The sequence below is a fragment of the Arachis hypogaea genome, chromosome 16 (assembly GCF_003086295.3).
Source record: "Arachis hypogaea cultivar Tifrunner chromosome 16, arahy.Tifrunner.gnm2.J5K5, whole genome shotgun sequence".
In the NCBI taxonomy this organism is placed as follows: Eukaryota; Viridiplantae; Streptophyta; class Magnoliopsida; order Fabales; family Fabaceae; genus Arachis; species Arachis hypogaea.
In genome coordinates, this window is record NC_092051.1 from 82,797,721 (window position 1) to 82,869,809 (window position 72,089).

A 72,089-nucleotide genomic window follows, 5' to 3' on the forward strand; every position below is an offset into this window, starting at 1 on the left:
TCTACCCCTAAAATTGTAAATATGTGAGCCTGCTATAAATGGATGTATTCCCCCACTTTATAGCCTCTAATTTGTGTTTTCTAGGCCGCAAACTGGGTAAAAAACAGTCTAGAATTCGCTGGTTTCGAATTTTGCCACGCTGGATTTCCGTCACTACGACGCGGCCGCATGGATCACGCGGTCGCGTCGCCTAGCGTCAGGGTAACTATAACATATTATATATCAAATCGAAGCTCCAGACGTTAGGTTTCTAACGCAACTAGAACCGCATCATTTGAACCTCTATAGCTAAATTTATAGCCGTTTGAGTGCAGAGAGGTCAGGCTGGACAGCTTAGCAATTTCTCCAACTTCTTGCATTCCTTCCACTTTTGCATGTTTTCTTCCCATCCTCTAAGCCATTCCTGCCTTATAATATCTGAAAACACTTAACACACATATCAAGACATCTAATAGTAATAAGAGAGGATTAATAATAAGCAAATATAAGATCAAAGAAGCATGTTTTCAATCAAAGCACATAATTAGGAAGGCAAATGTAAAACCATGCAAATAGTATGAATAAGTGGGTAAAGAGTTGATAAAATCCACTCAATTGAGCACAAGATAAACCATGAAATAGTGGTTTATCGAGCCCAGAGATTAAGTTTGGTGTGGCCACCACCAAAGATCACCTAGCAAGCCCAAGTTTACCTAATTTGAAAGCACTTAATGTTTTGGGAAAGAACATGAATGTGGTTTAATGTGTTCAGCGGAGGTTGGAATCAAAAGAAAATAAAAAGATTGGAGTTATTTTATCCTTATGAACACATTAAATACACAATGATGGAACCAATTTATTAAGATGCTAAAGGATTAAGTTTCGTGCCCCAAGGGACACCCGTCAGTTGCAATCCGAATTAACCATGATAAGAAGGAATGTGAAGGATTCTTTTATCATTACTAATGGGTTTCAGTTTCAATTTCAGGAGAAAAGATGGGACCCACATGGTGAATAACTCACAAAACAAGGAAGTCAAAGTGTACTTACACTTTGGAACTCAACACATCCAGAAGGCATAGTGAGATAAGAGTTGGCGCCTCTTCCCACGCTAGGCGCCACTCCCCAAGTGGGAAAATATTTAACCCTTTTTATTTCCCACCATTCGAATCACACCCTTCACCCCTTATAAAAGCCTCACACTCCCAATTCTTCTCCCACTCCAAACCCCTGATCACACACGAAGAGAATCCATACACCCTTCTTCTCCCTTTCTCTTTTTGTCTTCTACTACCTCTCTTCCCCTACTTCTTTTCCCTTTCTCTTGATTGGAACAATCAAGTCCTAATTTTGGTGTTGGAGCAAAACCTTATTTTGCTTGCCTCTCTTGCAACCTCCCCCAAATTTTTTTAAACACACTCTCTCAACCTAATGGCACCACCAAAAAGCTCAGCCTCAAAGAAAAGAAAAACCAAGGAACCAACCTCTGGATCCTTAAGCTCTTTCAACGAATACAAGTTTCTCTCCGCATTCAACCATAATCAATTCTATGGTTGGGTGAGTGAGAGGAAGATCATTCCAGAAGTTGGGTTCCAATTAGGGAGGAAAGAGCATCCTAAAATCAACATTGATATCAACAGTAGAGGATGGTCACTCCTATGCAACCCAACAAGGAAGGTAGTAGAGAGCATGGTGAGGGAGTTTTATGCTAACGCTGTGCCTCACTATTTTATGGTTTATCTTATGCTCAATTGAGTGGTTTTTATCAACTCTTGACCCACTTATTTATACTATTTGCATGGTTTTACAATTCCTTCCCAGAATTTGTGCTATGATTGAAAACATGCTTCTTTGATCTTATATTTTCTAATATTAATCCTCTCTTATTACCATTCGATGCTTTGATATGTGTGTTAAGTTATTTCAGAGATTACAGGACATGAATGACTTGGAGGATGGAAAGGAAGCATGCAAAAGTGGAAGGAATACAAGAAACTGAAGGAACTGCTAAAGCTGTCCAGTCTGACCTTCTGGCACTCAAACGACCATAACTTGAGCTATAGAGGTCCAAATGATGCGGTTCCAGTTGCGTTGGAAAGCTAACGTCTAGGGCTTCGATTTGATATATAATCTGCTATAGCTGCCCCGAAGCTAGGCGACGCGAACGTGTGGATCACGCAGACGCATGACCTGGCAGAAACGCAATCCACGCAAATGCGTGGACGACGCTCCCGCGACCTGTACATACCAAAATACGCTGGGGGCAATTTCTGGGCTGTTTTTGACCCAGTTTTCAGCCCAGAAAACATAGATTAGAGGCTATAAAGTGGGGGAATGCATCCATTCATTAACATGTCTTCCATTATTCACTTTTTATAATTTAGATGTAGTTTTTAGAGAGAGAGGTTCTCTCCTCTCTCTTAGGATTTAGGATTAGGATTTCTCTTAAAGGATTAAGAACTATTTCTTCTCAATTCCAGGTTCAATGTTCCTTTTATTTATTTTTTCCAATTTGGTTCATGAATTCTCATGTTTAACCTGATTTCTTTTATTTAATACAATTTGAGGTATTTCAGATTTATCACTTCTTCTATTGTTTGTTATTAACTGATGTTCTAAGTTAGATCCTAACTTGATTTTGGAGTTGATTAATATTTAGAGACCCTTGAGTTGAATTACTCAAGAGTTAAATTATAATTGGGTTCGTTGTTGGCTGGCTCTCTAGTCACTAACGCTAATCCTTCCCAAGGGAGAGGATTAGAACTTGTGAATAGAAGTAGACTTCCAACTTACTTGACTTTCTTTTACTTTACTTGGTAAAGGATAACTAAGTAGAGGCAACTATCAATTATCAATTGATCTTGAGAAAAATCCAACAAGGATAGAACTTCCGATTAATCTCTCCTTATCAAGGCTTTTTATTGTTATTATTTTATTTCCTCTGCCATTGCTATTCTAGCTTTTTATCTTAATCAAAAACCCCAAAACACACTTTTTCATAACCAATAATAAGAACACCTCTCTGCAATTCCTTGAGAAGACGACCCGAGGTTTGGATACTTCGGTTATAAATTTTAAAGGGGTTTGTTACTTGTGACAACCAAAATGTTTGTAAGAAAGGACTTTTGTTGGTTTAGAAGCTATACCTGCAACGAGGATTTATCTGCGAATTTCTAGACCACGCAAAAGTTCTCTCTTCAAAATGGCGCCGTTGCCGGGGAATTGCAAACGTGTGCCTTATTATTGGTTATTGTAAATATTTGCTTTTTGCTTGTTTATTTATTTTTATTTTTGTTCTTATTTTTTCTTTTTCATAAATTAAGAGGTTATTGGTTTTTTTATTTAGTTATTAAAAAAAATTTCAAAAATTTGTTCTTCGTGTTCATCTTGACCTTCAAGTTGTTCTTAGTTGTTTTCTTCGTTTTGATGTAAAAATTTTAAGTTTCGTATCATTTTATTATTTTTCTCTTTCCTCGTTAAATTCAAAAATATATTTTCTCTTTATTTTAATTGGATTTTCGAATTTTCCTTTTAAAAGAAATTTCATATTTTTTTATTTTAAAATTTTTATCTTATCTTATCTTAGTTTTAATTTTCAAAATTCAAATCTTTTTCAAAAATCATATCCTTTTCAAAATCTTATCTTATCTTATTTCAAAATCAAATTTCAAATTTCAATATTTAAATTCTAAAATTCAAATTTCAAAATTTAAATTTAAAATTTTAAAAATCAAACCTATTCAAAATTTAAATCTTTTTCAAAACTTTATCTTATATTGTTGACTTTTACAAAATTAAAATTTCAATAACCTTTTAATTTAAATTTGTTTTTATTTTCATTTTTAATTTTTATTTGCTATTATGAGTTCTCACCCCATCGCTTTGAGTTTGGTTCCAATGCTGTTGCAAGGAATAGAAATTATAACAGGAACATGCATCAAGGTCAAAACAATCAGAGATGGAAGGAGCCACGAGGATCTGATCAACCCTTTGAGCAACAACACCCTCCAAACTACCATGGACGACGACCATTCCACAGTGCATGTCAAAACGACAGTTATGGTGGACCCTTTCGTAACAACCAACTCCCACCAAACTGCTGTGGTCAAGAGCCATTCCGAGGTGCATACCAAAAGGATAGATATGGTGGACCCCCTTGTAGTTACCAACAAGGCCCACCATATGCTTATGAACCGCCTCTCCAACATACCTTTGAACCACCACACTCACAAGCCCCCTACCACCATTCATCTCCATATGACCCTAACCCTTATCCACCCAAATTCCAACCCAATTACTCCCAAGAACCACCACCTACCTATGCACCATGTCCATATCCATCGCCCCAAGAATTAAGGGAGCAACTCAAGGAAACGTTTGAAAAATTTAATGCCACACTTCACCAATTGAATCAAGCAATAAATAGATTACCTTCTCTACGTTCGGACACTCAAGGAACCCCCATGGCTTCATGTGGACAATCTAATGAAGAATGTAGCATGAAGAAGATACTAGAAACTCCAGTGGACAGTACGGAGCATGACTTTGTACTGGAACAAGTGAAGGAAGCTATAATTATTGAAGAGGAAGAAGTGGTTGAAGACTTAGGAGATGCTGAACCCCCATGGGAAAGTCAAGTTATAAAGCCTCCTTCAAGGATGTTTAAAATTAATGTTGAGGAGAGTGTACAACCTCCAAGGCATATCATGATTGAAGACTTTAAAGAGGTTGATCAAGAGATGGATTCAATCATTGATGAATTCTTATCTGCAATTGAATCCTCTCCCATTGGACTTGACATGAAAATTAAAGAAGAAGAAGCACAACCTCCCATGCCCTTGGTGAATAATGAAGAAGAGATCAAATTGGAAGAAAGCTACCAAGAGAAAGAGGTTGAAATTGAAGAAACTTGTAAGGAGGTAGAAGTTGACAAGGAAGAACTCAAGGGACTGGAGCTGGAAATCACCTTGCCAATGCTGTTGGAGACCTCTCCCCTAAAGCCATCACCATCCATTTCTTCATTCAAGTGGGTAAATCTTTCATCTCTAAGCTTAATTAGCTCACTTGAATATGCTTTACTTGAAACAGATGATCAGCTTAGAGCTCTTTGTGGCATTAAGCGTAAAAGGAAGATGATTAGTAGTTGGAGTTGTCAAGCAAGGTTCAACATGGTTATGTGCTCAAAGTTTAATTGCAAGGGTTAGTGTAAAGCTCAACTGAATGGGTCTAGGAAGTTGTTTGGCCGCTTTAGTGAGAATTCAGACTGCTTGTGGTGCGCAGAAATTGTGACGGTTCCATTCCTTAGTAACAACGCTGAAAACTTTATACGCACGTTCATAATCTTAATTCTTTGTCACAACTTCGCACAACTGACCAGCAAGTGCACTGGGTCGTCCAAGTAACAAACCTTACATGAGTAAGGGTCGATCCCACGGAGATTGTCGGCTTGAAGCAAGCTATGGTCACTTTGTAAATCTCAGTCAGGCAGATTCAAATGGATATAGAGTTTTAATAATTAAAAGATAAATAAAACATAGATTAGGATAGAGATACTTATGTAATTCATTGGTGAGAATTTCAGATAAGCATATAGAGATGCTTTCGTTCCTCTGAACCTCTGCTTTCCTGCTGTCTTCATCCAATCATTCCTACTCCTTTCCATGGCAAGCTGTATGTTAGGCATCACCGTTGTCAATGGCCACCTGTCCTCTTAGTGAAACTGGTCCAATGCGCTGTCACTGCATGGCTAATCATCTGTTGGTTCTCGATCATATTGGAATAGGATCCATTGATCCTTTTGCGTCTGTCACTACGCCCAGCACTCGCGAGTTTGAAGCTCGTCACAGTCATTCAATCCCTGAATCCTACTCGGAATACCACAGACAAGGTTTAGACTTTCCGGATTCTCAAGAATGGCCGTCCATGGACTCTAACTTATACCACGAAGACACTAATAACTCAGACTCGGTCCCCTGTATTAGATATCCAAGAGATATCCATTCAATTCTAAGGTAGAACGGAAGTGGTTGTCAGGCACGCGTTCATAAGTTGAGAATGATGATGACTGTCACAATCATCACATCCATCATATTGAAGTGCGAATGAATATCTTAGAAGCGGAATAAGTTGAATTGAATAGAAAAACAGTAGTACTTTGCATTAATCTTTGAGGAACAGCAGAGCTCCACACCTTAATCTATGGTGTGTAGAAACTCTACCGTTGAAAATACACAAGTGATAAATGTTCAGGCATGGCCGAATGGCCAGCCCTCACAAAAGTCTAAGATAGCATAAAAACTAATCAAAGATGATCCAAAGATATAAACATAATAGTAAAAAGTCCTATTTATACTAAACTAGTTACTAGGGTTTGCAGAATTGAGTAAATGATGCAGAAATCCACTTCTGGGGCCCACTTGGTGTGTGCTTGGGCTGAGCATTGAGCTTTACACGTGTAGAGGCTTCTCTTGGAGTTGAACGCCAGTTTGTAGCCTGTTTCTGGCGTTGAACTCCACTTTGCAACCTGTTTCTGGCGTTTGACTCCAGAATGCAGCATGGAACTGGCGTTGAACGCCAGTTTACGTCGTCTATATTTATTAAAAGTATGGACTATTATATATTGCTGGAAAGCTCTGGATGTCTACTTTCCAACTCAATTAAGAGCGCGCCATTTGAAGTTCTGTAGCTCCAGAAAATCCATTCCGAGTGCAGAGAGGTCAGAATCCAACAGCATCAGCAGTCCTTTTTCAGCCTGAATCAGATTTTTGCTCAAGTCCCTCAATTTCAGCCAGAAATTACCTGAAATCACAGAAAAACACACAAACTCATAGTAAATTCCAGAAATGTGATTTTTAATTAAAAATTAAAAAAAATATAATGAAAATTAATTAAATCATACTAAAATATACTAAAAACAATACCAAAAAGTGTATAAATTATCCGCTCATCACAACACCAAACATAAATTGTTGCTTGTCCCCAAGCAACTGAAAATCAAATAGGATAAAAAGAAGAGAATATACTATAGATTCCGAAATATCAATGAAACTTAGCTCCAATCAGATGAGCGGGATTTGTAGCTTTTTGCCTTTTGAATAGTTTTGGCATCTCACTTTATCCATTGAGGTTCAGAATGATTGGCTTCTATAGGAACTTAGAATTCAGATAGTGTTATTGATTCTCCTAGTTCAGTATGTTAATTCTTGAACACAGCTACTTTATGAGTCTTGGCCGTGGCCCTAAGTACTTTGTTTTCCAGTATTACCACCGGATACATAAATGCCACAGACACATAACTGGGTGAACCTTTTTCAGATTGTGACTCAGCTTTGCTAAAGTCCCCAATTAGAGGTGTCTAGGGTTCTTAAGCACATTCTTCTTTTGCTTTGGACCTCGACTTTAACCGCTGAGTCTCAAGTTTTCACTTGACACCTTCACGCCACAAGCACATGCTTAGGGACAGATTGGTTTAGCCGCTTAGGCCAGGATTTTATTCCTTTAGGCCCTCCTATCCACTGATGCTCAAAACCTTGGATCCTTTTTATTACCCTTACCTTTTGGTTTTAAGGGCTACTGGCTTTTTGCTCTTGCCTTTTGGTTTTAAGAGCTTTTGGCTTTTTCTGCTTGCTTTTTCTTTATCTTTCTCTTTTTTTCGCCATTTTTTTCGTAAGCTTTCTGTATTCACTGATTTTTCTTGCTTCAAGAATCATTTTTATGATTTTTTAGATTATCTAATAACATTTCTCCTGTTCATCATTCTTTCAAGAGCCAACATATTTAACATTCATAAACAACAATTTCAAAAGACATATGCACTGTTCAAGCATTCATTCAGAAAACAAAAAGTATTGTCACCACATCAAAATAATTAAACTAGTTTCATGGATGAATTCGAAACCATGTACTTCTTGTTCTTTTGTAATTAAAACATTTTTCATTTAAGAGAGGTGATGGATTCATAGGACATTCATAACTTTAAGGCATAGACACTTAAATACTAATGATCATGTAATAAAGACACAAACATAAATAAAACATAAGGCTCAAAAACCGAAAAACAGGAAAATAAATAGACAAGGAGATTAAGGAATGAGTCCACCTTAGTGAGGGTGGCATCTTCCTCTCCTTGAAGAACCAATGGTGCTCTTGAGCTCCTCTATGTCTCTTCCTTGTCTTTCTTACTCCTCCCTTATAGCATGGGAATCATGGCCTCCCACGCGACCGCGTGCCCCACGCGGCCGCGTGCCCTGAGTTTTCGATGTAAAAGGGTGCACAGTAACATTCTGTGCGAGAGTGATGCTGGATTGGTGCAGGATGGCCACCAAGAAAGGAAAGGAGAAAGCAACTTCCAAACCACCAACAAGAAGAGGAACTAAAAGAGCATTAGTGGCAGAGCCTTCTTCAACTGCAGTCAAGCCCTCAACAAAACGAGTTAAGAGGATAATAAAGGTTGATGAAAAGGAGAAAGTCTTTCCAGCAGAGGACACTGCGCGATTTTCCAATCGCTACTGTGAGCAGATGTTCCCTATCCTGGCAGAAAGGAACTATAACAATGAATACCTTCTTATCCTCCCATCCAATATTGCCACCTTTGTTGAGCTGCAAATTGAGCGAAGACAATGGGGTTTCCTACGGAGACAGCCAAGGCAGGTCAATCTTTCTTGGGTAGTTGAGTTCTACTCCAACTTCTACATGCCGACCCTGCAGTCTGTTTATGTCAGGCAGAAGCAAGTCCCCATCACAGAAGAGGCCATTCAACAAGCTCTGAGTCTTCCCCCTATTTCAGCAGGAATGGACGCTTTTCAAGAAGCCGCCCTTCAGCGCCAGAGATACCAATTTGACTGGGACTCTGTTCTCGGAATCATCACAGCACCTGGCAGCCGTTGGATCTACGGATACCACCGTACCCGCCCTAAGGGAATCTTCGCTTCAGCACTTACCTTGGAGGCTCGCGTATGGGCACAGATCATGTCCCATTACATCTTTCTGAGCACTCATGAGTCCTCCTTCACTGCGGACATGGCTGTTCTACTATGGTGCATCCTTACAGACCAACCTCTGAATCTCTCAAGACATATCCGGAATGCTATGGAACACATAAAAATTGTGGGCAACTTACCTTTCCCCGCCTTGGTCTCAGATCTTGTCTCAGCAGCCGGAGTCTCCTACAGAGCTGGGGACACCAAAGCCGTGCTTCCACGAGATGATCAGTATGTCCCTAATGGGAAATACCTCAGACTCTCAGCAGCCACTACAAGCCTTCCTACTGCTCCAGTTGAAGATAATCCTTCTTCAACACCACAAGCATCTACAACTGAGAATTTGCTCCAGCAGATAATCGAACGGTTGGATCGGCAAGAACAGAAAGCAAAGATGAGAGAGCACCATAACGAGTGCCGATTCAAACACCTCAAGGGGCTACTCAAGGGACACTTCAGAGACTCAGATTCCCCGGATTCCACTTCCTTTACTAGCACAGGGAGCCATGATGGTCCCGATGATGGAGATACTGCTACCAGCCCACCCCTGTTCCTGACAAATGGCACCGAGGACGGTGCAAAGCCTTAAGTGTGGGGAGGTTGGTCAGTACCTGACTTCCGGAGGTAATTTTTCTTCGCTAGCACCAATAATTAGGATATTTTAGTTAGATTTTCTTTCCTTTATAGAATAGAATAAATTGCGTAGGTTAGGATAGTTGCATGCATGTTCTACTTGATTAAAAAGAGAATAAGTTTCGTTTAAAAATCTATCTTTGGAACAAAATTTCACTAATTTTTTCAAAAAATTTTTATGATAAATTTGCTTGAGTTGTATTTGGAACATGATATTTGAATTAAAGAACACGCAACCTGTGAAAGATTTGAGCCTTTATCTATGGTTACATTATTTAGCCATAATTATTTCATTCTTGTGTGTTTACTTCTCTACGATTGTAATCTATATTTTGTTTTATCTTATATGTCCAATATTTATTATATTCACATGCTTGCACATGACTGAGGCCATTATTTTGTTATTAACTCACTTATCCCAAATAAGCCTACCTTTTACATCACCTTTGTTAGCCCCTTGAACTTTTAATCCCCTCTTGTTCTATAACCACATTACTAGCCTTAAGCAGAAAAACAAATTAAAAATCTCAAGTGAATCTTTGGTTAGCTTAAGATAGAAACTGTGTATCAACTAAAGTGTGGGAACATTGGGTAATGAGGGAATGTATTTAATTTATTTGAATATTGGGAATTTGGGAACCTACTCATGAAAAGAAAAACCAAATTAGAAAATAATGAAGAATCTATGTGTATTGATACGTTATGTTTGCTTTTATGAATTAAATATATATATAAGGGGACAAAAATTACCCCAATGTTAATGTTAATCAATGCACATGTGATAAATTAAAAAGAAAAATTTGGTACATGAGTATGGGAATCATACAAAAGTGGGAATTATGGGTAGCTAGGTGTGATTTTAAACTTGTATAAAGTATGTATATGTTAGGTGAGATCTTAGACAAATCAAAGATTCACTTTGTTAGCTCACTTAGCCTTATATATATATACATCCTTACTTTTACCTCAGCCCCATTACAACCTTGAAAAGACCTCATGATGTTTGCATTGGTATATTAACTGTTGTTGATTGGTTAAGAGAAGAACAAAAGTTAGAAAGCATGATTAGAGAAGGATAGAGTGATCACCCTATACACTAGAGATTAGAGCGTACATACATTATCAGTTAGGGTTCAATACTTGAATTTTCATGTTCCCTGCTTTCATGAGCTATCTTCTTGCACTATTATCCATTTTATTGTATAATGATAGAATTAGTGGAATTTGATTTGTAATTGTTTTGAAGAGCTTATTTACTTTTGATCAAGTGGGCAAGAACCATATAGTTGCATTTATTTATATATATATATAGGTTTGCATTGCATTTCATGAGTTTCTACATGTTCATACTTATTTCCTTATCTCCTTCAATTAAGCATGAGGAAATGCTAATGTTTAAGTGTGGGGAGGTTGATAAACCACTATTTTATGGTTTATATTACGTTTAATTATGTGGTTTTATCATGATCCTTACCCACTTATTCATTAAATTAGCATGCATATTAGATTTCTTTCTGGAATTTATTACATGTTTGAAAACTGCTTCCTAGAGACTTTAATTATTTAATTTTAATTCTCTTTTATTCCATTCGATGCCGTGATCTGTGTGTTAAGTGTTTCAGATTTTATAGGGCATGAATGAGTTGGAGATTGGGAAGGAAGCTAGCAAAAATGGAAAAAACACAAGAATTTGAGGAGATAACCAGCGAGAAGTGACACGGTCGCATGGCTCACGCGACCGCGTGAAGGAGAGCAAATCGCAGCGACGCGACTGCATGGCTCACGCGGCCGCACAGATTGGATAGCCCAAGCGACGCGGTAGCGTGGACGACGCGAACGCGTGGCGAGGAAAAAGCGCAAGTGATGCGTCCGCATGGATGACGCGATCGCGTGATATGTGCGATCTGCATAATCTGCAGAATTCACTGGGGGCGATTTTGGACCCTATTTCGACCCAGTTCTCGACTCGGAACAGCAGACTAGAGTCAGAGAATATGCAGAAACAAACAACACATTCATTCGGAGATAGTTTTAGATCTAGTTTTACTCTCTTAGGTTTTTCTCTCTAGGTTTTAGAATTTTTAATTTTCAATTGATCTTAGCATTGGAACAATGAGGAGAGTTATTTCATCATCAAGACTTCGTCATTCTAGTTCGTTTTCTTAACTTGGTTTCATTCTTTCATGTTCTTTGTTTTGTTCAGTTTTGTTATTTGAATAATTTTATGATTAATTAATGCAAGGATTATTTCTTTTTAATTCAATTTCAATTCCAATAATCATGTCTTCTTTTAATTCCCTTTCATGTGCTATGGATTTATTATTTACAATGCGTGAGTAGTTTCTTTACTTGATGGGGAGTTGATTAAAAGGAACTCTTGAGTTGGAAGGATTGAAGGAAAAATTTATAATTGAGTTAAATGTTGGATTGCTATCCTGTCACCAACGCCAATCCCTTTGAACTAAGTGGGTTGCAACTTGTGAACAGATCTGGCATTCCAACTTGTTTGACTTTCCCTTACCTAGTAAAGGATAACCAAACAGAACAACTATTAATTATAAATTAATCTTACAATCACTCCATCAATAGTAGAAATTCCAACCAATCAACTCCCAGTCAAGGCTTTTACTCATATTAATTAAATTTCCTCAATTTAAATCCTAATTTACTTAACTCAACTTCTTTGAACAATAAGATAGCACACTTTTCTGCAACTCGTTGGGAGACGACCTGAGACTTAAAACTCCCAGTAATTTTTAATTCAGACTCTCTGTGACATACTTCTAAATTGATAGGCAAATTTTCGGTGAGTTAAGAACTATACTTGCAACGTAACCATTTTAATAATTTTTAATTCACCAGCTTCTGCGTCTCATCAGGCCTCTCAACACCAAACTTAGAGTTTGGTTGTGGCCTCCCAACACCAAACTTAGAGTTTGAATGTGGGGATTTTGTTTGACTCTGCATTGAGAGAAACTTTTCATGCTTCTTCTCCATGGTTACAGAGGGAGATCCTTGAGCTTTAAACACAAGGGAGTCCTTATTCACTTGAAGGACCAATTCTCCTCTGTCAACATCAATCACAACTTTTGCTGTGGCTAGGAAGGGTCTGCCAAGGATGATGGATTCATCTATACACTTCCCAGTCTCTAAGATTATGAAGTCAGCAGGGATGTAATGGCCTTCAACCTTTACCAAGACATCCTCTACAAGTCTATAAGCCTGTTTCTTTGAATTGTCTGCCATCTCTAGTGAGATTCTAGCAGCTTATACCTCAATGATCCCTAGCTTCTCCATTACAGAGAGAGGCATGAGGTTTATACTTGACCCTAGGTCACACAGAGCCTTCTCAAAGGTCATGGTGCCTATGGTCATCCAGTTCTTTGATGAGCAATGGAGGTTCATCCTCCCAAGTCTCATTACCAAATAACTTGGCATTTAGCTTCATGATTGCTCCAAAGTACTTAGCAACTTGCTCTTCAGTAACATCTTCATCCTCTTCAGAGGAAGAATACTCATCAGAGCTCATGAATGGCAGAAGTAAATTCAATGGAATCTCTATGGTCTCTGTGTGAGCCTCAGATTCCCATGGTTCTTCATCAGGAAACTCCATGGAGGCCAGTGGACGTCCATTGAGGTCTTCCTCAGTAGAGATCACTGCCTCTTCCTCCTCTCCAGGTTCGGCCGTGTGGGTTGTGGTTATGGCCTTGCACTCTCTTTTTGGATTCTCTTCTGTATTGCTTGGGAGAGTACTAGGAGGGAGTTCAGTAATTTTCTTACTCAGCTGACCCACTTGTGCCTCCAAATTTTTAATGGAGGACCTTGTTTCAGTCATGAAACTTTGAGTAGTTTTAATTAAATCAGAGACTACAGTTGCTAATTCAGAGTGGCTCTGCTTAGAATTCTCTGTCTATTGCTGAGAAGATGATGGAAAAGGTTTGCTATTGCTAAACCTGTTTCTTCCACCATTATTGTTATTGAAGCCTTGTTGAGGCCTCTGTTGGTCCTTCCGTTAGAGATTTGGATGATTTCTCCATGAAGGATTATAGGTGTTTCCATAGGGTTCTCCCATGTAATTCACCTCTTCCATTGCTGGGTTCTTAGGATCATAAGCTTCTTCTTCAGATGAAGCTTCCTTAGTACTGCCTGGTGCAGCTTGCATTCCATACAGACTTTAAGAAATCATATTGACTTGCTGAGTCAATATTTTATTCTGAGCTAGTATGGCATTCAGAGTATCAATCTCAAGAACTCCTTTCTTCTGATTTGTCCCATTATTCACAGGGTTCCTTTTAGAAGTGTACATGAATTGGTTATTTACAACCATCTCAATGAGTTCCTGAGCTTCTGCAGGCGTCTTCTTCAGATGAAGAGATCCTCCAGCAGAGCTGTCCAATAACATCTTGGATAGTTCAGACAGACCATCATAGAAGATACCTATGATGCTCCATTCTGAAAGCATGTCAGAAGGGCACCTTCTGATTAATTGCTTGTATCTTTCCCAAGCTTCATAGAGGGATTCACCTTCCTTCTGTCTGAAGGTTTGGACTTGCACTCTAAGCTTACTAGATTTTTGAAGCCAAGAAGGCATTGACTAGCTTTTCCCAAGAGTTCAGGCTTTCTTTAGGTTGTGAGTCTAACCATGTCCTAGCTATGTGTCTTACAGCAAAAGGGAAGAGCATAAGTCTGTAGACTTCAGGGTCAACCCCATTGGTCTTGACAGTGTCACAGATTTGCAAGAATTCAGCTAAGAACTGATGAGGATCTTCCAATGGAAGTCTATGAAACTTGTAATTCTGTTGCATTAGAGAAATTAATTGAGGATTAAGCTCAAAGTTGTTTGCTCCAATGGCAGGGATTGAGATGCTTCTCCTATAGAAGTCGGGAGTAGGTGCAGTAAAGTCACCAAGCACCTTTCTTGCATTGTTGGCATTGTTGTTTTCAGCTGCCATTGTTTCTTCTTCCTTGAAAAGCTCTGTTAGGCCCTCTAGAGAGAGTTATGCTTTAACTTCTCTTAGCTTTCTCTTCAAGGTCCTTTCAGGTTCAGGATCAGCTTGAACAAGTATGCCTTTATCTTTGCTCCTGCTCATATGAAAGAAAAGAGAACAAGAAAGTAGGGAATCCTCTATGTCACAGTATAGAGATTCCTTGAGGTGTCAGAGGAAAGAAGAATAGAAGGAGGAGGTAGATAGAAGAGAATTCGAACTTATCAAGAGGGATAGAGTTCGAATTGCACCTTGAGGAGGAGTGTTAGTCCCTTAAATAGAAGGATGTGAGAAGAGGGGAAGAAATTTTCAAAATTAAGGTAAGAAATTTTGGAAATTTGGTAATTGATTTTTGAAAACTAAGATTGGGAAAGAAATTAAGTGATTTTGAAAAAGATTTTGAAATTAGAAATTAAAAAGATATGATTGAAAATTAATTTTGAAAAAATGTGGTTGAAAGGATATGATTGAGAATATATGATTGAAAATAAATTTAGAAAAAGAAAGTTTTTAAAATTAAAGTTGATTACTTGACTTTATGGTTTATCTTATGCTCAATTGAGTGGTTTTTATCAACTCTTGACCCACTTATTCATACTTTTTGCATGGTTTTACAATTAAAACATGCTCCTTTGATCTTATATTTACTAATATTAATCCTTTCTTATTACCATTTGATGCCTTGATATGTGTGTTAAGTGATTTCAGAGATTACAGGACAGGAATGGCTTGGAGGATGGAAAGGAAGCATGCAAAAGTGGAAGGAATACAAGAAACTGAAGGAACTGCTAAAGCTGTCCAGCCTGACCTCCTGGCACTCAAACGACCATAACTTGAGCTACAAAGGTCCAAATGATGCGGTTTCAGTTGCGTTGGAAAGCTAACAACCCGGGCTTCGATTTGATATATAATCTGCCATAGCTGCCACGAAGCCAGGCAACACGAACGCGTGGATCACGCGGACGCGTGACCTGGCAGAAACGCAATCCACGCAAACGCGTGGACGACGCTTCCGCATCACTTTCCCGTGACCTGTACATACCAGAATACACTAGGGCAATTTCTGGGCTGTGTTTGACCCAGTTTTTAGCCCAGAAAACACAGATTAGAGGCTATAAAGTGGAGGAATGCATCCATTCATTAACATGTCTTCCATTATTCATTTTTCATAATTTAGATGTAGTTTTTAGAGAGAGAGGTTCTCTCCTCTCTCTTAGGATTTAGGATTAGGATTCCTCTTAAAGGATTTAGAACTATTTCTTCTCAATTTCCAGGTACAATGTTCCTTTTATTTATTTTTTCCAATTTGGTTCATGAATTTTCATGTTTAACTTGATTTCTTTTATTTAATGCAATTTGACGTATTTCAGATTTATCACTTCTTCTATTCCTTGTTATTAATTGATGTTCTAAGTTAGATCCTAACTTGATTTTGGAGTTGATTAATATTTGGAGACCCTTGAGTTGAATTACTCAAGAGTTAAATTATAATTGGGTTCATTGTTGGCTAGCTCTCTAGTCACTAATGCTAATCCTTCCCAAGGGAGAGGATTAGAACTTGTGAATAGAAGTAGACTTGCAACTTACTTGACTTTCTTTTACTTTACTTGGTAAAGGATAACTAAGTAGAGGCAACCATCAATTATCAATTGATCTTGAGAAAAATCCAACAAGGATAGAACTTCTGATTAATCTCTCCTTATCAAGGCTTTTTATTATTATTATTTTATTTCCTCTGCTGTTGCTATTCTTGCTTTTTATCTTAATCAAAAACCCCAAAACACACTTTTTCATAACCAATAATAAGAACACCTTCCTGCAATTCCTTGAGAAGACGACTCGAGGTTTGGATACTTCGGTTATAAATTTTAAAGGGGTTTGTTACTTGTGACAACCAAAACGTTTGTAAGAAAGGACTTTTGTTGGTTTAGAAGCTATACCTGCAACGAGGATTTATCTGCGAATTTCTAGACCACGCAAAAGTTCTCTCTTCAAAGTCCATGGACTATAGTCCCTCCAGCATAGAGAGGATGCTAATGGTGAAGAGGAGAAGCTCCACCCGGAGCTTTGAAGAAAGAATGAAGCAACAAGACCCTGGATTTGATGAAATCCTAAACGAGATTTGCATGCTGAATGTGCAATGGATCAAGGACAAGGATGGGATACCCAACCAATTGAGAAGAAGGGATCTGAGTCCCCAAGCTAGAGGGTGGCTGGAATTTGTAAGGAGGTCCCTAATCCCCACATCCAACACTTCAGAGGTGACCAAGGAGAGAGCTGTGCTCATATACAGCATCATGAAAGGTGAGAATATCAATGTGAGAGAGATGATTGCCAACAACATTAACAAAGTGATAAAAAGCACTAGTGACAACACAAGGTTGGCATTCTCCAGTATCATACAGAGGTTATGTGATGAAGCTGGAGTTGAAAAGATTATTGATGAGGTGATGGTGAAGCAAGATAAATTCATAACTGCCAAGAAGATGGCCAAAGTGGTGGCTATTAACCCACTTCAGAGGGCCAGAGAACAGAGAGCTCATGCTCATGGGCCACATGTGCAACAACAACAAGAAGAGGAAGAGGCAGAAGAGTAACCACACTTTCTAGCACTTCAACCACCACCACCACACCACCAATAATGCAAAGAATGGAGGAGCTAAGTGCAAGACAAGAGGAAATTCTAGCTAAACATAAGGAGGATGAAAAAAATTATATGAGGAGGCTAGGATTTTGGAAGTCCAAGGATGCTAAAGCACAAGAAAGTTCCTCCAAGCAAGATGAAAGTAACTCCTCCCCTTCTAAGAAGAAGGACAAAGGAAAGGGGCCAATGAACTAAAGATAAAGCTGCTCAAGGTTATTGACTCCCATGTTTGACACTCTCTAATTTATGAAATCATGTTTAAGTTTTTGTTGATTTACTTTCTGTCAAAATAAATAGTCATGCTAGGATAGTTTATGTTTTCTGCTCAGTTTAATTTCATGTTTGAAGTCTTTATGAGTCCTTTAGATTACAAGAAAGAAAATGTAATGTATTTAAAGTCTTCTTCAACATAAACAAAGTAGAGTTTGTTTCTATAAGAGTTACTGTGAGTTGTGCAAAAATAGGAAGTAAGAGAAACAAGGCCAAGATAGATCATCTAACAAACTAAGGAATAAGATAAGGAATAACAAACTTAGAAGGTATAACAAGAAAAGGTTAAAGGGTGTTCCTTGAATATCCATAGAACCAAGAAGTAGTAAGCAACAAAGACCCAAGGCTCTGAGCATCAACTACTTGGATGGGAAAGAAACATTAAAAAGCTCAATAAAAGGGAGTTAAGGATCCTAGTAGATGCTTGTGGTGAAGATGTGTCAAGAAGAGGCCTGGGCAAGTAGATTCTTAGGGGTGTTTCAATACCCAGTACCCTAAAACCAACTGGTTTGGGAGTGCTAATTGAAAGCTTAATTAAAGGGTTGTTTTGAGACAAAACACTTAGAGTCGTGGTCAAGAAAGCACAACCAAAAAGAAAGTGAAACAACTCTTACTACTTCAAGGTGATAATCAATAGAAAGGACCCTTGAAGCTTATTCTTGACAGAACCCTCAAAGATCTAAAAGTTCTCTATGACATTCAAACATTCATACATGTGTTGAACACTTAATCCTATCCTTAGTTATGTTTCATTCATTCAAAGGCCAAGGTCTCAATTTATAAAAGGGCTACTCACATTGATTTGCTTGGGACAAGCAATGCTTAAGTTTGGTGTTGTGATGACTTGCATCATTTACCCTTCTTTCTTGCATAAAGAGGAGCATAAAAGAGCATAAATCTCAATTGGTCATTGTAATTCATGCATTAATTGATGAATATTATGGTACATTGCTTTGAGATGAGTTGTGCTGAATTTCAGGAGAAAAAAGCATAAAAAATGGGAAGAAAGCAACAAAAAAGCTGGGCGTGTGAAACTGGCGTGTCACTTGGAATAAACGCCACAAAAATGCATTGGCGTGGCATGCCAGTATTAAATTCCAGAGGAGAATTCTCAAGCATTCACAAGGGCGTGGCACGCCAGACCCTGGGCGTCCCACCTAGTACAAAGTTCCAGAGAGCAACAATGAAAGACACAAAAGGGGCGTGGCACGCCAGGTTGGGCGTGACACGCCTAACCCAGCAGCTACTATGGGCGTGCCACTTGAGCCAAGGGGCGTGGCACGCAAACTCATCACTCCAGGAGGAACCTTCACTATGGCATGCCACTTGGTATCGAAGGCGTGGCACGCCAATGATGCACATAAACTAGTTATGCTACGATTTAGGAAATTGCACGATCGGCAAAATTCCTTCCGGCAAGTGCACCGGTTATCGTCGTCAAGTAAAAACTCACAATAGAGTGAGGTCGAATCCCACAAGGATTGGTTGAGTGAGCAATTCGGATTAGAAGTGTGTTCTAGTTGAGCGGAATCAAGAATTGAGATGATAATTGCGGAATGTAAAATTGGCGGGAAAAGTAAATGACAAGAAAATTAAATGGCTGAATCTTAAATTGCATGAATTAAAGAGCAGAATGTAAATTGCTGAAATTAAAAGGGAATGGGGATGATTGCAAGAATTGAATTGCAGAATGTAAAGAGAAAGTGAAAATCAGAAATGGGGAATTCATTGGGTTTAGGAGATATTGAAATCTCCGAATCAAAACATGTAAATCTCTTCCTCAACCAATGCATTCATTAAATTTTGCTTGGCAATCTTATATGATTGGATCCCAATTCCTTGGCTCACCAATGCTCTCTAAAAACAAACAAATTCCCAATCCCTTGGTTTAAATGTTCATAAGAAGAGATGATGCTTGATCACTGATTATACCACACAATTTCATGAACCACAATTTGGTAGGATTACATGTCACAATATCCATCCAAACCCCAATCCAATCCACTGTGAGAAAGCTTCTCTAGCATGAATCCTCCATTCCTTTCCCAAGGCTCCGAAGGATTCCAAATATGAGTAGTCTCTTTCCCAAGACAACTACTCAATGGAATTAGATCGAGAAGCTTTCTAACAAATTTCAAGAGAAAAGATTGAAGAAGAAGATAAACTATTATTGATTCATTGAATTACAATAGAGCTCCCTAACCCAATGAAAGGGGGTTTAGTGAATCATAGCTCTGAATTCAATTACAAAGAAAAGGAAACTAGCTAAAAGTGAAAGTAAAAGTTCTTTCTAACTTAACTTCTATCCTATTTATACACTTTCTATATTGAGCTTCAGTTGTGCTTCTTGGGCTTTGAGGCCTCTCTTTGCTTTCCTTTTGCCTTGGGTTTATGATCCATAATCTTGATGAGGTTGTTGATCCAAATCCTGTAACATTTATTGAGCCAACTTAGTGATAATCAAATAATGACACATGACTCAATAATTTGAGATTTCAAACTCATCAATCCTTCAGGCCCAATCCCATAAACCATGATATTCAATTGGGTTTCATACCAAAGTAAGTTTAAGTTAATACTTGTGCTCAAAGACTAACTTAAATCACAATATTTTTGGCCCAGAAACCCTTTTCAAGAGTGGCGTTTAAGTTGTAGTTTAAGCTTAAACCGCAACTTAAACGCCAGACACTTCCAGTGAGGCCATTTGTAGAAGCACGTTTAAGTTTCAGTTAAGGTTAAACTGAAGCTTAAACGTGGAAATGGAAGAATGGTAGCCCTGGAGAGTAATGTAGTCGAACACGTTTAACCTCCAGTTTAAGGTTAAACTGGAGGTTAAACGTGGAAAAGGAATGAGGCATCCTGGAGGTCGAACACGTTTAACCTCCAGTTTGAGGTCAAACTGGAGGTTAAACGTGGAAAGGGGTGTAGGCATACTGGAGGTCGAACACGTTTAACCTCCAGTTTGAGGTCAAACTGGAGGTTAAACGTGGAAGCTTGGAATGGTGGCCCTGGAGGTGTCGAACACGTTTAACCTCCAGTTTGGGGTCAAACTGGAGGTTAAACGTGGAGGTGGAGAGAGCAACCCTGGAGTGGAGAAACTATCGAACACGTTTAACCTCCAGTTTGAGGTCAAACTGGAGGTTAAACGTGGAAGCTTGGAGAGAGCAACCCTGGAGTGGAGAAACTATCGAACACGTTTAAGCTCCAGTTTGAGTCAAACTGGAGCTTAAACGTGGAATGGCCCCTGGTACTCTTCTTGGTTCTGGCGTTTAACCTCCAGTTTGAGGTCAAACTGGAGGTTAAACGTGGAACTCCTCCTTGGGTGGCATACTCATTCTGGCGTTTAACCTCCAGTTTGAGGTCAAACTGGAGGTTAAACGTGGAATGCTCCTTAAGTGAGGCTTTTCATTCTGGCGTTTAACCTCCAGTTTGAGGTCAAACTAGAGGTTAAACTTCAATCCCAGCATTTCTTATCCTTCATGATTTTTGGCGTTTAAGCTCCAGTTTAGGCTTAAACTGGAACTTAAACTCCACATGTTATATACAAGCTTCCTTTATTGATTTTGTTGCTTCCTTGCTTAGCCTCTTCTTCCCTGAAATCATCCAAACAATTGCATCAAAGTCTTGCAAAATTTCATGAGAAATCTTTCATTCATAGCATTTAAGTAATATAACTAAAACTCATGGAATTTGCATCAAAATCATATTGTTTGGATGGTTCATTACTTTGTTCTTCATTTAACCATTTTTGGTTACTTTAAGCTCAAGAAAATGCATAAAACAACTAAAACTAACAGAAAAATGCTAGTGAAACTAGCCTATGATGCCTTGGCATCACAACACCAAACTTAATACTTGCTTGTCCCTAAGCAAGTCCTGAGTTAATTGAGAAGAAAGTATGAAACAGAAAGCAATTACATTGGCTATATTAGCAAGCATTTGAAGTTCATCAGAAGGGTTTTATGCAGAAAGTTGCAGCATCACTTTTTCATACTTATCAGGTAGGATTATCACTTTTTCATTGCATCCATCAAAAATTGCTATGGCCTCTTGTTATTCTTATGTCTTTGGCACTTTTCTCTTCTTTGTTTTTCTTTTCTTTTTCTTAGAGCTTCTTTTGCTCCTTGTTTGCTTAGTGTCATGTGTTGCACAAGCCTTTGGCATTTTCTTTTTCTTAACAGTGCACTACACATATCCACTTTAGGCATTTTAGTTCACATTTCTTCTTGAGACATTGGTGCCCAGCACCTCTTTGTGTGACTAAATGTTTTGTATTGAGGTTGCTCTTGATAATGGACTTTTGGTTGATAATCCCGGGTTAGTTAACCCAAGTTACCAAGTGTTGAAACACTCCTCAGAACCTATTCATCCAAGCATATCCTTAATACATAAACACCACAGGCATTTGTCTCAGAAGTTCAAACCATTGGTGCCTAGCTTATTTTCTCAATTTTTTTGCTTTTTGGTTGCCTTTTTCCGTGGCTTTTTCTTTTCCTTTTTCTTTCTTTTTCATGGCCAAAGACATTTATTCATCAAGATCCATAGACAATTTTTACTTCTACATAAAAAATGATAATTCTACACTCAAATTTTAGTGATGTGATTCAACAATCAAGCATGCATACCACCACTTAATTCTACTTGATTTGTCACTAATTTAGCCGGTTACTTTTGTTCAAACTTTTCTTTTATTTTTGGAACAGAACAAGCATGGTACGCACTTGTTTAAGAAGGTGAAGTTATATCCAAACATCTAGGCATTCACTTTATTCAAAGCACTTAACAAACACACATACTAAAAAAAAAACGACTCATAAAAAAAAAAGACTCCACCTAACACTTAAATGACTTATGATGAAAACATTCATAAAGACAAGTCACCAATTATCATTTGATTATTAAGGAACGAGACCACCTCTTATTTATTGCTTGGTTCTTCTTAATTCTTGGGATCCTGCTTCTTCTTGCTTCCTGCCTCTTTTTGACCACTTGTGCTTCCTTTGTCTTTTCTTATGAGCTTTTTCCAGAATCCAGCCTTTTTCATCGTTTCTTCCACTCCCTTTTCAAGGATCATTGCCTTGTTTATTTCTCCTTCTTTCCTCCCTTTGAAATACTCATCATAAGCTGGGAATGCTGGGTCCATCTTGTGTAGATGTTCCCCTATGTAGTTAAGCTTGATTTGCGAACTGATGTTGTAGTCAGCTTGGACTGAGTATCTTGCATTCTGTAAAGTAGTGGCTTCCTTGATTGCCAAGACATTGGCATCTTGGTGTTGGCATATGTGGCTGAAGGATTCCTGTAAGTGTAGATTTTGTTCCCTTTGCAGATCAAAGAATCTTGATTCAAAGTTCCTTTGCATATCCATCATTTTTAGATGAAAGTCCTCTTGTCTTTCCTGAGACCTCGTGTATTGCTGAGACATTCCTTCCATGATTTCCTGCATTCTGCTCATATCCATGGGGTCTCTGGGAATACGTTGTCTTCTTTCAGGAGTTGCTTGCTCTTCTTGCTCTTCTTCTCTGTCTTCTCCTTCTTGTCTTTCTTGTTCTGCTTCTTGCTCGGCTTCCACTTGTTGCCCTTCTTTATTTCTTCTTCTTGTATGTCTTGGAGGAGTTGGGCCAAGAGTCATTCTGTGTGCAGTTATGGCCAGCCCAGGATATAGCCAATTAGGTCTTTCATCCTCAAGTGGTACTTTGGCATCGATGCATAGTCTAATGATGGTGCTAGGGAAATGAAGCCAGGATTCAGGGTCACTTTTCTCACTAAACTCTTGTATCTGTTCAGCAATGAGTTTATGAACTTTGATCTCTCCTCCAACCATAATGCAATGTAGCAAGATGGCTCTTTTAGGGACTATTTCTGAAGAGTTTGCAGTGGGTAGGATGGATCTCCTAACTATTGCATACCACCCTTTAGCTTCAGGTGTTAGGTCTCCTCTTCTCAAGACTCTTGGAGCCCCTCTTGTTTTTCTCACCCATTCAGCTCTGATGGCACAAAGGTCTTCAGCAATAGTTGTATAGTCAGGTTCTCCTCTCATCCTTTCGTCATAACTTGCTTGGCTGAAATGTATGTTTTTCAGGCCAAGAGTTTTCATGATTGCTTTGGGACTGAAGTCAACCTCCACCCCTCTCACATAGCTTTTGTATGTGGGGTTCTTGGTTTGATCCTCCCTTACTGCATTTGCATAAAACTCCTTCACCAAGTTGATGTTGATTCTAGTGATTGGCTTAGTTAGGAGCTCCCACTTCCTCTTTTTGATCTTTTCCCAAACACCTGGGAACTCATCCTTTTCAAGTTCAAAGGGTACCTCAGCTAGCACCGTTTTAGGTCTCATCCATTCGGCTTGAATCTCATGGAACACTGATCTGTATCTCCATGCATCGAATCCCCTGTTTTCCTCCATTGGCTGCTTGTCTTTTCTTCTTTTGTGGCTAGATGAAGCTGCCATTTTGGTAAGTGACAACTAAAGTTGACAAGGTGAAGCAAGAAGTGTTGTTGGAGGTGTGGTGAGATTGTTTTCGGCAAGAGATGGTTATGCTATGATGAAGGAAAAAGTGTATGAAGGAGGATTGATGGTGTGGGACTCGTTCCTTAAGTGGTTCTTTATAGTGCCCATGAGTGCAAAATGAACGGCTAGGGTGGTTTGTGAAGGGTGGCTTGATGGTAAATATATGAATTGTAGATAAGGACGATTGGCTTTTCATTTTCTTGGAAGTATTCTAGATGCATTAGGTTGTACATGTAGCTTTCTTTTCTTGCAGAACTTCCTTTTCCCATGTGTTAGTTTCAAAGATTTATGAATTTTCCTTTTGACCAAGCACGTCCCTCCCTTTGTCTTTTTCCTCCATTTTTGTCTTTTCTTTTGTACCTGCACAAACAAACAAATTTGCTATCATTTTTCGGTCCATGTGAATTATGAATAGTATTTGCACATGTAAATCAATGCTTGTCTTTATGAGCTTATAGCCGTGACTTCTACATGTTTGCACACTTATTATTTGGACACCAAACTTAGTTTTTGGTTAAGTCTCCTGATGACATGAAATCCATATTGGTTGTCCTTAATGAGTGTGCATATTTCTAATAAATCATAGTCACCTTGGCTCTTTGATTCTAAACAAAGTGACTACCCTAAGTAATTGAAACTAAAGCATTAAAACATGTGAATGGTATACTTGTCATGAATTTTGAAATCCAGAGGAACTTCTTGCTTTTCATAAACTGTGTTCAAAAAGAACACCAAACTTAATGTTTGGTTGTGCACCTTGAATGAAAGATGGAATTCAATTTGAGTAAGTTTGGGAGTGCCATGAGGTACACCAAACTTAGAAACCAATTGTAATTACATGCACGGTTTAGTGCACTTAATCAATAGTTGTCCTGAGGATTCAAGTTCATGCATAAGAAACCATGCTTTATTGGATGTAAAGCAAAGCACTAAAGATTAAGGATACTAAAAACAATGGGTTGCCTCCCATGAAGCGCTTCTTTAACGTCACTAGCTTGACGGTTGTCCCTTGTTAGGGTGGATTGTAGTGCTTGACGTCCTCTCCTCTCACTATGAAAACGTCCCCTCTTGATTCATTCATGACCTCTAAATGTTCCATAGAAAGAACTCTTTTGATTGTGAACACTTGAGGGAGCTGGGAAGGAATGGTCTTGAGGCCAGGTGGGATTGACAGATAATGACTTGAGATCACTTTATCTCCCGGAGAAAAACCTTCAGTGGGAATTTTCTTGTTTCTCCATCCTCTTGGCAATCTCCCTATCACTCTTCCCTTTCTCTTGAGGATTTCTTCATTGACCCTTATGTCAGGAGGATCCTTCTGATCCGTTTCCACTGATTCTTGTGGCTCTAACTCTTGCAACTCTTGTTTGCCTTCCAATGACTGTTTTAGAGTCTCAGCTGCTGGATTACTTTCTTCCAAACACGGATGGCTACTATCATCTTTGGGCTTTTCAGATTCTGATTCAGGCTCAGATGCAGATTTGAAGACTTTGAAAATGAGCTGTTCATCATGTATTCTCAGAATTAGTTCTCCTTGTTCTACATCTATGAGCGCTCTAGTAGTGGCTAGAAATGGTCTGCCCAGAATGATAGGGTGTAAATAGCTTTCCTCCATGTCCACAATGACAAAGTCTGTGGGGAAATAATAATCTCCTACTTTCACCAGCACATTTTCAACTACCCCTTCAGCTTGCTTCTGAGTTTTGTCAGCCAGTTGTATGATTACATCAGTGGATCTCACCTCGTTCAGTTGTAGCCTCTTCATAAGAGTTAGAGGCATCACATTTATGCTAGCTCCTAGATCACAGAATCCTCTGTCTATTTTTGTTTCCCCTATGATGCAAGGGATATGAAAGCTTCCTGGGTCCGTTTTCTTAGAGAGTGTGTCCTTCTTGATGAGAGCACTGCATTCTTTGTTCATTGTTACCGTTTGTCCTCCCTTCAAAACTCTTTTCTTGCTTAACAATTCCTTTAAATACTTGATGTGTGTGGGCATTTGATGAAGAATCTCAAGAAAGGGAATATTGACATGCAGAGAATTAAATGTCTCTAGAAACCTTGAATAGGTTTTCCTTTTTTCACCTCCTCCTAACCTCTCAGGAAATGGTGCTTTTGGTTGGTATATTTCCATCATGCCTTTTTGCAGTTCCTTGGCTTGCTCAGTTCCACCTTCCTGCCTAACTTCTTCCACACCTTCTTTCAAGATTTCTGGTTCGTGCTCTGAGGGCCTGATTCCTTCTTCTGAGACTTCCTTCAATAAGGTGATGGCCTTGCATTCTTCCCATCTTACTCTCTTTTGTTCCCCTTTAGGATTCTTTTCTGTGTCACTAGGGAACACTGCAGTTGATTTGGGGGCCTGTCGAGATAGCTCTCCTACTAGAGATTCCATCCATTTGAGTTTTTCACCATGGTTTCTTAAGGTAGTCCTCACATCATCCCTGAAGCTTTTCAATTCAATTATGTCTTGACTCATGGTTGCCATCATTCCTTCCATCCGGTTTAATTGATCTTGAAATTGTTGGTTCGGATTGGGTTGGGTAGGTTGATTACTTTGGCCATGGTATGATGATTGGGGGTAAGTGTTTTGTGTGGCTTGGTATGATCTTTGGTTGGAGTTTTGGTATGTGGAATTGTTTTGTTGGTTGTGGTTGTAAGGTTTGTGGTTTTGTGGTTGGGTTTGTTGGTTTCCCCACCCAAAGTTTGGGTGGTTTCTCCAGCCTGGGTTGTAAGTGTTGGAGTGTGGATCATATGATTGCCTTTGTTGGTTTCCCACATAGTTAACCTCATCCCAATCACCTCCTTCAATGCCTTCTTCCTCTTGATCTTGTGTGTGTATTGCAGCCACTTGCTTTGTTTCTAATTGCCTGGTAAGCTCTGCTAGTTGCTTGGCAAACACCTTGTTTTGGGCTAGAATTGTATCAACATGGTTCAGCTCCATGACTCCCTTAGTGTTGTGCCTTTCTGATGCATAGTAGTACTCATTCTCAGCCACTGTCTCGATCACTTCAATGGCTTCTTCCACGGTCTTTTTCTTGTTCAATGAACCTCCTGATGAATGGTCTACAGCCTTCCTTGATTCATAAGAGAGCCCATCATAGAAGATGTGCAATTGCACCCAATCATGGAACATGTTTGGTGGGCATTTCCTTGTCAAGTCCTTGAATCTCTCCCATGCCTCGTAGAGAGTTTCACCATCTTGTTGTCTAAAAGTCTGAACCTCAGATCGAAGCCTATTGACCTTTTGTGGAGGGTAGAAACGTGCCAGAAACTTGCTTTCCACCTCATCCCATGTTGTTAAACTCCCCCTTGGGAATGATTCCAGCCACTTAGCTGCTTTGTCCCTAAGTGAAAATGGGAACAAAAGCAGTTTATAAGCATCTTCCTGGACTCCATTGGACTTCACAGTGTCACAAATTCTCAGGAATTTTGTGAGATGTTGGTTTGGGTCTTCATTAGCACTTCCTCCAAAAGAACAATGATTTTCCACCAGTGATATTAGCTGTGGCTTGAGCTCAAAATTGTTGGCCTGAATGGGTGGTTTCTGGATGCTACTACCACAATTCCCAGAGGTTGGGTTTATGTATGAACTAAGAACCCTCCTCTCAGGAATGGCATTGTTTCCATCAGCTCTCTCATGGTTGTGAACTTCTCTATCCATGTTGAGATCTAGAGCTTCCTCAAAATTGTCCTCAGATTCTCCTTCAGATTCCTCTTCTCCCACTACTCTCTTCCCTCTTGCTTCCCTTCTAAGTCTATGAAGGGTCCTTTCCGGTTCGGTATATGGAGGAGTTGATGTGTCTCCTCTCCTACCTGTCATACAAGAACACAGCTCAAACACAAACAAGTAAAATACTCTTGGTTAATGGAAGGGTATGGTTAGATCAATTGAGGAATTAAATCAAACAGTTAGTGAGTCAGTGAGTTAGTTGCATGAATTTAAAGGCATAAAGAAAGAAAGCATGTAACCAAGTGCAGAAATTAAAATTCAACAAGTAGCTAAAACAGAATTAACAAAGCAAGAGAAAATTGCTCAATCTAGTTAGCTTCCAATTTGAGAATTGTCAATCGAAAACCAATCCCCAGCAACGGCGCCATAAACTTGATGCACATAAACTAGTTATGCTACGATTTAGGAAATTGCACGATCGGCAAAATTCCTTCCGGCAAGTGCACCGGTTATCGTCGTCAAGTAAAAACTCACAATAGAGTGAGGTCGAATCCCACAAGGATTGGTTGAGTGAGCAATTCGGATTAGAAGTGTGTTCTAGTTGAGCGGAATCAAGAATTGAGATGATAATTGCGGAATGTAAAATTGGCGGGAAAAGTAAATGACAAGAAAATTAAATGGCTGAATCTTAAATTGCATGAATTAAAGAGCAGAATGTAAATTGCTGAAATTAAAAGGGAATGGGGATGATTGCAAGAATTGAATTGCAGAATGTAAAGAGAAAGTGGAAATCAGAAATGGGGAATTCATTGGGTTTAGGAGATATTGAAATCTCCGAATCAAAACATGTAAATCTCTTCCTCAACCAATGCATTCATTAAATTTTGCTTGGCAATCTTATATGATTGGATCCCAATTCCTTGGCTCACCAATGCTCTCTAAAAACAAACAAATTCCCAATCCCTTGGTTTAAATGTTCATAAGAAGAGATGATGCTTGATCACTGATTATACCACACAATTTCATGAACCACAATTTGGTAGGATTACATGTCACAATATCCATCCAAACCCCAATCCAATCCACTGTGAGAAAGCTTCTCTAGCATGAATCCTCCATTCCTTTCCCAAGGCTCCGAAGGATTCCAAATATGAGTAGTCTCTTTCCCAAGACAACTACTCAATGGAATTAGATCGAGAAGCTTTCTAACAAATTTCAAGAGAAAAGATTGAAGAAGAAGATAAACTATTATTGATTCATTGAATTACAATAGAGCTCCCTAACCCAATGAAAGGGGGTTTAGTGAATCATAGCTCTGAATTCAATTACAAAGAAAAGGAAACTAGCTAAAAGTGAAAGTAAAAGTTCTTTCTAACTTAACTTCTATCCTATTTATACACTTTCTATATTGAGCTTCAGTTGTGCTTCTTGGGCTTTGAGGCCTCTCTTTGCTTTCCTTTTGCCTTGGGTTTATGATCCATAATCTTGATGAGGTTGTTGATCCAAATCCTGTAACATTTATTGAGCCAACTTAGTGATAATCAAATAATGACACATGACTCAATAATTTGAGATTTCAAACTCATCAATCCTTCAGGCCCAATCCCATAAACCATGATATTCAATTGGGTTTCATACCAAAGTAAGTTTAAGTTAATACTTGTGCTCAAAGACTAACTTAAATCACAATATTTTTGGCCCAGAAACCCTTTTCAAGAGTGGCGTTTAAGTTGTAGTTTAAGCTTAAACCGCAACTTAAACGCCAGACACTTCCAGTGAGGCCATTTGTAGAAGCACGTTTAAGTTTCAGTTAAGGTTAAACTGAAGCTTAAACGTGGAAATGGAAGAATGGTAGCCCTGGAGAGTAATGTAGTCGAACACGTTTAACCTCCAGTTTAAGGTTAAACTGGAGGTTAAACGTGGAAAAGGAATGAGGCATCCTGGAGGTCGAACACGTTTAACCTCCAGTTTGAGGTCAAACTGGAGGTTAAACGTGGAAAGGGGTGTAGGCATACTGGAGGTCGAACACGTTTAACCTCCAGTTTGAGGTCAAACTGGAGGTTAAACGTGGAAGCTTGGAATGGTGGCCCTGGAGGTGTCGAACACGTTTAACCTCCAGTTTGGGGTCAAACTGGAGGTTAAACGTGGAGGTGGAGAGAGCAACCCTGGAGTGGAGAAACTATCGAACACGTTTAACCTCCAGTTTGAGGTCAAACTGGAGGTTAAACGTGGAAGCTTGGAGAGAGCAACCCTGGAGTGGAGAAACTATCGAACACGTTTAAGCTCCAGTTTGAGTCAAACTGGAGCTTAAACGTGGAATGGCCCCTGGTACTCTTCCTGGTTCTGGCGTTTAACCTCCAGTTTGAGGTCAAACTGGAGGTTAAACGTGGAACTCCTCCTTGGGTGGCATACTCATTCTGGCGTTTAACCTCCAGTTTGAGGTCAAACTGGAGGTTAAACGTGGAATGCTCCTTAAGTGAGGCTTTTCATTCTGGCGTTTAACCTCCAGTTTGAGGTCAAACTGGAGGTTAAACTTCAATCCCAGCATTTCTTATCCTTCATGATTTTTGGCGTTTAAGCTCCAGTTTAGGCTTAAACTGGAACTTAAACTCCACATGTTATATACAAGCTTCCTTTATTGATTTTGTTGCTTCCTTGCTTAGCCTCTTCTTCCCTGAAATCATCCAAACAATTGCATCAAAGTCTTGCAAAATTTCATGAGAAATCTTTCATTCATAGCATTTAAGTAATATAACTAAAACTCATGGAATTTGCATCAAAATCATATTGTTTGGATGGTTCATTACTTTGTTCTTCATTTAACCATTTTTGGTTACTTTAAGCTCAAGAAAATGCATAAAACAACTAAAACTAACAAAAAAATGCTAGTGAAACTAGCCTATGATGCCTTGGCATCAGCCAACTCCAAAAAGTCACTTGGGCGTGCCACTTGAGGATCCAGGCATGGCACGCCAAGCTTGAAGAGTCCACAAATGTATGGGCGTGCCACTTGAACAGCATGGTGTGGCACGCTGGTACAAAAATCCAGAAAAGGGACTGAAGGCAATTGAAGACTGGGCGTGCCACTTGATGTCGAAGGCGTGGCACGCCAGGCTCTCAATCTCACTTAGGCATGCCACTTGAGTGACCAGGCGTGGCACGCCAATGCACAAAGAGGCCAAAGCAAGGGCTAGGCGTGCCACTTGATGTCGAAGGCATGGCTAAGGTATAATAATTGATGAATTGGAATGATTGATAAATGGCTATATTTCTATTGATAGTATGATGTTGGAGATTGATGTCGAAATTGATGATGATGATGGTTAGTAAGGGTATTATTAGGTATTTGATAGTGAGAATTGATGATCTTTATGTGTTGCTAGGCTATGGATTAAAGGAAAGGTATATAAATATGGTTTAGGTACCTTGGGATAATTTTGAATGTGGGATATGTGATTTTGGATTGAGGGTTGGTTAAAATTAAGGTTATGAGGTTTTGGGTACAAATGGATTTTTGCTGAACTTTGTCTGATCAAAACTTTTGCTTCGATTTTTAAAACTTGTTGAATTTGGTTTAGAATTAAAGATTATTGAAAACCCTTCGATTTGATATAAAATTTGTAAAATTTAGAATTTTGTAGAGGAAGTTATGATCATTCAAAGATTGGTGTCGAAATCTGAAATTCTGCAGAGTTGCCTAATTTTGTGATTTCTGGTATGTGCGCATGCACACACCAAGGAAGTTTTACAACATGTGCGTACGCACAGACCTGTGTGAATGCACAAATTGGGAAGGGTGGTCTGTTGGGGGCACTAGCACAGGTTGTGCGACTGAACAGACTTGTGAATTTTTATACCTGTGCATACGCACACTCCTGTGCATACGCACACTTTAAAAATCTTCCTGGGTGTGCGCACGCACACCCTTGTGCGCACGCACACGCCCTGTTTCTCAAATTTAAACTTTGTTTTCAACTATTTCACCTTCCCAACAAACTTGTAAGTTTCTGTGACACCATTTTAAGACTTTTGGGCCTATTTTTGGGTATCAGAATAAGGGAAGGTCCTAGGAGTTTTAATTTGGTTTTTACTTTGAAAAGTTAGCAAACAGAGGTTTAGGTTTCTGGTGTAGTAAGGATGAACTGGTTGAGAGAGAAGGAAGAATGGTGAATATGGTGATTGCTGATAACGAAATTGAGAAACTGATGAACTAGGGAGTTTGGAAAGGAACTTATGACTTGATGATGGTTGTGATGAGTATGAGTGGAAGTGTGTTTAGAGGAGTGGCCTCTAAGATTGAATATGTAATTACGATATGCATTGTTCTCCGTCGTAAAGGCTATGGCAATCTCCCGCTTACACTCAGATGTGAGAGGAGAAGCTGGGCTTCTCACTCATATTTCTCGCAACCAGAGAAAGGTGGTATGGCATGCTCCCTCGGAATATTTCCCTCTGAAATGAGAAGTTGGTAGGTCACTTATCCTTTGAAATTATTCCTCCTGAAAATGCGATTTCTCTTTGATTGCAAGGTGCTAGTGCACTAACCCACAGAATCATGCGGCAACCAGAGGAGGGTGGTAGGGCACACTCCCTTGGAATGTTTCCCTCTGAAAAGAGAAGGTGGTAGGGCACTCATCCCTCGGAATTATTCCTCCTTATGCGCAATAGAGAGACTAATCCGGGAGTTGTCGGCCAGATTTTCTGTCAGGTTTGGCATTAACCGACATGTGATATCACAGCCAATAGGGCAGACATTCGTCATGTGCATCTTCTCTATGCTTACTTGCTTTGTTTGCTTGAGTTTGCCTAATTGTATAACATGCCTACATGCTTCTTGAACTACTTGTTGTATATGAATATTATCTGTGTTTTACTTGTTTGCATTAATTGTGATTGTCTGGTGCTGAGGACGTTAGGTAGGTGGTGGCGATGGGATCGCACGGAGGTTAGGGTGGCGAAGGCTGTGGGATACAGCGGTGTGACTTGTTCTAGTTAGAAATCTCCTAAGTTAGATAACCCTGCTTATGGTTTATGGTTAAGTTCTTTATTTATTTATTTTTGTTCTAAGCTTGAATAGTATGCAATGTGAAGTTCTAGGATTGCCTACGGCGTCCCAGAGCCTTACATCTTACATTATTTGGCACTGTTACCATACTGAGAACCTTCGGTTCTCATTCCATACTTTGTTGTTGTTTTTCAGATGCAGGTCATAATCTACTTCGGTGAGATTGCAGATCTGGTGACAGAGCAGAGTATGGTTCGTTTATTGTTTATTTTTATTTTACTTTCATCATAGTATTCTCTCACCTTTTGTATATTTATCTTTATGGCCTTAGAGGCTTATTTGAGAGTTAGGTTGTATAAGCTGTTTTAATTCTAAAACTCTGTACCTTTCGATTTGTAACTAGTCGGCTCAAACTCCACAAGCTGCGGCTAATTCTCTATGAATATTATATTTTTATATTTATATATGTTTTATTCTCTTATACCTATACCTTGTATCTTATGCATTAGCTTCGTGTGAACGTTTCACGCTTTTGTAATTCTGTCTTTGAGCTTAATCCTTCATCAGGCTTCTAGAATATAATATTCCCTCCTATATATAAATATGTATAAGCCTTAGAATTGTCGTAACCTCTGGTTAACCTTTGTTTTTTGACTAGGGGTAAAGCTTAGGGTAATTAGGATGTTACATCATCCAATTAAGTATCTGTCTCGGAAGAGAAGTTGCTCATACTTGGATTTCCTCTGAACCTTGGAAGAGGAATGAGGAAATCATGCTAGAAATGCTTTCTCATGTTGGACCGGATTGGGGGTTGGATGGATATAGTGACATATAATTCTACTAATACTTTGATTTGGAAAAACATGTGGTATAATCAGTGATCGTACTTCATCTCTTCCCATAAGCAATTAGATAAAAGAATTGGACAATTGTTCAAGCTTAAAGAGATTGAATTGCCAAGGAATTGGGATTCAATCACCTAAGATTGCCAAGAGATCAATGAGTTGCATGGATTGAGGAAGAGATGAGAATAAACTTGATCCAGAGAATACAATATCTCCTGAGCCCAATGAACTTTCCATTTCTGATCTCTCCATTCTCTATATTCTACTGTTTTACATTTATGATCCTCGTCCCCATTCCCATTTAAGTTTCTACAATTTACTTTCTACCATTTATATTCTGCCATTTACTTTCTGTTATTTACATTTCTTGCTATTTACATTTCCCGCCATTTTAATTTCTACAATTGCCAATTTAAATCTGCTTAGTTCAACTAGAACACTCCTCTGATTAAAGTTGCTCAACCAATCAATCCATGTCGGATTCGACCTCACTCTACTGTGAGTTTTTACTTGACGATAATTTAGTATACTTGCCGATGGAAATTTGTAGAGATACAGATTTTCGTGCATCAAGTTTATGGCGCTGTTGCCGAGGATTGATTTTGCATTGACAATGATTAAATTGGAGGAAAATTAGATTGAACACTTTTCTTTTCATTGTAGATTAGTTTTATTTCAATTTTTATTGCTATTCTATGTAATTAAGTTGTTTTTCCTTATTTATTTACTTTCTAGCACACTAATCCACTAACTGTTTGATCAATTGCACTAACCACTCTAACCATAATTTTCAACAATAGTGAATCCTTCACTTGCATTCACTTGTTTGTTTGCTGAGTGTTTGATAGGTAAAAGAGGAGGAGCCTCTACCTTTTTTGATAGTGAACCTGAGAGGACCTTCCTTAGATTAAGGAGGGAAGCAAGAGGTAAAGGCATAGTCAGTGAAGAAGAGTTGGAAGAAGATCTAGACGCTCCAATGGAGGAGGGAGCACATAATCATGTTGGAGCGAGTGATGGTAATCATGTTGGGCAGGAAAAAAGAGTGCTAGGCTCTTATATCAATCCCAATCCTGGGAATTGTGGAAGCAGCATCTTGAAACCTACCATACATGCCAACAATTTTGATCTCAAACCACAACTAATAACTCTTGTTCAAAACAAGTGTTCATTTGGAGGAAATGCTCAAGAAGATCCAAACTAACATCTAACCAAATTCTTGAGAATTTATGACATAGTGAAGGCTAATGGTGTTCACCCTGACACCTACAAACTGCTTTTGTTTCCTTTTTCTCCCAGGGATAAAGCATTAAAGTGGCTAGAGTCATTTCCAAAAGAGAGTTTGACAACTTGGAAAGAGGTGGTGAATAAGTTCTTGGCAAGATTTTACCCTTCCCAAAGAATTAATAAGTTGAGGGCTGAGGTACAAATGTTTAGACAATAAGATGGGGAAACGCTCTATGAAGCATGGGAGAGATACAAGGAGTTGACAAGAAGGTGCCCTCCGGACATGTTCAATGAATGGGTACAGCTGCACATTTTCTACAAAGGATTGTCACAAGAATCAAAGAAGGCCATAGATCACTCTTTAGGAGGCTCTCTCAATAAGAAGAAGACAATTGAAGAGGCCATAGACATCATAGAAACCATGGCCAACAATGAATACTTCTACGCCTCTGATAGTAACCCAAGAAAAGGAGTGATGGAGCTGAGTCACATGGATGCATTGCTAGCTCAAAACAATTTGATTACCAAGCAATTAGCAGACCTCACCAAGCAAATAGAGAGGAACCAAGTTACAGCAGTCAATACTCAATCACCAGCTCAAGAAGGCTTGAATGCAAAGGAAGGAGGTGATTGGGAGCAAGCCAATTATGTTGAAAACTCATCAAGACAATCCTATGATCCACACTCCAAAATCTATAATTCTGGTTGGAAGAACCACCCAAACTTTGGGTGGAGAAACCAGCAAAACCAGAGCAAAGATCATAGACCTCATAACTCCAACCATTACAACAATTACACTTACCAACACTCCAACCAAAGACCATCTCAAACCCCACACAACAACTCCTTCCAACCTCCATATCAAGCATAAAACAGTCATCTTTAACTTTCTAATTCCAACCTACCATCACCATCTGAGGATAGATTATCCCAGATTGAGGCCTTGCTTGGAGAACTTTACAAGGAGCCTAAGGACATGAGAGTTTTCAGGGAGGAGGTAATATCTAATATGCAAAACTAAGGGGCTACCATCTAGAAGCTTGAGGCACAAGTGGGATACCTATCTAAGCAAATTCCAACCCATAGTTCTCCTAGTGATACCATGGCAAACCCAAGGGAGGAATGTAAAGCTATTACACTAAGAAGTAGGAAGGAATTGAAGGAAGCCTCAAGGGAAACACAAGGAAAGAAAATGGATGAACACTTAAGTGATAAAGAAGAAGCACAATGATGCCAAGTATTTCATCTGGGATGAACCATACCTATTCAAAAAATATTCAGATAGAATACTTAGAAGATGCATCTCAGAGGAAGAAGGATGGAAAGTCTTATGGAATTGTCATGGTTCTTGTTATGGAAGGCATTTTGGAGGACAAAGAACTGCAGCCAAAGTATTGCATTGTGGATTCTTTTGGCTCACTATCTTCAAAGATGCAAAAGAACTGGTGAAGAATTGTAATGAATGCCAGAGAGCTGAAAACTTGCCCAAAACAAATGAGATGCCACAACACTTCATCCTAGAACTTGAATTGTTTGATGTATGGAGGATTGATTTCATGGGACCATTTCTACCCTCATACTCAAACAAATATATTTTGGTGGCTGTGGACTATGTATCCAAGTGGGTGGGGGCCATTGCAATCCCAACAAATGATAACAAAATAATGATGAAATTTCTCAGAAGGAACATCTTCAGCCGGTTTGGAGTTCCCAAAGCCTTATCAGTGATGGAGGAAGCCATTTTTGTAACAAACCATTAGAGACTCTCCTCTTGAGATATGGAGTCAAGCATAAGGTGGTCACACCTTATCACCCCCAAACAAGCGGGCAAACAGAGATATCCAATAGAGAGCTCAAAAGGATTCTCGAAAAAACTGTGGGAGCTTCAAGAAAAGATTGGTCAAAGAAGTTGGATGACGATCTTTGGGCATATAGGACAGCCTTCAAGATACTAATTGGGATGTCTCCATATCAACTGGTGTATGGAAAGGCGTGTCATCTACCAGTGTAGCTTGAACACAAGACATTCTGGGCTCTCAAACTACTAAACCTTGATAATAATGCCGCTGGTGAAAGGAAGATCCTACAACTACAAGAATTGGAAGAGTTCAGATCCCAAGCCTATGAAAATACCAAAATTCATAAGAAAAGGGCAAAGAAAAAGCATGACCTCGATTTGGCACCAAGGAGCTTTGAAGAAGGAAAGAAAGTGCTCCTTTACAACTCCAAGCTAAAGCTCTTTCCTGGAAAGCTAAAGTCAAGGTGGTCAAGACCATTTCTTATCACCAAGGTCTCACCTTATGGACACATAGAGATCATGAAAGAAAGCTCACAGCGAACCTTTACTATGAATGGACAAAGGCTCAAACACTATATGGGCAATATGGGGGAAAGCTCCAAGATGAAGTACAAGCTCAACTAATGAAATAACCATCAAGCTATTGACGTTAAAAGAGCGCTTGTTGGAAAGCAACCCAACCAGAGGTAAACCTTCTTTATGATTCTTTTCTTTGTTTAATAAAGGATCAAGTAACCTTCTATGCATTGCAAGGAATCAAGTTTGGTGTTTCACACCAAAAGTGATGATCTCATGAGTCAATAATTCAAAGATGAATGTGTGATACTAAATTTGGTGTTCCACCATGAAGTTCACATGAACACACTGCAATCCTTCAATTATCATAAGATATAACCAATTCCATGCAATCACAGAAGCAATTTGACTCTCGAATCTAGTCTAATATATGTTTTCAAAAAGATTAAGGTCACATGATGACACTGTATACAATCCATTGCACAAGGAAGTAAGCAAAGAACTAAGTTTGGTGTTCACATACCAAAGTAAGTTCAGAGGCTTACAAGTACACACGAATGCTAATCATTCAAGTTCTTGAGAAGCAAGCAACTTCTACTACTCTTGCAGGAAAAGCAGTAAAATCCTTAGAAGGAATATGCATCATCACCCAGGATGGAAAAAGAAAGACACAACAGCTAAAGGAGGTGGTGACAAGGAAGAAACAAGAAGCTATCAAGAGGTTGTACTGCTCCCTAACTGTTCTTAAGATGGCAATTGAAAGTGTGCTTATTTTGGTGTAATCAGTGTTCCTTCAATCTTTCAGTCATCTGCATTTGGTTTAGTTTCTTTAGTTTATCTTTTTGCATGCTAGCCTAGTGCCTAGACCACTGCATCCTTGCTTGAATTGTATGCTGTGTCCTTGAGCTTAATAAAAGAATAAAAGAAAAAAATGTTGTGAAAGACAATAGTGAAATCCAATGTTGTAGAATAAAGTCTTAGTGTTTGTGGTAGTGTTTGCTAGCTAAGTTGTTTCATCAATAAGGTACAAAGCTAATATTTCTCTTGAATTATGAGCTTGAAGTGCATTCTATGAGACTTAAATGAATAATAAGATCCTAAAAAGAGTAGAAAAGAATGAAAAATAAAGAAGAGAGTAGAAAATAAAGCTAGGCACCAATAGTTTGAACCTTGAGGCATGTGTCTGTGGTGTTGTTGTGCAAGGATTTGCTTGGATGAGTAAGTTTTTGGGAGTGCTTCATCACTTGATAACTTCGGTTAACTAACCCGGAATTATCAACTGAAAGTCCACTATCAAGAGCAACCTTGTCACAAAACATTTAGTAACCCAAAGAGGTGCTGGACACCAAGGTCTAAGGAATGAATAACAAACCATGTGTCTGTGGTGTGTATGTGCTGAGGAGAGACTTTGGTGATTAAGTCCTTAGGGGTGTTTCAACACCTAGCACCTTGAACCAACTGGTTTGGGAGTGGTGGCTGAAAGCCTATCCTAAAGAGTCGTCCCAACACAGAACACTTAGCTACAGAAAGAAAACAAAAATAGAGCTAAGTTAAGGATCAAGAATAAGAGTCTCAAAGAAGGCAATAGAGTGAGAATTCAAGAGCATATGATAGCCTAGCCTAGAAATTAGCAAGAACATGAGCCTAAATTGCTATGCATGAAGCTCCATGAACCAAGGATTTGAATTCTCTGAATAAGGACTTGTATCTCTTGTATTTTCATTTTCTTCTTCTTATGCTCTATCACTTTCTTGAGGACAAGCAAGATTTAAGTTTAGTGTTGTGATGATAGGGCATCTTGGCTAGTTTCATAAGCCATTTTTAGTTTGTTTTAAGGTAGTTTCATGCATTTTCCTAGGAAATAAGCAAGTATTTGGTTGAATATGCATTCATACCTTGATTCGAGTCAACAATATGAATTCTAGACAATTTCATGAGAATAATGCAAGGATTGAATGATAAAATAGATGATGCATCATCTCATGATTTAGAGCAAGACTTTGATGCAATTTGTTTGGATGATGATAGGTGAAGAGAAGTAGAGGAAGGGTGAGAAAGTAGCAGAAAAGGCAACGATGGTGGCCAAATTTTGCTCACCAACGTTGCCACCAATGTTCCAAGGCTTGATATGCAACACCAACATTGCTGGCAACATTATGAAAAAGAGGTGCCAATGTTAGAAGGAACGTTGGTGAACCTGCGTTACCTCCAACGTCTTCAATAAAAGCTCACTTTGGAGATTGGAAAATTTCGATATGACACGTACGCGTCGATGACGCTTATCCGCAAAAGTGGAAAAACATAAAGTCTCGCGTACGCATGGGCGACGTGCATGCGCAAATTGGCAAAAATCCAGCTTGACGCCTACAGCTGGGCGCCGCGTACGCGTGACCATGAAAGCGTTGATGTGCGAACGTTGCCACCAACGTTTTCGATAGTTTTGCAGAGAATCGCATAGAAAACTGATCATCGACGTGCACGCGTGAGCGACGCGTACGCCTGACCAGGCCAACGTTGGTAGTAACGTTGGTGCAAAAATGTTGCCTCAAACGTTCTTCACTGGTTTAAAGAGAACGTTGGCCAACATTAGTAGCTACCAACGTTAGTGGCTAATGTAACACCCTAATTACCCCAAGCTTTACCTCTAGCCGTAAAGCAAAGGATAATCAAGGATTGCGACAATTCTAAGGCTTATACATTTTTATATATATAGAAGGGAATAATATATTCTAGAAGCCTGATGAAGGATTGAGCTCAAAGACAGAATTATAAAAGCGTAAAACATTCACACGAAGCTAACACATAAGATACAAGGTATAGGTATACGAGAATAAAATATATATAAATATAAGAATATAATAATCATAGAGAACTAGCCGCAGCTTACGGAGTTTAAGCCGACTAGTTACAAATAGAAAGATACCGAGTTTTAGAATTAAAACAACTTATACAACCTATCTCTCAAATAAGCCTCTAAGCCCATAAAGATAAATATACAAAAGGTGAGAGAATACTATGACGAAAGTAAAATAGAAGTAAACAAGGAACGAACCATTCTCCGCTCTGTCACCATATCTACAATCTCACCGAAGTAGATTACGACCTGCATCTGAAAAATAACAACAAAGTATGGAATGAGAACCGGAGGTTCTCAGTATGGTAGCAATGCCTAATGATGTAAGATGTAAGGCTCCGGGACACTGAAGGCAATTGATTTGATGATAATTGTCATGTCGGTATAGAATTTCACACAAAATGAATTTTCCGTGCAAGTATAGTTCTACACCAACAAAAAATCCTCCCAATCAAAAATTTGGTTGTCACAAGTAACAAACCCCAAATAAGAATTAACAGAAGTATTTAAACTCCGGGTCGTCTCACAAGGAATTGCAATGAAGTGCTCAATTATTGGCTATAAAGGGGTAAGGGGTTTTGATTTTGTGTTTTGGCAAGAAAATAAATGGCAAGAAAAGTAAATGAACAATGAACCAACAAAAGAGACGGAAAAGAACTCTTGGCTAGACATAGGTAATTGAGATCACCATCCTTGTCTACAAACCATATATTGAAAATTATGAGGTACCAACCTATTAAGTCTACTTCCAAAAGCTTTAAGTACGTAATATCTACTCCTAAGCTTGAAGTACGTCAAATAGGCTTTGATCACATTAACCCATAAGTCCCAACCTACCTACTAATTAGATTAGTAGTGGGTTGGCGTCAATGAGTATCAAATTGAACACCAAGGGTTCTGAAATCACCAATTCAACGAGACCCAATGACTCAAGGTCACTCAATTCCCTTAGCCTAGGCCAAGAGTCAAGAGAACTACTCAAAAACTAGAAGAAACATTTTAACAAAAACCTAGTGTGTAAGAAAAGTAAACATCATAAAATGCAAGAATTAAAAGAACCCACAACTAACATAAGCAAGAAATCATAATAACAATCAAGATCAACATAAAAGAAACATGGAAACATAAAATTGCATTAAAGGAAATTAGAAGATTAACACAATAGAACACTAAAATATAATGAGAATTAAAAATCAAAACAAGAATTGAAAGAGAAATTTGAGAGTGAGTAACCTAACTTTATCCTAATTTCCATCCTAAATCTAGAGAGAGGAGAGAGCCTCTCTCTCTAGAATTCTATCCTAAAACATGATGAAAACTAAACTATGACTACTTGGTTCATTCTCCCCTTAATCCTTAGGTTCAATAGCATTAGAAATGAGTTGGATTGGGCCCAAAATGAGCTAGAAATCGCTGGCCACGATTTCTCTTTAGTGGACCCACGTGCTCCATCGGCGTGTGCGCGTTCATGGCGCGTGCGCGCCCCTATGCGTCAGGCAACATATGGCTAATTTTATATCATTTCGAAGCCCCAGATGTTAGCTTTCAAACGCAACTAAAACCGCTTCATTTGGACCTCTGTAGCTCAAGTTATGGTCGATTGAGTGCGAAGAGGTCAGGCTTGACAGCTTTACGGTTCCTTCATTTCTTCATGAGTTCTCCCACTTTGCATGCTTTTCTCCTCACTTCTTCCATCCAATACTTGTCTTATGAACCTGAAATTACTCCACAAATATATGAAGGCATCGAATGGAATTAAAGTGAATTAAATTTAGCTATTTTATGGCCTAAAAAGCATGTTTTCACATTTAAGCACAAATAAAGGGAGAATTGCAAAATCATGCTATTTCATTGAATAAATGTGAGAAAAGTTGATAAAACCACCCAAATTAAGCCCAAGATAAACCACAAAATTGGGGTTTATCAGCAATCCTAGAACTTCACACCACATATGGATATTCAAGCTTAGAACAAAAATAAGTAAATATATAATGAACTTCAACCATAAACCAGGTTATCTAAACTTAGGAGGATTCTAACTATACTAATCATACTGCTGTATCCCACAACCTTTGCCAACCTAACCTCCGTGCGATCCCATCTCCACTGCCTACCTAAGCTCCTCAGCACCAGACAATCACAATTAATGCAAACAAGTAAATCACAAATAGTATTCATTTACAGCAAGTAATTCAGGAAGCAAGGAGGCAGGTTATACAATTAGGAAAGCTCAAGTAAAAAAAGCAAGCAAGTATATAGAAGATGCATATGATGAATGTCTGTCCTAATGGCTCGTGATATAGTGCCGGATGTAGCCTATTCTGCCACGCCAGGGATATAATGCCCTGCTGATGACTTGCATCATTTACCCTTTTTTCTTGCATAAAGAGGAGCATAAAAGAGCATAAATCTCAATTGATCATTGCAATTTATGCATTAATTGAAGAATATTATAGTACATTGCTTTGAGATGAGTTGTACTGAATTTCAGAAGAAAAAGGCATCAAAAATGGGAAGAAAGCAACAAAGAGGCTGGGCATGTGAAACTGGCGTATCACTTGGAACAAACGCCACAAAAATGCACTGGCGTGGCACGTCAGTACTAAATTCCAGAGGAGAATTCTCAAGCATTCACAAGGGCGAGGCACGCCAGACCCTGGACGTCCCACGCTAGTACAAAGTTCCAGAGAGCAACAATGGAGGACACAAAAGGGGCGTGGCACGCCAGGTTGGGCATGGCACGCCTAACCCACCAGCTACTATGGGCATGCCACTTGAGCCAAGGGGCGTGGCACACCAACTCATCACTCGAGGAGGAACCTTCACTATGGCGTGCCACTTGGTATCGAAGGCGTGGCACGCCAACTTTAAAAAGTCACTTGGGCGTGCCACTTAAGGATCCAGGCGTGGCACGCCAAGCTTGAAGAGTCCACAAATGTATGGGCGTGCCACTTGAACAGCATGGCGTCGCACGCTGGTACAAAAATCCATAGAAGGGGCTGAAGGAAATTAAAGACTGGGCGTGCCACTTAATGTCGAAGGCGTGGCACGCCAGACTCTCAATCTCACTTAGGCGTGCCACTTGAGCGACCAGGCGTGGCACGCCAATGCACAAAGAGGCCAAAGCAAGGGCTGGGCGTGCCACTTGATGTCAAAGGCGTGGCACGCCAGCTACTGGAACCAAGGCAAGATTATTGGTGTGGCACGCCAGCGTCTAGGCGTGGCACACTGGTATAAGTTTCCAGAAAATGTGAAGGAGGCCAAATACATGGGGCGTGCCACTTGATGTCGAAGGCGTGGCACGCCATCCACTATTCCTCACTTGGGCGTGCCACTTGAACCCCAAGCGTGGCACGCCAGTGTCATTCAGAGAGCAAAAGAACCATTGGGGCGTGCCATTTGAGTTCGTGGCGTGGCACGCCAAACAGAAGAGTCACTTGTTCACAAAGGGGCGTGGCACGCCAAACCCTGGGTGTGCCACGATAGTTCAACTTTCTAGAAAGCTTGATCAAGCGTGTAACAAGGGCGTGGCACGCCAAACCCTGGGCGTGCCACGCTAGTTCAAGTTTCCAGAGGCAAAGAGAAGTGGAAAAAGGCTGGGGTGTGCCACTTGAGCTCAAAGGCGTGGCATACCAAGGTTGTTATAAAGACGAGCGTGCCACTTGAGGGACTGGGCGTGGCACGCCAAGCCAGAATTGACGGAGCACGTGACACGCCACTGAAGCGCTAACCACACGCTAGTTGGGAAGTCATGCTTATTAAGTTTCTTTTCCCTCCAAAATGTAATTTTCTTTTTTCACTTTTGTAATTCTTTTATTTTTCCTAGGAGTAGTATAAATACTCCCAAGAAGTACTGAAGAGGGGGTTAAGCGGTTGGAGAGATTAGTTTTTGATTTACTTTTACACTTCATCATCTTCTTTACTTTTGAGTACTTTTCTTTGAGGTATGAGTAGCTAAATTCCCTCTCGTTGAGAGAGGGAGCTCTGTTGTACCTGATGGCTGATGATAGTGAAATTCTTCTTCTCTTCATCTTCTCTTTGATTTGCTAGAAGGAATTTCGTTTCTAATGCTTAGTGTTCAATTATCTTGGAAAAGAGATTGAATGCAAAATGGGTTTCATGGGAACCTTGGGAAAGGAAACATGAAACCATGCTTGAAATCCCTTCTCACATTTAAGTAGGATCTGGGTTTTGGTGTTTGGATATGGTGACATATAATCCTCCCTCTACTTGGACCTATGATAATGTGTGGTATAGTCAGGGACCAAGCATATCTCTCTTCATGAACAATTAGACCAAGGAATTGGCTATTGATCAAGATCTGAGAGATTGAGTCACCAAGGGATTGGGGCTCAATCAATCATCATTGCCAAGAGGTCAATGAGTTGCATGATTGAAGAGGATATAAGCTGAAATTGATCCAAAGAGACAACATCTCCCGATCTCAATGAATTTCCCCATTCTTATCTATCCCTTTCTTTATAGCTTATTTTTACACTCAGTAATTCCCCATTCCCATTTACATTCAAGTCATTTATGATTCTGCACTTTACATTCTGTCATTTCCATTTCTGCACTTTATTGCTTCCCTTTACCTTCTAGCCATTTACATTTCTGTCATTTATAATTCTGCAAATCACAATCTATCTGATCCGCTTGACTAATTCACCAATTGATTAAAACTGGTCAAATTTGCCAATCTCTGTGGATACGATCCCACTCCACTGTGGGTTATTACTTGACGATAATTTTGGTGCGCTTGCCAAAAGAACTAATTCACCATTTTTTGAATGGGGGTGTGAATTGGATTCATCAAGTTTTATGGCGCCGTTACCGGGGACTGGCTTAAATTTGACAGTGATTAAATTGATTAGAGAGCTAGATTAAGCAATTTAATTCCTTTGTTATTTTACTTTATTTTAATTCTTCTAGCACTTTTTATTTTTCTTTTATCTCTGCTTTGAGTTCTATTTCTTTTTCTTTGATTATTTTAGTTACCCATCGTCCATATTTCTACTCTTCTAACTGTTCGATTAATTGCATCAACAAAGCTAACCACTAATCTCAACAAGATTTTTTCTTACTGCACTTGTTCTATTCTGGTTATTTGCCAAGTGTATGACAGGTAGAAGAGGAGAGACTTCATCTCCCTTATAGTGAAATTGAAAGGACCTTCCTTAGACTAAGGAGGGAAGCAAGAGGCAAAGGCATAGTTGGAGAGGAACTAGTGGAGGAAGATCCGCAAACCACCATGGATGACGAAGTACAGGACAATGTTGGAGGAGATGCTGGAAATCATGTTGGACAAGAAAGGTGAGTCTTAGGCTCCTACATCAACCCAAATCCAGGAAATTATGGCAGCAGCATCCTAAAGCCAACAATTCATGCTAATAATTTTGAGTTGAAGCCTCAGCTCATCACACTTGTCCAGAATAATTGTTCATATGGAGGAAGTGCTCAAGAAGACCCAAATCAACATCTCAACACATTCTTGAGGATATGTGATACTGTGAAGTCCAATGGGGTACACCCTTACATCTACAAGCTACTCTTGTTCCCTTTCTCACTCAGAGATAAGGCGGCAAAGTGGCTGGAATTATTTCCCAAGGAGAGCCTAACCACATGGGAGGATGTTGTAAACAGATTCTTTGCCAGATTTACCCCCCATAAAGAATCAACGGGCTAAGAGCTGAGGTGCAAACTTTCAGACAACTAGATGGAGAAACACTCTACGAGGCCTGGGAGAGATTCAAAGATTTGACAAGAAGATGCCCACCAGAAATGTTCAATGAGTGGGTACAACTACACATCTTCTATGAAGCGTTATCCTATGAATCAAAGAAGGCCGTGGATCATTCTTCAGGAGGCTCACTCAACAAGAAGAAAACCATTGAAGAAGCCATAAATGTCATCGAGACTGTAGCTGAAAATGAGTATTTCTATGCTTCAGAAAGAACTCAGAAGAAAGGAGTTCTAGAACTTAACTCTGTAGATGCTTTGTTAGCTCACAATAAGGCAATTGCAGCACAAATAGCAGCCTTAACCAAGAAGATAGAGGCTAATCAAGTCTCAGCCATACAAAATTAAACTCCTCAACAAGAAGGAAGTGCTTCAGAACCTGAAGGTGACTGGGAATAAGAAAATTATGTGAACAATTCATCTAGACCACCATATGATCCAAACTCTAAGACATACAACCCAGGTTGGAAGAACCACCCAAATTTTGGGTGGGGAAACCAGCAAGGCTACAACCAGGACCACAGCAAACCTTATCCATTAAATTAACACTCCACTCACAACCCCAACCATCAAACAGGCAACCATAGACCCTACCATAATTCACAAAACACATCATACCATAGCAACCAACTAATACACAACAACCTCCATCAAGACACACCACCCTCAACTATGTAACCATGTGAAATCAAGAGAAACTTTGAGAGGATGGAGGCTGCAATAGCACAATTGTCATCACAGATTATAGAAGTAGTCTCCACACTTATGGAGAGACAAGCACAGACTAAAGGAAGGATAGACGCCAATCAAGAAGAATACAGGTCAAATCTGAAAAATCAAGGCGCAGCAATCTCAAAGTTGGAAGCACAAGTGGGAATCTTATCCAAGCAAATCCCAATGTCCATACACATATTTTTCAGTGATACCATGGCCAACCCAAGAGGGGAATGCAAGGCCATTACACTAAGAAGTGGAAAAGTTGTGGAGGACGGAACCCTAAGCAAAGACAACCACGAAGAAGAAGTTGTAGACGAGCATGGGAATAGGAATGAAGAAGAGACCCCTGCTACACCTTCACCAAAACCAGTCCTGAAGCCCTATGTGCCAAAGGCACCATACCCACAAAGGCTGGAAAAAGATAGGAAGGATGGCCAATTCTCTAAGTTCCTAGAGATCTTCAAAAAGCTCCAAATCAACATATCATTTGCTGAGGCATTGGAGCAAATGCCACTATGTGCCAAATTCTTGAAAGAGCTTATAAGAAGAAAAAGGAACTGGGAGGCAAAGGAGACCATAGTACTAACTGAGGAATGTAGCGCCATCATACAAAAGAAGCTACCTCAGAAGATGAAGGACCTAGGGAGTTTCCAAATCCCTTGCATCATAGGGGACATCACTATTGAGAAAGCTTTGTGTGACTTGGGAGCTAGCATAAATCTCATGTCCTTAACCATGATGAGAAGGATGAAGATTGAGGAAGCCACGCCAACAAGAATGGCACTCCAATTGGCTGACAGAACATTTAAGTTTCCACATGGGGTGGTGGAAGACTTCTTAGTAAAAGTAGGGGAATTCATTTTCCCAGCTGATTTTGTCGTGCTGGACATGGAAGAAGAGGCCAACACATCAGTCATCCTAGGAAGACCATTCCTAGATACTGCTGGAGCCATCATTGATGTGCAAAAAGGGGAACTAGTCTTGAGATTACATGAAGAGAAGATGGTCTTCAACGTCTTTAAGGCAATGAGTTACCCCAAAGAATCCATAGGAGAATGCATGATGGTAGACACCATGGAACAGATAGTTCAAGGGGTCTTGGAAGAAGAACAATATGAAGGAACTATTGAGCTGGAGCAAACATCAAATGGAGAACCACCACAAGGAACCATGAAGAATCCAATCATACCATCCACCACAGATAACAAAGAAGCAGAGGCACCAAAACTAGAATTGAAAACCTTACCACCCAGCTTGAAATATGCATATTTGGGTGCTAACAACACTCACCCAGTAATCATAAATTTAAGTCTGAGTGAGGAGCAAGAAGTGGAGCTTATCCAAATGCTAAGACAGCACAAGGATGCCATAGGCTGGACACTTGCAGATTTAAAAGGGATCAGTCCTTCAATGTGCATGCACAAAATCCTACTTGAAGAAGATGCCAAACCTTCAAGGCAACAACAAAGGAGGCTGAAGCCAACCATGAATGAAGTGGTTCAAAAAGAAGTGTTGAAATTATGGCAAGTAGGGGTGATCTATCCCATCTCAGACAGCCCTTGCATAAGCCCGGTGCAAGTAGTCCCAAAGAAGGGAGGGATCACTGTTATGTCAAATGAGAAGAATGAACTGATACCCACAAGGACAGTGACCGGATGGCGTATGTGCATTGACTATCGGAAACTCAATGAAGCCACCCAGAAGGACCACTTTTCCCTACCCTTCATGGACCAGATGCTTGAAAGATTGGCAGGACATGAGTATTATTGCTTCCTGGATGGGTATTCGGGCTACAATCAAATTGTTGTAGACCCCAAGGATCAGAAAAAAACTTCATTTACTTGTCCATATGGTATTTTTGCTTATAGGAGAATGCCTTTAGGATTGTGCAATGCACCTGCAACATCCCAAAGGTGCATGCTCTCCATTTTTTCAGAATGGTTGAGAAGTTCATAGAAGTATTCATGGACGACTTTTCTGTGTTTGGAAACTCATATTCTGATTGCCTATGCCATCTTGCTCTTGTTCTAAAAAGGTGCCAAGAAACCAACCTGGTTTTGAACTGGGAGAAGTGCCATTTTATGGTAACTGAAGGGGTGGTTCTTGGTCACAAGATTTCGAAAAATGGCATAGAAGTAGACAAGGCAAAGGTGGAAGTAATTGAGAAATTACCTCCACCATGTAATGTAAAGGCAATCAGAAATTTTTTGGGACACGCTGGGTTCTATAGGAGGTTTATCAAAGATTTTTCAAAGATTGCAAAACCCCTTAGCAACCTACTATTCTCAAATACTCCCTTTGTTTTTGATAAAGAGTGCATGGTAGCCTTTGATGAGCTTAAGAAGAGACTTTCCTCTGCATCTATTATAGCACCACCAAGCTGGGATCTTTCCTTTGAATTAATGTGTGATGCATCTGATTTTGCTGTTGGTGCTGTTCTAGGACAGAGGAAAGACAAGCTAGTACATGTTATTTACTATGCTAGTAAAGTCCTTAATGAGAATCAAAAGAACTATACCACCACGGAGAAAGAACTTTTAGCCATAATCTTTGCTTTTGATAAGTTTAGATCATATCTTATTGGCTCTAAAGTAATTGTATTCACTGATCATGCAGCACTCAAATACATGCTTACCAAACAAGAATCTAAGCCCAGATTAATAAGATGGATTCTACTGCTCCAAGAATTTTACATTGAAATTAAAGATAGGAGCGGAGCAAAGAATAAGGTAGCTGACCATCTCTCAAGGATTCCACAAGAAGAAGAAGAGACACACCAAGTTGTAGTAAATGAAAGCTTCCCTGATGAGCGGTTGATGATGATCCGAGTAGCCCCTTAGTTTGCAGACATAGCTAACTTCAAGGCTATTGGGGAACTACCAACCAACATCAACAAACACATGAGAAGAAAGCTAGTCAAAGATGCTAAATACTATATCTGGAATGACCCCTATTTGTTCAAAAAACGTGCTGATGGGATCTTGAGAAGGTGTATATCCTATGAAGAAGGTCAGGAAGTGTTGTGGCAGTGCCATGGATCCGCATATGGAGGTCACTTCAGTGGAGAAAGAACAGCAGCAAAAGTGCTTCAATATGGATTTTACTGGCCAACAATGGTCAAGGATGCCAAGGAATTGGTGTCAAGATGTGATGAGTGCCAAAGAGCCAGTAATCTAACCAAGAGAAATGAGATGCCACAGTAATTCATACTAGAGCTAGAACTATTTGATGTATGGGGGATTGATTTTATGGGACCCTTCCCAACCTCCTACTCAAATAGTTACATATTGGTGGCTGTTGATTATGTCTCAAGATGGGTAGAAGCCATAGCCACTGCGACAAATGACAACAAAGTTATGATAAGCTTCTTGAAAAGGAATATTTTCAGCAGGTTTGGAGTTCCTAGAGCTCTCATCAGTGATGGAGGGACACACTTCTGCAACAAACAACTTGAAACACTCCTTCTCAAGTATGGAGTCAAGCATAAGGTGGCAACTCTATACCATCCACAGACCAACGGGCAAGCTGAAATCTCAAACAGAGAGTTAAAACGAATCCTTGAAAAAACTGATGGAAGCTTGACGTGGGGGAAATTGGCGAATTAAGAATTGTTATAAGATATGCGTTGCAAGTATAGTTCTTAACCAACCAGAAATCCACTTATCAAAGTTGTCACAAAAATTAAAATTAAAATACTGGGAGTATGAATCCCAGGTCGTCTCCCAACGAGTTTTAGAAAGGTGTGCTATTTTATTAATTAGATATTTTCAAAAAGAGTTTGAGTTGAATAAACAGGAAATTGAATTGGAGAAATTAAGTAATTTAAATAAAAGCCTTGACTGGGTGTAGATTAGTTCGAAGCCCTATTCTTGTTGTAGTACTCTCAAGATTAATTGATAATTGAAGGTTGTTCTGTTTAGTTATCCCTTACTATTTAAGAGAAAGTCAAACAAGTTGGAATGCTGTTTCTATTCACAAATCCCAATCCGCTTACTTGGAAGGACTGGCATTAGTGACTAGAGAGCAATTCAACAATAAACCCAATTACAATTTCTCCTTTGAACATTCCAACTCAAGGGTTCCTTTCAATCAACTCCCCATCAAGTTAGGGAACTACTCGCTCATTGTGAATGTGGAATTCATAACATAGAAAAGAGAATTAAAGAAAGACATGATAAATAAAACTCAAAGGAATCAATTAAAAATAAAAGTAACTCTTGTATTAATAAATTCTAAAATAATCCAATAGTAAAATTGAGTAAATTAAAGGACATGGAAGAGTAAAGCAAAGTAAAGAAAACGAACTAGAATGACAAAGTCTTGATGAGGTAATAATTCTTCTCAATATCCCAATGCAAAGAGCAAAATAAAATCCTAAGGACTATGAATGTGTAGAGAGAAAAACCTAGAGGAGGAGTAAAAACTAGATCTAAAACTAAAGCTATGTAGAATGAATGTTGTTGTTGGTTTCTGCATGTCTTCTGGCTCTAGTCTGCTTTTCTGGGCCGAAAACTGGGTCAAAACAGGGCCCAAAATCGTCCCCAGCGATTTTGCAGATTATGTAGATCGCGCACGTCACGCGATCACGTCATTCATGCAGCCGGTCATTCGGCGTTTTGCTTTTCCACGCGGACGCGTCGTCCACGCCTCCGTGTCACTTGTGCTATTCCAATCCGCGTGGTTGCGTGAGCCATGCGGCCGCGTCACTGCGATTTCCTCTCTTTCGCGCGGTCGCGTGAGCCATGCGGCCGCATCACTTCTCGCTGGTCATCTCCTCAATTTCTTGTGTTCCTTCCATTTTTGCAAGCTTCCTTTCCAATCTCCAACCCATTCATGCCCTATACAGCCTGAAACACTTAACACACAGATCACAGCATCGAATGGAATAAAGGAGAATTAAAATGCGTAATTAAAAGTCTCTTAGGAAGCAAGTTTTTAATCATGTGATAATTTTAGGAAGGAAATATAAATGCATGCTAATCACATGAATAAGTGGGTAAAGATCATGATAAAACCACACAATTAAACACATTATAAACCATAAAATAGTGGTTTATCAACCTCCCCACACTTAAACATTAGCATGTCCTCATGATTAGTTGAAGGAGATAGAATAAATGAGTAAGAACATGTAAAACTCATGCAATGCAATGCAACCTATATATGTAAGTGCAACTATATGATTCTTGTCCACTTGATCAATAGTAAATAAGCTCTTCAAAACAATTACAAATCAAATTCCACTAATTCAATTCTCATACAGTAAGAACAGATAAAAATGCAAGAAGGTAGCTCATGAAAGTAGGGAATATAGAATTTTAAGCATTGAACCCTCACTGATGATGTGTGTACGCTCTAATCTCTCTAGTGTATAGGGCTGATGTGTATTTTCGGAAAACGAAAAACGAATCCCAAACACACAAAACTAACTGGTGCACGAATTGTGAATCACACTTTTCACAACTCGTACCACTAACCAGCAAGTGCACTGGGTCGTCCAAGTAATACCTTACGTGAGTAAGGGTCGAATCCCACGGAGATTGTTGGTTTGAAGCAAACTATGGTTATCTTGTAAATCTTAGTCAGGAAGTCAACTATGTTTATCAATTGAATTGTGAGTAACCAGTAGAGCATAAATTAAAAGTTACTTCTTGTTCACGCACGCACGTCCCCCTATGGCAAGCTTTGTGTTGGTGGATCACCGTTGTCAATGGCTACCTTCCATCCTTCCAGTGAAAACTACGCTCACGTGCTCTGTCACAGCACGGCTAATCACCGGTTGGTTCTCGATCCGGTTGGAATAGGATTTACTATCCTTTTGCGTCTGTCACTAACGCCCGGCCTTCAGGAGTTTGAAGCTCGTCACAGTCATTCAATCCTTGAATCCTACTCGGAATACCACAGACAAGGTTTAGACTTTCCGGATAATCATGAATGCTGCCATCAGTTCTAGCTTATACCACGAAGATTCTGATTAAGGAATCTAAGAGATACTCATTCAATCGTATATAGAACGGAGGTGGTTGTCAGGCACGCGTTCATGGTTTGAGGAAGGTGATGAATGTCACGGATCATCACCTCCATCACAGTTAAGCGCGAATGAACATCTTAGATAGGAACAAGCGTGTTTGAATGGAAAACAGAAATACTTGCATTAATTCATCGAGACACAGCAGAGCTCCTCACCCCCAACAATGGGGTTTAGAGACTCATGCCGTCAGAGAATACAAAGTTTAGATCTGAAATGTCATGAGATACAAAATAAGTCTCTAAAAGTTGTTTAAATACTAAACCAGTAGCCTAGGGTTACAAAATATGAGTGGACTATGATGGATGATGCAGAGATCCACTTCTGGGGCCCACTTGGTGTGCTGGGGCCCACTTGGTGTGTGCAGGGGCTGAGACTTTAAGCAATTCACGTGCAGAGGCCATTTGTGGAGTTGAACGCCAGTTTTTATGCCAGTTTGGGCGTTCAACTCCAGTTTTTGATCCTTTTCTGGCGCTGGACGCCAGAATTGGGCAGAGGACTGGCGTTGAACGCCAGTTTACGTCGTCTATCCTTGTGCAAAGTATGGACTATTATATATTTCTGGAAAGCCCTGGATGTCTAATTTCCAATGCAATTGGAAGCATGCCATTTCGAGTTCTGTAGCTCCAGAAAATCCAATTTGAGTGCAGGGAGGTCAGAATCCAACAGCATTAGCAGTCCTTTTTCAGCCTGAATCAGATTTTTGCTCAGCTCCTTCAATTTCAGCCAGAAAAATACCCGAAATTACAGAAAAACACACAACTCATAGTAAAGTCCAGAAATATGAATTTTTCCTAAAAAATACTAGAAATAGACTAAAAACTAACTAAAACATACTCTAAACTATATGAAATTATCCCCAAAAAGCGTATAAAATATCCGCTCATCACAACACCAAACTTAAACTGTTGCTTGTCCTCAAGCAACTAGACAAATAAAATAGAAGACTAATAGGTTGAGAAGCAATAATATCTCAGAGTTTTTGATTGAAGCTCCTATTCTAATTAGATGAGCGGGACTAGTAGCTTTTTGCTTCTGAACAGTTTTGGCATCTCACTTTATCCATTGAAGCTCAGAGTGATTGGCATCTATAGGAACTCAGAATTCAGATAGTGTTATTGATTCTCTTAGTTCAGTGTGATGATTCTTGAACACAGCTTCTTTATGAGTCTTGGCCGTGGCCCTAAGCACTTTGTTTTCCAGTATTACTACCGGATACATAAATGCCACAGACACATAACTGGGTGAACCTTTTCAGATTGTGACTCAGCTTTGCTAAAGTCCCCAATTAGAGGTGTCCAGAGTTCTTAAGCACACTCTTCTTTTTGCTTTGGACCTTGACTTTAACCGCTCAGTCTCAAGTTTTCACTTGACACCTGCACGCCACAAGCACATGGTTAGGGACAGCTTGGTTTAGCCGCTTAGACCAGGATTTCAGTCCTTTAGGCCCTCCTATCCACTGATGCTCAAAGCCTTGGGATCCTTTTTAATTACCCTTGCCTTTTGGTTTTAAGGGTTATTGGCTTTTTCTGCTTGCTTTTTTTTTTTTTTTCTGCAAGCTTTGTTCTTTGCTGCTTTTTCTTGCTTCAAGAATCATTTTTATGATTTTTCAGATTATCAATAACATGTCTCATGTTCATTATTCTTTCAAGAGCCAACATATTTAACAGTCTTAAACAACAAATTCAAAAGACATATGCACTGTTCAAGCATTCATTCAGAAGACAGAAAGCATTGCCACCACATTTAACCAATTAGAATTTGTTTTATTTAAACTCGAAATTTTATTGCTTCTTATTCAAAAGATCTACTATTTTATTCATGTTTAATGATGATGAGAAAAATAAACTATAGCTTAATTGGAGATAAAATCAAAATAGATACTAATTACTACTATATGACTTCTAAGGTACTTTTATAAGGACACTGTCACAGAGTTAAGGCAGAAATTGGAAATTAACAACCTTTATTCTGGGGGTATGGGGGTTCCTCTGATCCTTGGGAGGCTTGGTATCACAGAAGATTTTTGGCGCTTCAGTTCCCTTAAGTCACGTCCCTGCTCCTCTTGTTCTTTAAGCATATGGGTCAGCATTTGACTATGTTCCTTCTGTTGTTTTATTATTTGCTCCATAGCTTCCTGTATCTTGGTGACAGACGTCTCAAGATATTCCCAATATTCCGCTTGAGGAATCTCTGGGAGGAATTCCTGTGCTCTCTTCTTGATATGTTCCTCCTGTGCTTGTTGTCTCTCCATTGATGCTTTGGTGATTGACTTTTCAATTAGGATATATTCAGTTATTCCCATCTTGACTCCAGCGTCCTTGCAGAGCAGAGAAATCACGCTTGGATAAGCCAACCTGGCCTCTCTTGAATTTTTGTTAGCAATCTTATAGAGCTCTGTTGAAATCAGCTGATGAACCTCCACTTCCTTTCCCATCATGATGCAATGAATCATCACTGCTCTTTTAACTGTGACTTCAGAACGGTTGCTGGTGGGCAACAGAGAACGCCCAATGAAGTCCAGCCATCCTCTGGCAACTGGTTTGAGATCCTCCCTCTTGAGTTGATTTGGGACGCCCTTTGTGTTGGTGGTCCACCTGGCTCCAGGGATACAGATGTCCTCTAGAATCTTATCTAGGCCAATGTCTGCTCTCATCATCCTCCTGTTGAAGGAGTCTGGATCATCCTTTAGCTGAGGTAGCTTTAGTATCTCTCTGATCTTATCAGGGGTGGTATGAACAATTTTTCCCCTGACCATGGTCCGAAATTCGTAGCAGGCAGTTCCAGATAGTCTTTGCTTGTCAGTCTGCCACATATTAGCATAGAACTCCTGGACCATGTTCCTTCCTACTTTCGTTTCAGGATTAGCTAGGACTTCCCAGTTCCTGATTCGAATTTGCTCCTGGATCTCCGGATATTCGTCTTCTTTCAGATCGAATCTAACTTCCGGGATCACTGATCTCAGACCCATTACTTTAAGATAATGGTCTGAATGTTCTTTAGATAAGAACTTCCCTTGATTCCAAAGTGGTTTTGGAATGCTCTCTTTCTTGCCTCTTGGAGTGTATTGTTTCCCTTTGAGAGCCATAATCTTAGTAGTGATCTCGGATAAACACACCAAACTTAGAGGTTTGCTTGTCCTCAAGCAAAAGAAAAGAAAGGAGAGGGATAGAAGGAGATTGAGGTGCACTTGTTGATGGAGGAGGGGGGAGGCCGAACCCAATTTAAAGGGGTGGGGGGTGGATTTTCAAAAAATTGGAAGAGATAAGATAAAAAGATTGAGTTGAAAAAGATAAGATAGAAGATATAGTTTGATTTTGAAAAGATAGGATAGATTTTTGAAAAAGATAAATCTGGGTTTTTGAAAAAGATAATATGAAAAAGATATTGAAAAGATTTTAGAGTGAAAAAGATAAGATAGAAGATATAGTTAGATTTTGAAAAGATAGGATAGATTTTTGAAAAAGATAAATCTGGGTTTTTGAAAAAGATAATATGAAAAAGATATTGAAAAGATTTTAGGGTGAAAAAGATAGATTTGTTTTTGGAAAACATTTGAAAAGAGTTGGATTGATTTTGCAAAGAGGGTGTGTGCTTATGAATTAAGATACATTTGATATTTTGAGGGTAGGATTTTTAGAAATCAGGGTTCTTGACATGTTTATGTAAATAAAATCATGTATTGAATCATAAAATTATAAATTAGAATGGAAATACGTGTGGGATTACTGGATTTGGCTCCTCCCTGTCCTCCTGGCGTTTGAACGCCCAAACACTGCCTGTTTTGGGCGTTCAGCGCCCAAATGCTGATCTCCTGGGCGTTCAGCGCCCAGTTGCTGCCATTCCTGGCGTTCAACGCCCAGTGGGTGGCCATTTCTGGCGCTGAACGCCCAAAATGCCCCTTTACTGGCGTTTTCTTGCCATTGAGCTCTTTTACTCTGTTTTGTGTGCCGAGGTCTTCTGTAAATGATTATTTACCTTGTTGTCAATAAACTCTATATAAAAAATAAAGATAGAAATAGGGCAAAATGCTTAGAGGATTGTTGCCCCACGGCTGGGTTGCCTCCCAGCAAGCGCTTCTTTATTGTCTTTAGCTGGACCTTGCTGAGCTTTTAATCTAGCTTCAGCCTTGAGCATTCTTGCTCAGTGTTGCCTTCAAGATAATGCTTGATTCTCTGTCCATTGACAATGAACTTCTTATCAGAATCAATATCTTGAAGCTCCATATAACCATATGGTGACACACTTGTAATCACGTATGGTCCCCTCCACCGGGATTTCAGTTTCCCGGGGAATAGCCTGAATCTAGAGTTAAACAACAGGACTTTTTGTCCTGGTTCAAAGATTCTAGATGACAGCTTTCTGTCATGCCATTTTTTTGATTTTTCTTTATAAAGCTTGGCATTTTCGAAAGCTGTGAATCTAAATTCCTCTAGCTCATTTAGCTGGAGCAATCGTTTTTCTCCTGCTAATTTGGCATCTAAGTTTAGGAATCTGGTTGCCCAGTAGGCCTTATGTTCCAGTTCCACGGGCAAGTGGCATGCCTTACCATACACGAGTTGGTATGGAGAGGTCCCTATAGGGGTCTTGAATGCTGTTCTGTAAGCCCACAGAGCATCATCCAAGCTCCTTGCCCAATCCTTTCTACGGGTATTTACTGTCCGTTCCAGGATTCTCTTTAATTCTCTGTTAGAGACTTCAGCTTGCCCGTTGGTTTGTGGATGATATGGAGTGGCTACTTTGTGGCGAATTCCATACCAAACCATGGCAGAGTAAAGCTGTTTATTGTAGAAGTGAGTGCCCCCATCGCTGATTAACACTCTAGGGACACCAAACCTGCTAAAGATATGTTTCTGGAGGAATTTCAGCACTGTTTTAGTATCATTGGAGGGTGTGGCGATAGCCTCAACCCATTTTGATACATAGTCAACTGCCACCAGAATATAAGTGTTTGAGTATGATGGTGGGAAAGGTCCCATGAAGTCAATTCCCCATACATCAAACAACTCTATTTCCAAGATCCCTTGTTGAGGCATGGCGTAACCATGAGGCAGGTTACCAGCTCTTTGGCAACTGTCACAATTACGTACAAACTCTCGGGAATCTTTATAGAGTGTGGGCCAATAGAAGCCACATTGGAGGACCTTGGTGGCTGTTCGTTCACCTCCGAAATGGCCTCCATATTGAGATCCGTGGCAATGCCATAGGATTCTCTGTGCTTCCTCTCTGGGGACACACCTACGGATAATTCCGTCTGCACATCTCTTAAAGAGATAGGGTTCATCCCATAAGTAGTACTTTGCATCAGTAACTAATTTCTTCTTTTGTATTCTATTGTACTCCTTGGGTATGAACCTTGCAGCTTTATAGTTTGCAATATCGGCAAACCATGGTGCTTCCTGAATGGCAAATAGATGTTCATCAGGGAACGTCTCAGAGATCTCAAGAAAGGGGAGGGACGTCCCTTTCACTGGCTCTATCCGGGACAGATGATCAGCCACTTGGTTCTCTGTCCCTTTTCTGTCTCTTATTTCTATATCAAACTCTTGCATAAGCAATACCCATCTGATGAGCCTGGGTTTTGAATCCTGCTTTGTGAGTAGATATTTAAGAGCAGCATGGTCAGTATACACAATCACTTTTGATCCTACTAAGTATGATCTGAACTTGTCAATGGCGTAAACCACTGCAAGTAGTTCTTTTTCTGTGGTTGTGTAATTTTTCTGGGCATCATTTAGAATGCGACTGGCATAATAAATGACATGCAGAAGCTTGTCATGCCTCTGTCCCAATACTACACCAATGGCATGATCACTGGCATCACACATTAACTCAAATAGCAATATCTAGTCTGGTGTAGAAATGACTGGTGCTGTGACCAGCTTAGCTTTCAGCGTTTCAAACGCCTGCAGGCATGCTGTGTCAAACACAAATGGCGTGTCAGCAGCTAGCAGATTGCTTAGAGGTTTTGCGATTTTTGAAAAATCCTTTATAAACCTCCTATAGAATCCTGCATGCCCCAGAAAGCTTCTGATTGCCTTAACATTGGCAGGTGGTGGTAATTTTTCAATTACCTCTATTTTTGCTTGATCCACCTCTATTCCCTTGTTTGAGATTTTATGCCCAAGAACAATTCCTTCAGTCACCATGAAGTGACACTTTTCCCAGTTTAAAACTAGGTTGGTTTCTTGGCATCTTTTCAGAACAAGTTTCAGGTGATCAAGACAGGAGCTGAATGAGTCTCCATATACTGAGAAGTCATCCATGAAGACTTCCAGAAATTTTCCCACCATATCAGAGAAAATAGAGAGCATGCATCTCTGGAAGGTTGCAGGTGCATTGCATAGCCCAAAGGGCATCCTTCTATAAGCAAACACTCCGGATGGACATGTGAATGCTGTTTTCTCTTGATCCTGGAGATCTACTGCAATCTGGTTATAGCCTGAGTAGCCATCCAAAAAGCAGTAATAATCATGACCTGCTAGTCTCTCTAGCATCTGGTCTATGAATGGTAAAGGAAAATGATCCTTTCTGGTGGCTGTATTGAGCCTTCTGTAGTCAATACACATGCGCCACCCTGTAACTGTTCTTGTAGGAACCAGTTCATTTTTTTCATTATGAATCACTGTCATGCCTCCCTTTTTTGGGACGACTTGAACAGGGCTCACCCAGGGGCTATCAGAAATGGGATAAATAATCCCAGCCTCTAGTAATTTGGTGACCTCTTTCTGCACCACTTCCTTCATGACTGGATTTAGCCGCCTCTGTGGTTGAACCACTGGTTTGGCATTATCCTCCAGTAGGATTTTGTGCATGCATCTAGCTGGGCTTATGCCCTTAAGGTCACCTATGGACCACCCAAGAGCTGTCTTGTGTGTCCTTAGCACTTGAATAAGTGCTTCCTCTTCCTGTGAATTTAAAGCAGAGCTTATGATCACTGGAAATGTGTCACCTTCTCCTAGAAATGCATATTTCAAGGATGGTGGCAGTGGCTTGAGCTCTGGTTTAGGAGGTTTTTCCTCTTTCAGAAGAAAGTTCAGAGGCTCTTTCATGTCCCCTGAATCCTCCAAATCAGGCTGAACATCTTTAAAGATGTCTTCCAACTCTGATTCGAGACTCTCAGCCATGTTGATCTCTTCTACCAAAGAGTCAATAAGGTCAACTTTCATGCAGTCTGTTGATGTGTCTGGATGCTGCATGGCTTTGACAGCGTTCAACTTGAACTCGTCATCGTTGACTCTCAGGGTTATTTCCCCCTGTTGGACGTCAATGAGGGATCGTCCAGTTGCTAGGAAGGGTCTTCCTAGAATGAGAGTGGCACTCTTGTGCTCCTCCATTTCCAGCACAACAAAGTCAGTGGGAAAGGCGAATGGCCTAACTCTGACAATCATGTCCTCAATCACGCCTGATGGGTATTTAGTGGAACCATCAGAAAGTTGGAGACATATCCGGGTTGGTTTAACTTCTTCAGTTAAGCCAAGCTTCCTGATAGTGGATGCAGGTATTAGGTTGATGCTTGCCCCAAGATTGCATAAAGCTGTCTTGGTGCAATCACCTTCTAATATGCATGGTATCAGAAAACTCCCAGGGTCTTTAAGCTTTTCAGGAAAGCTTTTCAGAATAACTGCACTGCATTCTTCAGTGAGGAGAACTCTTTCTGTTTCTCTCCACTCCTTTTTATGACTCAAGATCTCTTTCATGAACTTGGCATAAGAAGGTATTTGCTCAAGTGCCTCTGCAAATGGAATCTTTATTTCAAGAGTCCTTAGATAATCTGCAAAGCGAGCAAATTGCTTATCCTGCTCCTCTTTCCGGAGTTTTTGAGGATAAGGTATCTTGGCTTTATATTCCTCAACCTTAGTGGTTAAAGAAGCCTTTTTAGAGGGGTTGTTGTCAGCACTTGTGTGTGTCTGATCCCTCACTGGCAATTGAATGCCAGAGTCAGAAGCTGGAGTGACGTTAGACGCCAGCTCACTGTCTGTTCCTGGCGCCTGAACGCCAGAAATGTGCCCCTGTTGGGCGTTCAACGCTGGATTCTGCCCCATTTGGGCATTCAACGCCAAGGAACACCAAACTTAAAAATTTTAAGATCAAGACACAAGGAAAACTCAAGAACACTTTGAAGACTCACAAGAACACAAGAACATGAAGAAAGAACACCAAACTTAAAATTTTTTTTTTTTAGAAAACCACCAAAATTTTCGAAAACCAAGGGGGATTCAACAAGAAAACACCAAACTTAAAGTTTGGCACACAATTTAATAGAGAAAATATTATTTATGAAAAAGAAGGTTTCGAAAAGAGTATAAAAGATTCTAACCTAATTACCAAGAACACAGATTAACGCTCTAGCCAAATGAGTTATGGGACCTTCAAAAATTTTAAGAAAGATTATTTTTGAAAACACCAAACTTAAAGTTTGGCACAGGATTTAATAGAAAAATTATTTTTGAAAAAGGTTTTTAAAAAAATATGATAGCCAATTATCATGAACATAAACACCACGTTCTAAATAACTGAGCTATAAGTTTAAAGTATTTTAACAAGGGATAAATAATGAAAGACTCTAAACCAAAAAAAAGAAAGATTTTTCCTAATCTAAGCAACAGAATAATCCGTCAGTTGTTCAAACACGAACAATCCCCGGCAACGGCGCCAAAAACTTGGTGCACGAATTGTGAATCACACTTTTCACAACTCGTACCACTAACCAGCAAGTGCACTAGGTCGTCCAAGTAATACCTTACGTGAGTAAGGGTCGAATCCCACGGAGATTGTTGGTTTGAAGCAATCTATGGTTATCTTGTAAATCTTAGTCAGGAAGTCAACTATGTTTATCAATTGAATTGTGAGTAACCAGTAGAGCATAAATTAAAAGTTACTTGTTGTGCAGTAATGGAGAATATGTTGGAGTTTTGGAGATGCTTTGTCTTCTGAATCTCTGCTTTCCTCTGTCTTCTTGTTCACGCACGCACGTCCCCCTATGGCAAGCTGTGTGTTGGTGGATCACCGTTGTCAATGGCTACCTTCCATCCTTCCAGTGAAAACTACGCTCACGTGCTCTGTCACAGCACGGCTAATCACCGGTTGGTTCTCGATCCAGTTGGAATAGGATTTACTATCCTTTTGCGTCTGTCACTAACGCCCAGCCTTCAGGAGTTTGAAGCTCGTCACAGTCATTCAATCCTTGAATCCTACTCGGAATACCACAGACAAGGTTTAGACTTTCTGGATTCTCATGAATGCTGCCATCAGTTCTAGCTTATACCACGAAGATTCTGATTAAGGAATCTAAGAGATACTCATTCAATCGTATATAGAACGGAGGTGGTTGTCAGGCACGCGTTCATGGTTTGAGGAAGGTGATGAATGTCACGGCTCATCACCTCCATCACAGTTAAGCGCGAATGAACATCTTAGATAGGAACAAGCGTGTTTGAATGGAAAACAGAAATACTTGCATTAATTCATCGAGACACAGCAGAGCTCCTCACCCCCAACAATGGGGTTTAGAGACTCATGCCGTCAGAGAATACAAAGTTTAGATCTGAAATGTCATGAGATACAAAATAAGTCTCTAAAAGTTGTTTAAATACTAAACCAGTAGCCTAGGGTTACAAAATATGAGTGGACTATGATGGATGATGCAGAGATCCACTTCTGGGGCCCACTTGGTGTGCTGGGGCCCACTTGGTGTGTGCAGGGGCTGAGACTTTAACCAATTCACGTGCAGAGGCCATTTGTGGAGTTGAACGCCAGTTTTTGTGCCAGTTTGGGCGTTCAACTCCAGTTTTTGATCCTTTTCTGGCGCTGGACGCCAGAATTGGGCAGAGGACTGGCGTTGAACGCCAGTTTACATCGTCTATCCTTGTGAAAAGTATGGACTATTATATATTGCTGGAAAGCCCTGGATGTCTACTTTCCAATGCAATTGGAAGCATGCCATTTCGAGTTCTGTAGCTCCAGAAAATCCAATTTGAGTGCAGGGAGGTCAGAATCCAATAGCTTTAGCAGTCCTTTTTCAGCCTGAATGAGATTTTTGCTCAGCTCCTTCAATTTCAGCCAGAAAAATACCTGAAATTAAAGAAAAACACACAACTCATAGTAAAGTCCAGAAATATGAATTTTTCCTAAAAACTACTAGAAATAGACTAAAAACTAACTAAAACATACTCTAAACTATATGAAATTATCCCCAAAAAGCGTATAAAATATCCGCTCATCACTAACCGGCAAGTGCACCGGGTCGCATCAAGTAATAAAACTCACGGGAGTGAGGTCGATCCCACAGGGATTGAAGGATTGAGCAATTTTAGTTTAGTGGTTGATTTAGTCAAGCGAATCAAGAGTTGATTTGAGTGGTTTGTATTTGACAGAAGCTAAATTGCATGAAATTAAAAGGGAGAGGGACAATTGCAGTAAATTAAAGAGCAGAGAAGGTAAATGTGCTGAATCTTAAAGAGCAAGAAGTTAAATGGCAGAAACTTAGAACGCAAGAAATGTAAATTGCAGAATCTTAAAGTGCAAGAAATGTAAATGGCTTGAATTGTAAAGGGAATTCGGAAGTGGATTTGTAGAATTTAAACAAGGAAAAGTAAATTGCATTACTCAGACAAGTAGAAGGTGACTTGAATTGAACCGGATCTAAAACGGAAATGTAAATGAACTTGAAAAGCTTTAAACAGAGAATTTAAAATGCAATCTCCAGATCTCAGGACCCAAGAGACTAGATAACCGAGTCTAGATCTCAATGCCTTCCTAGATCCAAATGTAGAATTCAATTGCAAGAAATAGAGAAAAGTAAATAGCAAAATGAGTAGAAGAAGAGACAATGAACATAAATTTAAATTCAATTATGCAATAAAGAAAACAGAGAGATCTCAGGATGAGATTGAAATAGAATTCCTTCAATTCTCCAACCCAAGATCCAAGACAAATGTAATTGAAATTGAAAACAAGAAAACTAAGAGGAAGAGAATTCAATTCTCCTACTCCGAAACTCAGAAACTCCAAACAACTCAAAACCAAAAGCTCTCCAAAAACTACTCAGCAAAAGTAAAAGGAAAAGCTCTCCGAAAACTTAAATCCTAAGCTATTTATACACTTTCTTCAAATGGTCTTCAAGCCTTGAATTGGGCCTTTGCTCTTGATGGAATTGGGTTGATAAAAGCCTCTGTTGATTGCTCTTGGAGTTGGAGAGAAACCCATTGTGAACCGGGCCAAGAATCATAAAAGCTTGAGTAAAAGTTTGAGGCAAACTTTTACTCAAACTTTTTATACCAGCTGCCCTCATTTTGCTGATATCCACGTTTGAGCTAAAGTTTGAGGTCAAACTTTTGCTCAAACGTGGATCCCCTTGTGTACATGTGTGGCGCCAACATTTGCCAAAAAGCTTGAGGCAAACGTTGGCGCAAGCTTTTCTCCTCCAGGGTGTGCAAGTGTGGCGCCAACGTTTGCCAAAAAGCTTGAGACAAACGTTGGCGCAAGCTTTTCTCCTCTAGGGTGTTGCTTTTGTGATGCCAATGTTTGCCAAAACGTTTGAGGCAAATGTTGGCTCAAGCTTTTTCCTCCAGGGTGTTTTCAATTCTTCCAAAAGTTTGAGCTAAAGTTTGAGGCAAACTTTGGCTCAAGCTTTTTTTCCTCTAGGGTGTTTTCAACTCTTCCAAAAGTTTGAGCTAAAGTTTGAGGCAAACTTTGGCTCAAAATTTTTGTTCTCTCTTGCTCCTAGCCATTCCTTCTTTCTTCAACCTTCTTCAAAACTCTTTTCACCTATCATCAATCAATCAAAACAATCAAAGCTATGCCCCAAATCATGAGATTGTGTTTCTTTCATAATATATGACAATTATAGCACAAAATCTTATGATATTGTATCAATTCATCCATGGTTGATTGAATCAAAGGAAACATGAAATTCTACCCAATTGGCTTACTTATGCATCAAGAAAGTGCATAAAATTATTTGAAAACAAAAGAAAAAGACTAGTGAAACTAGGCTAAGATGACTTGTCATCACAACACCAAACTTAAAACTTGCTTGTCCCCAAGCAAGAAAAGAATTATTGAGAAGAAAGAATGAAATGGAAGAGGATGTTCATGCTAGCAGAGTATTATTGGTAGTTCATGGGGTTTTATGTGGATATGTAAACACTCGCTTCTTATTGACTTTTAGGCCTAGAAAGTCTCCTTCAAGCATCAAGCAACACACTGCTATGACCTGTCATTATTCCTTTGTCCTTGACTATTATTTTTTTCTATAAGCTTTAGTTCAGTGTCATGTGTAACAAGTTCATTTATTTCTTTATACTTGACACATTATTCACTATAGACACTTGGCTCACATTCCTTCTTAAAACATTGATGCCCAGCACCTCTTTGGGTTACTAAATGCCTTGTAGTTAGGTTGCTCTTGATAGTGGACTTTCAGCTGATGATCCCGGGTTAGTTAACCCAAGTCACCGAGTGTTGATGCACTCCAAAGAACTTAATAATCCAAGCAGATCCTAGTACAAAGACACCACAGGCATATATTCTAAGGTTCAAGCTATTGGTGTCTAGCTTTGTTTCTTTTTATTTTCTTTTGTTCTGTTGCCACTCTTTGGCTATTTCTTTTCTCTTTTTTTTTGTTTTTCTTTTTAACCAAGGACTTTTATTTGATTGAGATTCATAGACAGTAGGCCAATTTCTACTTAGAAGGAGATATCCTAGTTCTCTTATTCACTAAAAGTGAGCTATCATACAATCACACATACATACCACCACTTACTTTTATTGTACTTCTATCTAACAGAGAACTATCTCACTTCACATTCAAATATTTCTTTTATTGAATTAAAGATGCAGGGGACAAAGCATGCTTTTTGTTAAGTGAAAGTAAACACACAAGCACACACTTAGACTAGCTTACTTATTTTAAGAAAATTGATTCTACTTGTACTAGATAAACACTTTTAGCAAGATATAAATCATAGCATCTCTCAACAGCTGAAGTTAAGTATAGATACAACCTATTGGTTTGCACGCAGTTCTTTTGTCCTTCTTTTTGTTGATCCCCTTTTGAGTCATGGTGCATTATGTCTTCAATTGGTGGTTAGTTCCCTGCATAGTTCTCAAAAGTTGCTTGCTTCTCAAGCCCTTAGGTGACTGGTTATTATGCATGAATTGAGTGCGGCTTTTGGATTTAATTTGGTGTGGGAACACCAAACTGAGTTCCTTGCCACTTCCTCTGATGCAACAGGTCAACTATATGTAAAATCTTGTGTTCTTGCTAAAGGTTATGAAGTTAAAACTGGAGAGCAATTAAGTAATTGAATAATCTGTTTGATTGCTTGGAGCTAGTGTTGTGCAAGAAGTGAGAATATGTTTTTTTTTAAATGATGTTTTGGTGGAACACCAAACTTATAATCCTTCATTCTCCTTTAAATTGTTTTGGTGTGTAACACCAAACTTAGCTCCTTGCAATGCATACCAAATATTCAACATTTTTATTGAAAAGGCTATGAAAAGAAAACTACCTCTGGTTGGGTTGCCTCCCAACAAGCGCTCTTTTAATGTCACTAGCTTGACATCCTTCAATTCTTTTCAAGAAGGTTGTAGGCTCTGAACCTCTTTTTCCTTATCCCATTGTCCTCCTAAGTATAGCTTTGCTCTATGACCATTTGCTGTGAATTGACTCTTTGTTGCTTCATCTAGCAATTCAATACTCCCATAAGGAAAAGCCTTTGTCACCAAGTATGGGCCAGTCCACTTAGACTTAAGTTTGCTAGGGAAAATCTTAATCCTTGAGTTATACAGGAGCACTGGCTGTCCTGGCTTGAACTCCTTCTTTGTGATCTTCTTATCATGCCACCTCTTAGCTCTTTCCTTGTATATCTTAGCACTCTCATAGGCTTCTAGTCTGAATTCATCCAACTCATTTAGTTGTAACAACCTTTTCTCTCCTGCAGCTTGGGAATCAAGGTTGAGGAATTTAGTGGCCCAAAAAGCTCTGTGTTCAAGCTCTACAGGGAGGTGGCAGGATTTGCCATACAATAGCTGAAAGGGTGACTTGCCAATAGGAGTTTTGAAAGCTGTCCTATATGCCCATAATGTATCTTCTAGCTTCCTAGCCCAATCTTTTCTTGTGCTTCCCACTATTTTCTCTAGGATCTTCTTTAATTCCCTATTTGCTAGTTCAGCCTGGCCATTAGTCTGAGGGTGGTAAGGTGTGGCTACTTTATGGATTACTCCATATTTGTGGAGGAGTTTCTCCATCTGTTTGTTGCAAAAGTGACCACCACCATCACTAACAAGACCCTTGGGCACTCCATATCTTGTGAAAATGTGCTTTTTAAGGAATTGGAGGACAATCTGTGCATCACAGGTGGTTGTGGCTATGGCTTCCACCCACTTTGAGACATACTCCACTGCTACTAAGATATATTTGAAATAATAGGAAGGGGGAAAGGGTCCCATGAAATCAATTCCCCATAGATCAAATAATTCCAATTCCAAGATGAAGTTTTGAGGCATCTCATTCCTTCTTGTCAGTCCTCCTGCTCTCTGGCATTCATTACATTGGTGAACATACTCTCTGGCATCCTTGAAGATAGTTGGCCAATAGAAGCCACTCTGCAGTATCTTTGCAGCTGTTCTTTCTGGGCCAAAGTGTCCACCATAAGCTGAACCATGGCAATGCCACAAGATATCCCTCATTTCACTCTTAGGAACACACCTTCTAATTACTCCATCAGAACATCTCTTGAACAGGAAGGGTTCATCCCATAAAAATTTCCTTCCCTCATTGATTAACTTCTTCACTTGTTGCTTAGAGAACTCTTGAGGTATCTTCCTTCCCACTATGTAGTTTGCTATGTCAGCGAACCAAGGTGCTTGCTGGATCTGCAAAAGGTGCTCATCTGGGAAGCTTTCATTCACGGGATGGGAGGCTTTTTGAATTGTTTCTTGTGGTAGCCTCGACAAATGATCAGCAACCCGGTTCTCAGTGCCCTTCCTATCCCTTACCTCAATATCAAACTCTTGTAGGAGCAATATCCACCTGATAAGTCTTGGTTTAGCATCCTGCTTTGACATCAAATACTTAAGGGCAGCATGGTCAGTATAAACCACAATTTTGGATCCTATCAAGTATGATCTAAACTTATCAAATGCATAGACTACAGCTAACAATTCCTTTTCTGTTGTGGTGTAATTTTTTTGGGCCTCATTCAACACTTTACTTGCATAATATATGACATGATGCAGGTTTCCCTTCTTTTGTCCAAGTCAGAACCAATTGCAAGGTCACTTGCATCACACATGAGTTCAAAAGGCAGTTCCCAATCTGGGGGTGTGATGATTGGTGCTATTGTGAGTCTGTTTTTTAAAGTTTCAAAGGCATGCCGGCAGTTTTCATCAAACACCAAAGGATTATCTAGCATTAATAGATTACTCAAAGGCTTGGCTATTTTTGAAAAATCCTTGATAAACCTTCTATAAAATCCTGCATGCCCCAAGAAACTTCTAACAGATTTCACATTAGCTGGTGGAGGGAGTTTTTCTATGATCTAAACCTTTGCCTTGTCAACCTCTATCCCTTTTCTTGAAACCTTATGACCAAGAACAATTCCCTCGGGCACCATGAAATGGCACTTCTCCTAGTTCAAAACCAAATTAGTTTCTTGGCACCGTTTCAAGACAAGAGTTAGATGGTTCAGGCAAGTGCTAAAATTATCACCAAAAATAGAAAAGTCGTCCATGAAGACCTCTAAAAATTTTTCAACCATATCAGAGAAAATGGAAAGCATACACCTCTGAAATGTGGCTGGGGCATTGCATAACCCAAATGGCATCCTCCTGTATGCAAAAACTCCAAATGGACATGTGAAGGTGGTCTTCTCTTGGTCCTTGGGATCTACCACGATTGATTGTACCCATAATACCCGTCCAAAAGGCAATAACATGCATGGCCGGCCAATCTTTCCAGCATCTGATCAATAAATGGGAGAGGGAAATGATCTTTTCTTGTGGCATCATTCAATCTTCTATAGTCTATGCACATTCTCCACCCAGTCACTGTTCTAGTAGGGATCAACTCATTCTTCTCATTAATGATGACCGTCATTCCTCCTTTCTTTGGTACAACTTGAACCGGGCTCACCCATGAGCTGTCAGATATTGGGAAGATTATCCCTGCATTCCACAACTTCATTACTTCCTTCTGGACAAATTCCTTCATTGTGGGATTTAGCCTTCTTTGAGATTGAACCACTGGTTTGGAATTATCTTCCAAGAGGATCTTATGCATACACACTGCAGGGCTGATGCCTTTCAGGTCGTCAATGGTCCATCCCAAAGCATCTTTGTGAGCTTTGAGTACATCAAGAAGTTCTCATTCTTCCTTTTTTGTCAAGGATGAATTAATGATCACTGGGAAGCTTTCCGATGTGCCAAGGAATGCATATTTGAGATGGGTGGGTAATGTCTTCAGTTCTTGTTTTCGTACTTCTTCCTTCTTGTCTTGTTTTCCATCTTTCTCAATAGAAGTCTCAGCTACTTGTTCCTCTGTTGTCCCTTGATTTCCTTCTTGCTCTTGAGGACTTTCTTCCAGCATTTCTTCCACCAAACTCTCTATCATATCCACTCTCATGTAATCCTCTTGCTCAGGAATGTGTTGCATTGACTTGAAAACGTTTATGACCATTTATTCATTGTGGATCCTGAAGATCATTTCTCCTTTTTCTACATCAATGATGACTCTTGCTGTGGCTAGAAATGGCCTTCCCAAAATGATTGAATTGTTTCCTTCGTCTTCAGTATCTAAAATCACAAAATCTGCTGGGAAAATAAACTCTCCAACCTTCACCAACAGATTCTCCACAATTCCATTGGGTGTTTTGATTGATCTGTCAGCCATGACCAACGACATCCTGGTGGGTTTAAGCTCTTCTATGGCAAGCTTTCTCATCATTGAGAGAGGCATTAAGTTGATGCTGGCACCAAGGTCACAGAGAGCTTTGTTGAAAACTATTCTGCCAATGGTGCATGAGACTACAAAGCTTCCTGGATCCTTGAGTTTTGGTGGAATACCCCTTTGAATCACAGCACTGCATTCCTCGGTGAGTAACACGATTTCCTTCTCAAGCCAACTCCTCTTTTTGTTAATAAGCTCCTTCAAAAACTTGGCATACAGAGGCATTTGCTCAAGTGCTTCAGCCAAGGGAATATTGATCTCCAGCTTTTTGAAAGTCCCAAGGAATTTGTGAAAATGTTGGTCCTTAGTCTCTTTGCTGAACCTCTGGGGATATGGCAGTGGAGGTGTGATGCTCTTTCCTACTTGCTGCTGTCCCTGAATCACTTCTTTTGAACTGTGTGGTTGGTTGTTCTTCTCTTTGAGTTTCTCAGTGCTCTTATTTGGCATCACAACTTGATCCTTGGCTTCATCTGCCTTTGCTTGCTTTTCATCTTCTATTGGTCTTTTGCTGCTCTCTGCTTGCTTCTTTGTAGTGTCATTGTTGCTCATCAATGTTCTTCCACTCCTTAATTGTATCGCCTTGCATTCTTCCTTAGGATTTGGGATTGTGTCACTCGACAGTGAGCTTGAAGGTCTCTCAACAGAAATCTGCTTGGAGATTTGCCCAATCTGCCTCTCTAGGCTCTTCATGGAGGCTTCATGGTTCTTGGTTGTCATTTCCTGGTGTTTCCACATTTTGTCTATCAAAGTTTCCAAGTTAGTGAGTCTTTGAGATTCAGGTGATGCTTGTGGTGGGTTGTGAGATGTGGATAGTGGATGGTAGGCATTTTGGTTGGTGGCTTGGTTATTGGATTGGTAATGGTTGGGGTTGGGGTAGTTGTTTTGAGGTTTTCTGTAAGGGTTTTGGTTAGTTTGCTGCTGGTTGTGGTTTTGGTTGTTTCTTGAACTGTTTTGGTTTGAGTTCCTCTGCCATGGTTGTTAGTTCTAGTTGTGATTATCTCCCCACCTGAGGTTTGGGTGGTTCTTCCAGGATGGGTTGTATGTGTCACCATACACTTCATTCTGTCCAGAGTTTTGGTTATGCATGTACTGCACTTGTTCTTGCTGCTGCTCCTCTTGAGTTTCTTCATTTTGCTCCCATGTGGATGATGGTTGGCTTGTGTTAACTGCTGCAACTTGGAGGCTATCAATCCTCTTGGCCATTTGCTCAAATTGTTGTTGAATTTGCTGCTGCATCATCTTGTTTTGAGCCAAGATTGAGTCCACTCCTTCTAGCTCTATTACTCCTCTCCTTTGTGATCGTTGGCGTTGCCTTTGATGCGCAAAGAAATACTGATTATTAGCCACCATGTAAATAAGATTTTGAGCTTCTTATGCAGTTTTCATCAGTTGCAATGATCCTCCAGCTGAGTGATCAAGTGCTTCTTGAGCCTTTAGAGTGAGTCCTTCATAGAAGTTCTGTAGCTTGTCCCACTCAGTGAACATTTCTGGTGGACATTTCCTCAACAGAGCCTTATATCTCTCCCATGCTTCATACAGATTTTCAGCATCCAATTGCGTGAATGTCTGCACTTCAGTCTTCAACCTGATGATCCTTTGAGGGGGGTAAAACTTGGCAAGAAACTTGCTCACCAAATCATCCCATGTGTTAATGCTTTCCTTTGGAAATGTTTCTAGCCATTGAGTGGCCTTGTCCCTGAGAGAGAATGGGAATAACAACAGCTTGTATATGTCAGGGTTCACTCCATTGCTTTTAACTGTGTCACAAATTCTCAAGAAAGTGGATAAATGTTGATTTGGATCCTCCAATGGTCCTCCCCCAAACGAGAAGTTGTTTTGGACCAATGTGATGAGTTGTGGCTTCAGTTCAAAGTTATTTGCGTTGACATTAGGAGTGAGAATGCTGCTTCCACAATGTCTAGCATTTGCAAAAGTATAGGAGGCCAGTACTCTCCTCTGTTGTGGGTTATTGTTAACCCCTCCTCCTGTATTAGATGGATCTCCTTCCATCTCGTGATATTCTTCCTCAGATTCTTCCTCTCCAACAATATTTTTCCCTCTTTCAGCTCTTCTTAACCTTCTAAGAGTTCTCTGGTCAGTTTAAGATAAAACAGGAGTGGATCTCCTTGTACCTGACATACAAACAAAACAAAAGAAACACCACCAGTAACACTTCAATCTATTGCTAGAATGAAATTTAGTTAGCTTAAGCAAAATTTCAAACAGTTAGTGGGTTAGTCCAAAGAATGAGAAACAGAAAATAAAAATGCTAGATCTAGATCTCCACTTCACTTAATCATTGTCAATCTATTTCAATCCCCGGCAATGGCGCCAAAAACTTGATGTGTATTTTCGGAAAACGAAAAACGAATCCCAAACACACAAAACTAACCGGCAAGTGCACCGGGTCGCATCAAGTAATAAAACTCACGGGAGTGAGGTCGATCCCACAGGGATTGAAGGATTGAGCAATTTTAGTTTAGTGGTTGATTTAGTCAAGCGAATCAAGAGTTGATTTGAGTGGTTTGTATTTGACAGAAGCTAAATTGCATGAAATTAAAAGGGAGAGGGACAATTGCAGTAAATTAAAGAGCTGAGAAGGTAAATGTGCCGAATCTTAAAGAGCAAGAAGTTAAATGGCAGAAACTTAGAATGCAAGAAATGTAAATTGTAGAATCTTAAAGTGCAAGAAATGTAAATAGCTTGAATTGTAAAGGGAATTGGGAAGTGGATTTGCAGAATTTAAAC

General features: G+C 39.7%; 2 non-coding genes across 2 annotated transcripts; both read left to right on the top strand.

Moving 5' to 3' along the window:
• The first annotated feature begins 14,046 nt into the window (after positions 1-14,046).
• Positions 14,047-14,154, top strand: LOC112761585 (small nucleolar RNA R71). The gene has a single exon (XR_003181973.1). It is a non-coding gene; the product is annotated as a small nucleolar RNA R71 (small nucleolar RNA).
• A 12,971-nt stretch (positions 14,155-27,125) lies between these two features.
• Positions 27,126-27,229, top strand: LOC112760024 (small nucleolar RNA R71). The gene has a single exon (XR_003180483.1). It is a non-coding gene; the product is annotated as a small nucleolar RNA R71 (small nucleolar RNA).
• Positions 27,230-72,089: the final 44,860 nt, after the last annotated feature.